Source organism: Miniopterus natalensis, chromosome 10 (genome assembly GCF_054644295.1).
Source record: "Miniopterus natalensis isolate mMinNat1 chromosome 10, mMinNat1.hap1, whole genome shotgun sequence".
Taxonomy (NCBI): domain Eukaryota; kingdom Metazoa; phylum Chordata; class Mammalia; order Chiroptera; family Miniopteridae; genus Miniopterus; species Miniopterus natalensis.
The window spans coordinates 6,801,295-6,862,242 of NC_142090.1; the positions used below are offsets into that span (position 1 = coordinate 6,801,295).

The window sequence follows — 60,948 nt, forward strand, 5'->3', positions numbered from 1 at the left end:
CTACTGCAGCCTGTATCTCACTGCAAATGAGTGATAGTGTCGCATCTCACCTTCAGGACCTAACGTTTCTTGCTTTGAATATATTCTCTTCTGCTCTTAAGAGTTAGACCAAGCTACTTAGCCTCTATGAGCTTCATACTTTTTAATCTGTAAATATAGATAATACTGGCGAACTGAAAAGGTTACTGAAAAAATCAGTATGCTCCTAGTGACTGAACTAGGGCAGATGCCCATCACTTAGTGCGAATTGGCTGGCTTTTCATTTCAAGCTCTTCATCACATTCAGTACATTATTCCTTCAATTGTCCCCCTTCTACCACGTTGTCTCTCTCTTGACCCTGATGGACTCCCTTTCCCTCATTATAAAAAAGCATACAAACCCAAATTGGGGAAAGAAATCTCTGTTATATATATAGAATTAGCATTCTAATTCTCACTTCCTTTTTACAACTAGAATTCCCAAATCATTGGTGTCCACTTGCTGAGTTTATTTCCATGGGAATCTAGTTTCCACTTTAACTCATCTATAGAAATTATACTCTTGAAGGTCACTTATGGCTTTCTAATCATCAAATTCAGAGACTCTCATTTTACTTTAGTTCTTTAATTATTGATTAACCAATTTAACTACTTGTTCCTTCACTCTCAACTCTATGATGCTCTTCTGTCCTGATTTTCTTTGTCTGTACTCTTGGATAAATATTTTAAATTTTAAATTATTTTGCTCCATTACTGTGAGCATTTTCTAAGGTTCTGCTCTCAGAACTTGTACTCTTCTTTCAACAGCTTTTCCTTCAAGGACATAGCTCTATTACCAGGATTATTTTCAACTCTATATAGTTCACTCTCAATTCTACATTTATATCCCTGACTTCTCTCCAAAAGTCCAGATGCTTTCTTCAACAGCTTAATGAATGTTTCCTAAACATCTCACCATCAGCTCAACTCATCTCTCCACAACTGAACTTTCCTGACTCCTTTATTTCTATCAAAAAACTAAAATTCTGCCACTCTCTCAAGGCATCATGTTTAATTTTTCCCTGAGTCAACATTCTGCGAATAAATCATCTTCTTTCAGTTTTTCATTACATATCTCTCACCTCTCCTCCAGTCTTCATTCACACTGCTAATATACTCACACATGCCTCATCTCACCTCCAATGTGATAATGTGCAAAACCTTCCTTTTGAATTTGGCTAATTTCCAACCAGCCTATACTCTTCTGCCAGACTGACCATTCTAAAATAAATTTATCATACCCCTTAAATGCACAAACACTTGTCATGTCTAATTACTTACAGAATTAAGTATATCCTGGACAGGAAAGTGTCCAAATACTTATTGAGGAAATACTGCCCTGTCTTTTATTATATTAATTATAGCATTTATTGTGTGTTGCAGAGCAAAGCATTCTATTATAATGTCCTGCTAATACGTAAATAGTACTCAGCCGTAAAAAAGAAGGAAATCTTCCCTTTGCGACAGCATGGAGAGGCCTGGAGAGCATTACACTAAGTGAAATAAGCCAGCCAGAGAAAGATGAGTACCATGTGACCTCACTCATATGTGGAATCTAATGAACTAAATAAACTAATAAGTAAAATAATGACAGATGCATAGATAGGGAGCAGGCTGATAGCTGGGGGTGGAGTAGTGGGGGGTGAAGGGATTGAGCAAAAAAGAAAAATGAGAGAAAACTCAGGGACCACATACAACAGTGTGGTGACTGCTGGAAGTGGCAGGGAGAGAGCTGGAGGAGGATATGTGGGGGATAAATGGTGATGGACAGAGACGTGACTTGGGGTGGAAACACAATACAGTGTACAGATGCGCTGTAGAACAGTGCAGCTGAAACCTGTAGAACTGTGCTAACCAGTGTCACCCAACAAGTCAATAATAAGGAAAAAATACTTAAATACCTTTCATAGATATGTTAGCTAATAACTTTTAACTCATCAAAGAGTGTACTTATTTCTAAAATCTGCCACCTTAATTTTAAAATAATTTAAATTTTAATGAATTGATATCCAAATATTCCTGATATGCACAATCAGAGTGCCTTCTTGGACACCTGGTAGTTTAAGAAAACAGAAATACCATCTTCATTTATTCTTTTTATGTTCAGATTGTCCCCTTTGTGAATTTTTTAGAGTAATTATTCTAAATGGGATTTTTAAAATTTAAAATACCTGACCTTATTGTGATCTTGGAAATAAATTATGTAAGAGTAGAAAACTAAGACCCTTACAAAATGGGGAGGGATGAGGAATTACCTTGAAATTATAGGGAAAACCAGGTATGAAGTAAGAATAGCAAAGACCAACTCCTCATTGTTAAAATACAACCTTCGGTGACTCTAGTTAAAAGCGCCTCCATGTTCCTTCTCCCATTATCCAGTTATTAATAAGCACAGCAAGTAGAACCAAAATGACCTCTCTCTATGACAGAGAAGTAGAAACAAAAAAAAGTCTTCATCTTCCTAATATAACACATTTTATATAACTCCATACAACTAACTAGAAAGTTCAACTTCAGTCAGTTATGATTTTTTGTTTAAATAAAGAAAATCTTTCCATTTCACCTTAAATGTACTTGACCTTCTGTATTGGGGTCTTAACAGTTTGGGCTGGGACAGGTGAAAGTTCTGAATACAGAAGTGGAACACAACCTGCAGGTATGTTTCTGTTGTGCTGGTCAGAAAAACTCAGAGCCATACATACCTTTATAACACTGGCCTGTCTGTGGAAACGGCACTGTCACGTAGAGAGATTTCTGACTCATGACTGAAGACTGGGTTGATGTAGACACCAAGAGCATCCATCCTGAGCAGGAATATTTGCATCACCCTAATGTATGGAAATAGAGAACCCAGGCCCTTTGGGTGATATTTCAAAGATGGGTTTGACATCCTACAGAATGTTAAACTTTTTCTCTTTGGGATCGTGTGAACTTCTAGCTTGATTTGGTTACTTGACTCTTCATTTCACTGAGTCCAATTTTTTACACTCGGTTTCTCAAACTTGTGCAGCCTGGCAGTCACATTTGGGGCATATTTTATTGTAGTCTCATTCTGTGAGTTCTCACCTTCTTTATATGTCCTATTCCTTGTAAATTGAGACCATAATATTCTTTTGCGGTAAAATTCTCTCGGTCAGGCAAGTGTCCACAGTGCAATTCCTATAACCAACTCTACAGGAACCAACCCCGGGATGAGTTAGGAGACCTAAATCCTAGCACCAGTTCACTCTCTGAGTGCCGAAGGTTTTTGAGTAAGCCAATAATTGCCTTATATCTTAATTTATCTGTTATTAAAAGGAAAATCATAATACTATGAGGACCAAACCCTTCAGAAATAATTGAGATTGAATGTTTAAAGCAATTGCCAATTTATCTTTTCTTCTCTGGAAATGTAGTATACTAATATTCCAACCACCTGCCAGTCAATATAATACCTAACTAAAGATTTTTGTGTCTTTCTCTCTGTGTCATTACTAAACCTTAGAGAAGCCCATTTAAGAAAAATTATATCCAAGCCTAACACTTCTGCAAAGCAGAATTATTTTACTACATTTGCTACAATACTTAGAATGAGAATATTTCACCAGTCATGTTTAGTATCCCCGATCCAAAGTGCCTAACAAGTCAAATCATTTCTATTTCTGTCCCTTCTAAGCCACACTCTCATACAACTAACTGTCGATGCCCCTTAAAGGCTAATCAGTGCCTGAGACAGACATGTCTGCTTCAGTCTCTGGTTACGCTGCTCAAGAGTACTCCCCTCCAGCAAAGTGATGGACCACATAGAATACTTCTCCCCAATTCCCTGGGCTCTAAGGCTCATAAATCACCAGGGACTAATTGTGAGTGTGAGGGACACTGCTGGGGGGAAGTTGACAAGAACACCAAAAACAGCTCACACATAGACCTAATGAACTCTGGCAGCAGCTCCATTGCCAGTATAGGACTGACATTTCCCCCAGGAGCCTCATGCTTTATGATGCTAATTGCTGCCACCACTCCCAATTCACAAGGGCAGAGCCACCAGGCTGCCCTTCTCCCAGTGCTATTCTCTATCCCTCTTCCTCTAGTACAATGTATCTTCATTAAAGCCTCAGGTCATTCTATAAAGTCAGAGAAGCCAGCTTTCTAAAGGTTTAGGATGCTTTCCTTTAGTCCAAACCAAACTTCAGCCTTCAATCAACCAATCTAGGGAGCAGTGACGGGGCTGCATCTAACTCTGGTCTATACACCCTTCTCCCCTTTGGGCTGCACATGCCTTATTCCTTCTAGAGATGGGAGGGACGTGCTTCAGTCCCTCGACCTGTGTGCCAAGATTGTAATAGGCTTCTGTGAGCATTGCAAGTATGATTGGACACCCTAGCACATTTCTCAGAGTACTACTTAAGCTCCAAATATAACAACATCACACAGACAGATTTTAAAATCCAAGTAGACAAAAAGTTTTCAAGGGAGCATTAGCAGCTATTGAAAAAAAATGGTCATCCAAAATCCTTAGCACAGAAAGGTGAAATTTCTACAGCTCTTCAAACTTTATTTGAAGTATATATATTGACAATAAAATTGTAATATAATTTACATGTTATGTATGTAAGATAATTAAATATATTATTATTATAACTGTAATATATGTAAAGTGTAAAATATGATGATTTGATATATGTATACATTGTGAAAGGACTTAAACTTTATTTTTAATAACCTTTGTATTCTGATCATTAAGGATTTACATGTTGTTGCATTAAATAATGCAGACATATTCCTCGCACCCTTTGCCCAATTTTACTCAATGGTAACATCTTGCAAAACTACACTTTGATCTCATAGCAAAGATACTGGCATGGACACAGGCAAGATACAGAACATTCTCATCACCAGAGGAATCCCTCACATTCCCACTGTATAGCCACCCCTACTTTTGTCCTGCTCCTACTTTCTCCCTAACCTCTGGTGATCACCATTTGTTCTCCATATCTATAATTTTAGCATTTTAAGAATAATATATAAAAGGAATCATATAGTACATCCCTTTTAGAGCTGGCTTTTCATTCAGCATAATTCTATGAAGATTCATCCAGACTGTTGCATATCAAGAGTTCATACCTTTATACTGTTAATGAATATTCTAAGGTGTGTTTGTACCACCTTTTGCTTAACTATCCAAACGTGGAAGGACATCTGGTTTCTAGTTTGGAACTATTATAAATAAAGCTGCTCTATAGACTGAAATATTACTCAGCCATAAAAAAGAGTAAAATCTTGCCACGTGTGACAATATGGATGAACCTAGCAGGTATTGTGCTAAGTGAAGTAACTCGGAGAAAGACAAATACCACATGATTTTTACTTATATGTGAAATCTAAAACACAAGACAATGAACAAAACAGAAACAAACTCATAGATACAGAGAACAAACTGATCATTGTCAGAGGGGAGAGGGTGGGGGAATAGGTAAAACGCTGAAGAAGACTAAGAAGTACAAACTGCCAGGTGTAGAATAATTCACAGGGATGTAATTACAGCACAGAGAATATCGTTCCTAATATTGTATAACTATATATGGTGACTAGATTTATCACGGTGATCGCTTTGTAAGGTACATAAATGTCTAATCACTATGTTGTACACCTGAAACTAATATGTCAAGTATAATTTTAAAATAAATTTATTATTGATTAATTTTTAGAGGGGGGGAGAAAAAAAAGGTAGACATCAATTTGTCGTTCTACTTATTTATGCACTCATTGGTTGTTTCTTGTATGTGTCCCGATCGAACCCACAATCTTGGTGTATCGGGATGATGCTCAAAACAACTGAGCTACCTGGCCAGGGTCAAAAATAAATTAAAAAGTTAAAATAAATAAACAAAGCTTCTATAACCATTCATGTACATATTTTTGTGTGAGTGTAAGTATCCTTTTCATTAGGATAGACAACCAAACAGTGCAATGACTGGGTCATATGGTAGCGCATGATTATGTTTTCGGTTGTGTTCTTAAGAAATCGCCAAGCCATTAACCAAGGTGGCTGCATCATTATACATTCTGACCAGCATGTATGGATGGTCCACTAATGTTAATGATGTTGAAAATCTTTCCATGTGTTTATTTGCCATCTCTCTTCTCAATAAAATGTCTCTTCCTGTCTCCCATTTCTAATTGGATTGTTTGCTTTACCACTGTTGAACTCTGAGAGTTCTTTATGTATGCTAGATACTAGTTCCTCCTTGGATATGTGGTTTGCAAATATTTTCTCCCAAACTGTAGCTTAATTTTTCATCTTCTTAACAGAGTTTTTTCCCAGAGTATACCTTTTTTTTTATATTGGTAAAGTTCTATTTATTATTTTTCATTTTATGGACCACGCTTTTTGCATCAAATGTAAAAATTCTTTGCCTATACTAGATCCCAAGGGTTTTTTCCTGTTTTTCTCCAAAAATTTTATAGTTTTGCATTTTAAATTTAAGTCCATAATCCATTTTGGGTTAATTTTTTTGTAAGCTGTAAGACCAATGGATTTGGGTTGCTTTTTTTGCCTATGGAGAACCAACTGCTCCAGCACCTTTTGTCTCTCTTTCCCATATTGTGTTGATTTTACAACTTTGTCAAAAATTAGCGTATGTATATGTGTATTTCTAAGTTCTCTGTTGTGTTCCATTGATCTATATATCTATTCCTTTGTCATTATCACAGTCTTAATTACCATAAATATAAAATAAATCTTAAAATTAACTAGAGTGATTCCCCCCCCCCAACCTCCCATTTTATATTCCCATTTCAAAATTGTTTTAGAGCATTCTGGTCAGGATGACAGACTAGGTGGAAGCTGTACTAACCCCCTCTCATGACCACATCAAAATTGCCCCTAAATTATAGAACAATCAACCTGAATAACCATCTTAAGAGTAGATGAACAGAAATCCTATAACTAAAGATATACACAAAAAGCCACAGTGAGACTGGAAGGAGGGACAGGGACACAAAACAAGCTGACTCCACACCAATGGGTGGTTGTTGAGAATCCAGAGGTCCTTCTAAAAAGCAAGGGGTCTCAGCCCCATGTAAGGCTCCCCAGACAAGAACATCAGTGCTGGGAAAAGAGGCTCACATAACATTTGGCAGTAAAATTCAGTGGGGGTCCAGCTGCTAGGCTATCATTTAAAATTAAAGGAGAAATAAAGAGCTTTCCTGACAAGGAAAAGCTAAAGGAGTTCACCATCACCAAACTAGTATTACAAGAAACGTTAAAGGGACTTTTTTAAGATAAAGAGGGGAAAAAGAAACATAAATAGGAATAATAAAATGCCAATAACTGTGTACCTATCAATAATCACTTTAAATGTAAATGGATTAAATGCTACAATCAAGAGACACAGAGTAGCTGAATGGATAAGAAAATAAAACCCATATATATTCTTTCTATAAGAAACCCACTTCAGATTGAAAGACACACACAGACTGAAAATAAAGGGATGGGAAAAGATATTTCATGCAAATGGAAATAATAAAAAAGTTGGGATAGCCATACTTATATAAGACAAAATAGACTTCAAAACAAAAGTTATAATAAAACACAAAAAAGGATATTACATAATTATAAAGAGGTCAATCAAACAAGAGGATTCAACCCTTGTAAACATTTATGCACCCAACACAGAAGCACCTAAATACATAAAGCAAATATTGATGGACATAAAGGGAGATCAACAGTAATACAGTTATAGTAGGGGACTTTAACACCCCATTGACATCTATGAATAAATCTTGCAGGCATAAAATCAACAAGGAAACAGCACCCTTAAATGACACATTAAACCAAATGGATTTAATAGATATTTACAGAACATTTCATCCCAAAGCAGCAGAATAAATATTCTTCTCAAGAGCACATGGAACATTCTCAAAGACAGACCACATGTTAGGACACAAAATAGGTCTTAATGAGTTCAAGAAGACTGAAATCATATCAAGCACCTTTTCAGATCACAATGGCATAAAACTAGAAATCAACTGCAATAAAAACACTCAAAAACATTCAAACATATGGAGGCTAAATAGCATGTTATTAATGAGTGGGTTACCAATGAAATTGAGGAAGAAATCAAAAATTTCCTGGAAACAAATAAAAATGAGCAAAAAAACAACCCAAAATCTATGGAACACAGCAAAAACAGTCAAAGAGAAAAATTACAGTCCTACCTCAAGAAAAAAAATCTCAAATAAACAATTTAACTTTACAACCAAAGGAATTAGAAAAAAATTTAAAACCACAAAGTCCAAAGTGAATAAAAGGAAGGAAATAATAAAGATCAAAGTAGAAATAAACAAAATAGAGTAAAAACAAACAAACAAAAAAACAATACAAAATATCAGTAAAACTAAGAGCTGGGTCTTTGAAAAGATAAACAAGATTGATAAACCCTTAACCTAACTCATCAAAACAAAAAGAGAAAGAAGAGCCAAATAAATAAAATCAATAATGAACAAGAAGTAACAACTGACACCACAGAAATACAAAGGATTATAAGAAAATATTACAAACAATTATGTCAACAAACTGGACAATCTGAAAGAAATGGATAAGTTCTTAGAAACATACGATCTTCCAAGAATGAATCAAGAAGAAACAAAATCTGAAAAGACTGATTACGACAAACTAAATCAAATCAGTAATCAAAGATCCCCCACTGAACAAATAAGTCAACAGTCTTGGGACTTGCGAAGATAAAATTGCCAGATATTCTCATAAATTCTGGGAAAGCCTTAATGTAGTAAAAGGAGGACTTTGAAATCTAGTTTGTTGCCCAAAATATCTGGCAGAGCAGCTTTGAAACTGCAAACAGAAAAGTATAAAATTCCTAAACCTCCACCAGGCAGGGTGCTCAGACTAGCTGGGTGCCCCTTGTGCTATATACCAAGGGTATTTTTAATAAATTTGCCTGCTTTGCTTCAACACTGCTGTCTGCCACTCTCAAGTCTTTCTTACTTGACTGACAAGAGCTGAGGAGGGGACAGCCCTCTCCATCTGACTCAGGGGGTTGTCTGCTAACAACACTATATTGCATATTTGAATGTTTCTAACAGACTTGATCTTAAAAGTTCTCATCACTAGAAAAAAAACGTTGTGTAACTGTATGGATGTTAAATAGACTTATTGTGGTGATAATTTGGCAATACATACAAATATGGAAACATTATGATGTACACCTGAAAATAATGTTATATGTCAATTATACCTCAATAAAAATGTATATTTGGCCCGGCTGGGCATGGCTCAGCGGTTGAGCATCGACCTAGGATCCAGGCGATCGGGGTTCGATTCCCGGTCGGGGCACATGCCCAGGTTGCAGGCTTGATCCCCAGTCGGGGGCGTGCAGGAGGCAGCCGGTTAATGACTCTCTCATCACTGATGTTTCTATCTCTCTCTCTCCCTCTCCTTCCCTCTCTCTGAAATCAATAAAGATATATTTTTAAAAAATTAAAAAATAAAATAAAATAAATAAAAATAAAAATGTATATTTGAAGTAGAAAAAAACCCAAACTGGTGAAATCTGAATAAGCTCAGTGGATTGTACGTATGTGCTTCCTGGCTGTGATATTACACAATGATTATGCAAGATGCCACCATTAGGGAAAACTAAGTAAAGGGTACACAGGAATTCCCTGTACATTTTTTGGCAACTTCCTGTGAATCTACAATTATTCCAAAATAAAAAGATTTTTTCATTGTTGAATGATTTAATTGATTAAGCATCATATGCAGCTATGATTTTAAAAATAGAGGTTTAAAAGGGAAATGTTGAGTAGTTTTCTTGGATCTTGTAACTATGGGAGATTTATTTATTTATTTATTTATTAAATATATCTTTATTGATTTCAGGGCGAGGTTGAGGGAGCGAGAGATAGAAACATCAATGATGAGAGTCATTGATCAGCTGCCTCCTGCATGCCCCCAACTGGGGACTGAGCCCGCAATCCGGGCATGTGCCCTGACAGGGAATCGAACCCAGATCTCCTGAATCCTAGGTCAATGCTCAACCACTGAGCCACGCCTGACTGGACTGGGAGATTTACTTTTAATCTTTCTACCTATATGTTTAAACTATTAATGGATAAAACTTAAAATTAGGCTTTAACTTTTCCTTTATTTTTCTTTTATACATCCTTTGACTCTTACCAGAGAAGGAGGCCTTTAACTAATCCTTGATAAAGATATCAACCCTCCCTCACCCCAGCCCCCCTAAACCAAGCTCCCAATTTGCACTAAGGTGAGAGCATGCCCATGGAACTTAGTGAACCACATGGATAATTAGAAAAGTTACCTTGAGGTTTTCTGATACCAATGTTCTCTCTAAACAGCCTTTCTAAACTGCCTGCTTTCTGCCCCTGTAACAGTCGATTTGTCTTGCTTGGCATTTGAAACTCATTGAGAGACCAAATTTGGTCTGTGGGAGGATTTTTCATAGCTAATTTGCCTAAAGGCAGTGTTTTCTCTGTGCCTCACCCACCTGAGCAGAAAGAGAAGCTCTGAGGGCCTGTAAAGACATGGTGCTCCTAATGCATTAGAAACCGCTGCCCACGACTAATTCTTTCCAGTCCTAGAAGGCAGCTCCACCTTTTAGATGGCACTTTTTAATTTATTGCCATTAAAAAAAAACACAAAATCCTCCTACCCTGTCCTTTATGCTTCTTTGCTCAACAGCCCTCGGTGATCATTGCCAAGAGCCTGCTGCAACTGGCAGCTTCCAGCGGTGCAGAATGTCTCTGGTAGCACTTCAGTGAGGAAGCTGTGCCAGAAGCAGTACCTAACGAAGAGCTTGACCCTTTAAAAGAAAAAGAAAAAAAAAAGCACATTTTAACAAAACTGAAAAAAAAAGTTAAATGGTTTTACAGTTCATTTTCACCGGGCTCTATGAATTTCCCAAGCCTTTGAGCCTGGAGAGCTATATCCATCAATGTCACTGAGTCAGCCTCCGCAGCAACTCCCGCCCCCCAGGCCCTCCAGTGAAGCCCGGAAGGAAGAAAAGAGATTTCTTTGGACAATAATTTTCCTTTTCACTCTCTTTTCCTACTTTTTAAACCTCCCAACTGTCTATCTCCTCATTCCTTCTCTGAAATCTCCTTGTGAGCACGTTCGGCGCTGAAACCGTAGCACACACGAGGGAGCTTTTACCTCCGAGACCTTCTGGAATGTGGCGTCCGGGGTGAGGGGGCAGATGGACAGACGGTCCCCGGGCCGTCCTGAAGGGTTATGCGGCTGCAACGGCCCATCTCTGTGAAAGTGGGAAACACAGGGAGGTCCCTCTGTGAGGTGACAGACTCACAAATTTTTTTTTTTTTTTTTTTTTTTTGCCCGGAGGTCCGCGTGACACTAGGACTCAATGACGGAGCAGAGGCAGAAGCCCCCGGGAGCCGAGCGCACGCAGCCACCGGTGGCACCGGCAGGAGGGACCGGAGACGGGAACCACCGCCCAGCGGCCCCAGACCCGGGCGCAGGCCCCACTCTCCAGGGCAGGTGTGGGCGCAGCTGGACCTCCCCCGTCTACCTTTGGCACCCCCTCCTTTTCCCCCCCACCCCCGTCCAACTCCTGCTCCTCCTTGGAAAATTAAAATTGCATTTTAAATTTAATTTCCCAGCAGCCTGAGAGTCCCATGAAAATTCCCAACGAATAACCCAGGGGGCTGTATGGGTAGGGGTTCTCCGGAGAAAAAACCCAAGCAGGTGGAGAGAGACAGACAGACAGCCGATTGATAGATAGACTTACCGTAAGGAAATGGCTCACACAGTTATGGAGGCTGGCAAGCCTCAAAGCCTGCAGGGTGTGAGAATGAAGAAACGAAAACTCATTTTCCGCGGGGTTCCGGGAAGCTCCGACCGGGACATGGCGGCTCAGTCTCCTCGCAGGCTCTCTGACAGGAAGCAACTTACTTTACTACTCCAGCGGCCGGAAGGAAGATTTTCCTCCTTGCCCAGCAACAGGCCCAGCCAATGAGAAACTGCCGTGACTCAGTCAATGGGAAGCCACTACGCCTCCACCTCCCGTCTTCCTCCGATGTACGTTTTATTCATTCCCGCTGCGTGTAGCGCCCCCTTTTCTGTATAAAGCAGCTGCCGGGTCCTCTGTCCTCGGTCTTCGGTCCTCTGGACTTGCCTTGAGTTCGCCATAGTTTGCACGTCCTCACAATTGCAGTTCCTCTGCCCTTCCCTAATAAGCCCATTTTTGTCCATTTTCTCACTACAAATCCTTTGGGGGGGAAGGGTAAAGTCAAGGCCTGGGCATGTTTGCACTGCTCAGTGGGGTGTCTGGGGGAACCCTTGGAGGCACAGGGGGAGGGAGGGGCTTAGGGATTGCAGACTGAGTGTTCCTAAAAGACAGGGGCCCCTTGGCGTGGAGCTGCTGCTTCTCATTCTCTCTGCCAAGACGGCTGCACCTCTCCCCCCCACATCCCTCCTCCTCTCAGAACCTGACAGTGAGCAAGGACACAAGCCTGCCCACCCCACTCTCTCCCAGACACCCCCTCCCTCCCCAGAGCCCACCATTTTTAGTTGGTGGCGTTCTCCCCGTGTCTTTGGTCACCGTTTCAGAGCTAAAACATATCATTTAATCTCCTCCTTTGCGGAAAAAAGGAATGCTGAAATGCAGGCAGCAGAAAGGGCTTGCAGAGCAGAGCAGGACCTGGACATTCAGATGCCCACTTAAGGCTCCAGTATTTTCAGGATGAAATCCGTGAGGCCAAGATGCCGCTGCCGAGCCCCTAAGCTTTGCTCAGTGCATGCTTGCATGCGCGTGTACACTTCTGTGTGTGTGCGCGTGTTTGTTTTAGGAGCTGGGAGTGTGTGTGTGTGTGTGTGTGTGTGTGTGTGTGTGTGTGTTGGGGGCTGGGAGGAGACAGGGCCAGTGCAGGCTGTGACCTCCACCCTGCAAGCACACACACACTACCTATAACCAGCCAGCAAGTCACTGCCAGTGGGGCCCAGGCTGTTTTGCTCCGTTCCTCTCCTTTCCCAGCTGCTTTCTCTCACCCTAGGTCCCTCACCCCTCCTCCTCTGACATCACCGACATGCTCTTTGTGGACTGGCTCCGGACTTGGGGAGGAAAGTTTGGCCTGGGAGACGGCCTGGAGAGGAAATGCAGGAGAGGGGAGCCCAGGCTGACTGGGAGCTTAATGCTGACAGCCTCTGAGAGCTTAGAATGTCTTTTCTCACATATTGTCTCATGTATTTCAACAACCCTGAAAAGCATCTGCAGTAAGCGGACAACACACAAGTGTTCTGTTGATAAGGTGTTCTCCCGCTCCACTTTTTCTGCCTGTAAAGAACTAAATTATCTGGGGGGTGAAGAGGAACAATGCAGAAGACAGAGGATGAGCAGAAAGACCTCAGGGAAGTGAGGATAAGGGGAAGTGGGACTGAAAATTGAGGGAGGCCTGTTGGATCCAGGACAGAAAGGTAACCAGTGGGTCAGACTTGCTCCGAAGTAAGTGAAAGAGGAGAAGCGGAGAATGAGACCTGACAACAGAAGCAGAGGGCCACGTGGTGAGATCGCTGGCTTTGATGATTGAGGAGGTTGTTGGCTTGGAGTGAGGCGCCCCAAGCCAAAGAATGTGGTCAGCCTCTAGAAGCTGGAAAAGGCAAGGAAGTCCATTGTCCCTTAGAAACTCCAGAATGAACATAGCCCTGCCTACACTTCAGTGTTAACCAGTGAGATGCTGGACTTCTGACCTACAGGACTGTGTGATAATGAAGATAATAAATGTGTTGTCTCCAGCCACTAAGTTTGTGGGCATTTGTTGACACAGCCTTGGGAAAAAGCAAGCAATCCCCCAGGTGGTAAGTAGAGGATGTCACAGTGGCTTCAAAGTCCAGGCTTTTTAACAGCCACACCTTTTAACTCCCTCATGTCCAATATCGGTCACCTAGCTATTGGTTAGTAGAAATGTTAACCCTTTCCTGTTTTATTTAATTCATAAAACAACACATGTGACATTTTTTAAGGAATTCAGTGGTTATGAAGATTAGTATCAATGGCCAATTCTTCACTCTTAGCCTTCCCCTTATGTCAGCAACACAGGGTCTTCTTTTTATAAGAATGTAATCATTTTAATACTTGGTTCTTTTAACTAAAAATATGTGTAGGCCCAGCCAGGCATGGCTCAGCGGTTGAGCATCAACCTAGGATCCAGGAGATCACGGTTCAGTTCCCAGTTGGGGCACATGCCCGGGTTGCTGGCTTGATCCCCAGTCGGGAGTGTGCAGGAGGCAGCCGATCAATGACTCTCTCATCATTGATGTTTCTATCTCTCTCTCTCCCTCTCCCTTCATCTCTCTGAAATCAATAAAGATATTTTTTTTAATAAAAAATTTAAAAAAATAAAAATATATGTAGGACCCACAGATTTTTAACTTGTCCTTGGCAATCTCTCTCCCTCTCCCTTCATCTCTCTGAAATCAATAAAGATATTTTTTTAAAAAATAATAAATAAATATAAATAATAATATAAATATAAATATAAATATAAATATAAATATAAATATAAATATAAATATAAATATAAATATAAATATATATATATATATATATATATATATATATGTAGGACCCACAGATTTTTAACTCATCCTTGGCAATAATTGTGTGTTATCTTACATAAAAAATATATTACTTATCAAGCTCTCCCTTGTTCATATATATTCTCACGGATCTATTTTTCCACAAATTGTCCCGCTGCCCTCTCGGGGCGGGCGCCAGCATCTCCATCCTGGATTTGGGGGCCGCCCCCCTCGCTGAAATTGACACCAGGCCGGCCCTCTGCGGTCCCAAGGTAGCCGGCCAGGCTCCGCCCCCGCCGCCGCGGCCGCCAATCGGCTCCCGGGACGACCCTCCCCCTCCTCGCCCCCGCCCCCTCTCGCCCACCCTGCGACATTCCGGGTCCCAGGCCTCGCCTGCGTCTCCGTCGCTGCGCCGCCGGGAAGCTCTTTCCCTTGGGAACTGCCCCTGCCCCCTCCTAGCCAGTCCTCTCTGCCCCCCCCCCCCCAATCCGCGCTGCAGGCATCAGCGGGGCAAACGGTGAGTGGGGTCCGCGGTAAATTCCGGACCCGGAGAGGCCTGGAGGTGTCACCGGCCACCGCCCGAGCGCGGGTGGCCCGGGCGGGAGAAGAGACGCGGTGAAAGCCGGGGGAAGGGGAGGCTGGCTGTGCGCTTGTGGGGTCAGGAAGGGCTGGGACTTAGTGTGGGGGCCTCCGCGTGTCCCCGATGGGAGGGTGGCGGACGTGACCCACGCAGGGTTCCTTGCTGTCATCTCTGGGATCCTCCTCTGGTGTCTCCCTGTGGCTCGGTCTCTGTTCTTTCCACATCTCTGTTCACCCGTGCATGTCTGGAGGCCATGACCCACTCTTTCCTTGTGATTTTTTTTCCCCCCCCTTGTGCTCCGCAGGAGCAGTTGTCATTTCACCCCCTGGGGCTCCTTCTTGAATTCCCTGAGTGTAGCCGGCTTCTGCATAACCCCCCCCCCCCCAAGGTTAAAGTCCTCACATACCCAAGTGCTGTACGTGGGGCCCTCAGAGTGCCTGGTGCTGGTGCGGGAGGGCTGGTGGTGAGAGTGGGTGCAGGGAATCCTGCGGAAACCTCTAGTCTGGAAGGCACTGGGCCTTCAGGTAAGTGCTGAATTATCCGATTCCCAGGTAAGCAGCCCCTGAGCTGGCCTCGGAGTTGACTCAACCTGCAATGGAGGGAGAAGTCCTTAAGTTAGCAGAAAATGACTTACCCATGGGACAACCACGGAAACTGTTGGAAGTGCAGATCTAACTAGACATAAAGGACAGAATATCTGTCTAGCCGACCATCCATCCATCCGTCCATCCACCCTTTTATACTCCAAACTATTTCCTCGTCAATTGATTTCACTGCAATACAGTAGTCCCCCCTTAAACGCAGTTCCTCGGTTTCAGTTACCTATGGTCAGACACAGTCTGAAAACATTAAATGGAAAATTCCAGAAATAAGCAGTTCATGAGTTTGAAACTGCGCACTGCTCTGAGTAGCGTGATGAAATCTGGCACTGTCCCTAGCCATCAGGCCTCCACCAAAAGATCCACTCTCAGGTGTCATGGTGCTTGTGTTCCACTAACCCGTATTTTACACTTCAGTTCTTTGCCATATGGGCCTCTGTATAGGAACTTGCTTCCCCCAGAGTAAAGGCTGAGAGAGAGAGAGAACACCAAAGCCAGAATCTTTTGTAACCTAACCTCAAAAGGGGCATCCCATCAGTTTGCCATCTGTTCCTTAGGAGTGAATCACTAGTTTCATTTCACACTCAAGGGGCAGGGTTTATACAGGAGCCTGAAGACCCAGAGGCAGGGTTTATTGGGGGCCCTGCTAAAGGCTGCCTGCCCCAGGGGATATTAACAAATAATGTTGTCCTCTAACATTCTCCTACGTGACTTCCGGTTCACATGGGCAGGTGTTTCCCTGAAGTATAGGCCAAGGTGCTGAATTACTGAGTTATAAGATTTGTGTATATGCCACTTTATTTCGGTTATTTTCAAGCTGTTTTCAAAGTGTTGAGCTAGTCTGCACCCCTTTCAGCGATAGATGGGAGTTCTTGCTGCTCTACATACTTGTCATAACTTGGTATTATGAAATTTCATTTATAGCCAATCTGGCAGGCGTGAAATAACATTCCCTTGTGATTTCCATTAGCATTTCTCTGATAAGGAGTGAAGTTGACCATCTTTGCATATGTTGATAAGCTATGGTGCTTTATCTCTGATAATTCTGTGTGTGGGGGGGTGCGTGTTTATATTAGGTTGTTTGTCTTTTTCTTATTGACCCATTAGAATATTTTCTTTTAGTATATGTGCTGCCCAAGAGAGCACTGGAATGCTTTCTTTATATAAACTGAATGCTAATTAATCCTTTGTTAGCTATATATGCTGCAAATTTCTGCTTTCAGTTTGGCGCTAAGCTTTTCTAAGTCTGTCTTTCTCTCTCAATGAAATAAGCTTTGAATTTTTATTTTAAGTGACCAGTACTTTTTTTTTTAAGAATAGTTTATTGATTTTTAGAGAGAGAGAAAGGGAGAGGGAGAGAGATAGAAACATCCGTATTTCAGCAACATGGATCAGCTGCCTCCTACACGCACCCTATTGGAACCCAACACCCACAGGGCATATGCCCTTGATCTAGAATCCAACTGGCAACCTCCTGATGCACAGAACAATGCCCAACCAACTGAGCCACACCATCCAGGGTGACCAGAACTTTCTTTTATAGTTTCTCTTGTTAGAGAAAATTGTTTATCAAGGAAGTAAATTAATTTTACTATATTTTCCTCTAAAAGCTGTTATAGTTTTGCATTTGGCAATTAGTCTTAGTCCACTTGGAAATTGTTATATTTTTTTTTATTCCATATGGGTAATCAATTCTCCCATCACCAGTGATCTGCATGAATCAAGTTTTTCATATATGCATGAATTTGTTTTAAGCCCCCTACTCTCTTTCATTATCTATTTATCTAACTCTGCACCAATACTAAACTATTTTAGCTGCTACTATAGTTTTATATTAAGCCTTGAAACCTAGTAAGAAAGATCCTCCCACCTCCTTATTCGTCTTCTAGACTGTTTCAGCAATTCTTGGATCTTTGATCCTCGATATAAGTATTTAAACAACAAAACAAGGAACAAACAAGCTAACAAACCTGCTAGAATTTTGACTGATAGTGAATTAATTCTATATATCAATTTGGGGAGAAATGGCCTCTTTAAGATGTTGACTCTTTCCATCTATGAACTTGGTATATAATGCTATTTATTTAGCTCACCTTTAATGTTTTTTAAGGTTTTGTAATATTTTTTGTTGCTTTCCTTTTTCTCATTTTTGTTAAACTTATTTATAAATACATTATTTTCTTTGCTATTGCAAATGTTTTATTTTTTAAAATTCAATTTTGTAGCTTATTGTTGCTGGTGTGTACAAATTCAGTTGCCTTTTATATATTGATTATGAATCAAACTTGATAAACTCCAGTAATAATTCTAATTTGCTACACAGGTAGTCATATTACCTGAAAATAATGATGGTTTGTTTCTTCCTTTCCAATTCTTATAACTTTAATTTTTTTTCTCTTACTGTCTTATTGCATTGGCTAGTATCTTTATTATAATGTTGAACAAAAGTAGGGAAAGGCATCTTGTTTTATCCAATAAAGAGGAAGATTTCACCATATCAACTTTAAAATATTGCATTCATTATGGTTATTTTGTAACTCTGTCACGTGATAAGAAAGTTCAGGGGTTTTTTTTTTGTAAGCACTTTGATTATGAAGACGTGTTTTATGAAATGCTTCTATAGCTATTGATTTTTACATATCATTTTTTCTTTAAATATGTTTAAATGGTGAACTATAATATTCCATTTTTAATATTAAATCAACTTTACATCCCTAGAATAAACCCTCTAGGGCAAATAAGCAGTAACTTTTATGTATAGATATAGAAAAAGATGAGCATTAGATATTTACATCTATATATGTGAATTGAGATTGGCCTGTAATTATCCTTTTTGGTACTAACCTTATCTGCTGCTGGTGTCATCTCATAAATTAAGACGGGTAGTATTCTCACTATTACTATTCTCTGAAAAGAATTGTTCAAGATTGGAATTATCTCAAATAACCAGCAAAACCCTCAGGGTTTTGAATTTACTTTGTCAGAAGATGTTAAACTTATTGGTTCGATTACTTTAAGGATTATAGGACTATTTAGGTTTCCTTATGGGGTCAGTTTTCATAAATTGTATTTTCCAAGATATTTAACCATTTCATATATACACATACATGTATATATTCAAAATTAGTAGAATAAAATTGTTTATAATAATCTTTTTATCTTTTTAAATATTTCCATCATCTTATATTATGAGCTCCTTCTCATTACTAATATGTGTATATATTCTTTCTCTTTTTGTTTTGATTAATTTTGTCAGAACTTGGACTAATTTATTAGCTCTTTCACATACCAAAATCAAAACAAAACCCTTCTGTCATTTTTTCATTAATTATTATTTATTTTATGACTTTCTATATTTAAATCTGTTATTTATTTTCTAAGCTCTTAAAGTATATGCTTAGATTATTAATTTAGAGGTTTTTTCTCTTCCATATGCTCTTCAGGCTATAAATTTGTGTCACCTTTTTTAGCTGTATTTCATAAGTTTTGATATGAATATAAAAAACATGGGTAAATACTGCATATTTACCCTAAAGGGTTTATTCTAAGGATGTAAAGTTGATTTAATATTAAAAATTGAATACTATAGTTAACCATTTTAACATTTTTACTATTATGTAGCTTTAAGTACTTATAATTTCCATTATGTTTTCTTATTTGAGCCATGAATTTTTAAGAAGTGTGTATTTTAATTTCTAGTTACTTACCTAAAGATTCTTTTATTATCTTATAGTAAATGTTGCCTAATTTATAATGTAATCAGAGAATGTATGACACCAATTCCTTTGGATTTACTGTACTTAGCATTATAAGCTAGTATATGGTCAGCTTTGTATACTTGAAGATAATGTGTAGTCTCTTATTATATAACATCCTATATATACCTTTGAAACAAGTACGTTAATTGTGCAATCCAGATCTGCCGTATCTTCACCAACTTTTTATCTGCTTGAATTATCAGTTACAAAAATAGGTATATTAAAATCTCTCACTAGAGGGGTGAATTTTGAAATTTCTCATTGTAGATTTCTGTTTTTACTTTATATATTGTGTAGCTATGTTACTAGTGAATTGGAGTAAGTTGAAAATTTTATCATAATGTAGAGCTAGAATATTATGGCTACCAATTAATGCCTTTTGTTTTAAATTCTTAATTTGTTCAGATACCAAATTAAGGCTTCCTGGATTGGTGTTTGCCTCATTTATCTACCTTTCATCCTTCGACTTTAAATCTTTCTAAGTTTTTTAAATCCTGGGTTTTTAAAATTATTGTTTGATAATTTACAACTTGTTATTGAATAGTTAAGTCGTTATATTTATTGTAATTAATAATACAATTAGATTTACTTCTACCATCTTATTATTTACTTTTTATTGCTCTGCTTTATCTCCCCTCTTTCTTTCTCATTCTTTGCTTCTCCATTTTACTGCTCCTATTATTTGGAAGTTACATGTTCTAATGTTTTAGGTTGAATGTTTTAGGAATACCCTAGTTAAAAAACACACTTAACTCGTATAATTGACAAACAAAAATATATATAGTGTACCATGTGATCTTTAGTTATACGTATACATTGCGAAATGATCACCACAATCAAGCTAATTAACATATCGATCACCTCACCCAGTTTACCCTTTTTTTGGTGAGAACAATTGAGATCTACTCTGTTAGCAAAGTTCAAGTACATAATAATAAAATATTATTAACTATAGTCGCTGCGCTATATATTAGATCTTCAGAACTATTCATCGTATGTATCTGAAACTTTGCAAAGTTTGACCAATATTTCTCCATTTTCACCACCCCTTAGTTCCTAGTAACCACCATGCAATTCTCTGCTTTTATGAGTTTGACTTTTAAATTCCACACATATTCGAGGTCATACAGCATATTCCTTTCTCTGTCTGAATTACTTTGAAACAGCATAACGCCCTCAAGTTGCAAATGGCAGGATTCCCTTCTTTGTTACAGCTAAATAAATTCCCCTGTATATATGTACCACACTTTCTCCATCCATTCATCCATTTGATAGACACTTAGGTTGTTTCCGTATCGTCACTACTCTGAATAATGCTGCTATGAACCTGGGAATGCAAGTCTTACTTCTAGGGACCAATTTTATTTCACTTAAATATATACCCAGAAGTAGCATTGCTAGATAATATGGTAGTTCTATTTTTAATTTTTCGAGGAGCCTCTATAAATACTCTTCTCTACAATGACTGTTAAATTTACATTCACACCAGCAGTGCACTAGGGTTCCCTTTTCTCTGCATTCTCACCAAACACTTGTCATCTCTTGTCTTTTTTATATGAGCCCTTTTAACAGGTGCAAAGTGGTATCTCGTGGTTTAAATTTGCATTCCCCTGATGATTAGTGGACTTGAAGACCTTCTCATATATCCATTGGCTGCTTGTATGTTTCCTTTGGAGAAATGTCTATTCAAATCCTTTACTAATTTTTTAATTGGATTATTTGTTTTCTTGCTATTGAATTGAGTTTCTTATATATTTTGGATATTAACCCCTTATCGGATATAAGGGTTGCAAACATTTTCTCCCATTCCATAGGTTATCCCTTCACTCTGTTGATTGTACAAAAGCATTGTTCAGATGCTTTTTAGTTTGATATAGTCCCACTTGTTTATTTTTGCTTTTGTTTCCTGTGTTTTGGGGTCATGTCCAAAAATTGTATTGCCCAGAGCAATGTCAAGAAACTTTTCCCTATGTTTTCTTCTAGTAGCTTTACAGTTTCAGGTTGGACATTTAAGCCTTTAATAATTTTTGAGTTGATTTGTGTATGGTGAGGTAAGAGGCCGATTTCATTTTTCTGCATGTGGATATCCAGTTATTCCAGTAACATTGATTGAAGAAACTGTCCTTTCCCCATTGTGTGCTCTTTGAACCTTTGTTAACGATGAGCTGAATGTGAATGTGTGGGTTTAGCTCTGGGCTCTCTAGTCTGCTCCATTGGTCTGTAAGTCAGTTTTTATGCAAGTATCATGCTATTTTGATCACTATAGCTTTGTCATATTGTCTGAAATCAGGGACTGTGATGCCTCAAACACTAACAGGACCATGCCTCAAACACTAAATTCTTACTTAAGTTTTCCTAGGCTACTTGAGTTCTTTTGTGGTACCATATGAATTTTAGGATTTTTTAATTTATTTCTGTGGAAAATGCCATTGGAGTCTTGATAGGGTTTGCACTGAATCTATAGATAGCTTTGGGTAGTATAGACATTTAAATGTTATTCATTCAACCAACCTATGAACACATGTCTTTTATTATTTGTGTCTTCAATTTCTTTCATCAGTGTACGGATCTTTTACCTCCTTGATTAAATTGGTTTCTAAGTATTTTATTGTGTTTGATTCCATTATAAATAGGATTGTTTTCTTAATTTTCCTTTTAAATACTTTGTTGTTAGTGTCTGGAAACCCAACTGATTTTTTTACGTTCATTTTGTATCCTGCAACCATACTGAATTTGCTTATTAGTTCTTACGCGTTTTTTGGTGGAGTCTTTAGGATTTTCTATATACGAGATCATGTCTTCTGCAAACAGAGACAATTTAACTTCTTCCTTTCTATTTGGACGCCTTTTATTTCTTTTTCTTGCCTAATTGCTAAGGATAAAACTTCCAGTACAATGTTGAAAAGTAGGACTTCTTGTCTTGTCCTTGATCTTTGAGGAAAAGCTTTCAGCTTTTCACCTTTAAATATGATGTTAACTGTGGGATTATAATATATGACCTTTATTATATTGAGGTACATTTCTTGTATACCCAATTATTTGTTGAGAGCTTTTGTCATAAAAGGGTGTTGTATTTTTTAAAATTCTTTTTCTGCATCTGATGCGATGATTATATCATTTTATTCTTCATTTTGTTGATGTGGTATAGCACATCTGTTGATTCGCAGACATTGAATCTTTCTTGCATTTCTAGAATAAATCCCGCTTGATCATGGTCTACGGTCCTTTTAGTGTACTCTTGAATTCAGTTTGGTAATATTTGTGGAGGATTTTTACACCTGTGTTCATCAGTGATGTTGGCCTATAATGTCCTTTTCTTGTAGTGTCCTTTGTCTGTCTTTGTACCAGGGTAAGGGTAAGGCTCAAACAGTGCAATAACTTTAAAAATAGTTTATCTTTATTAATCCTCATCTTGCAGCTGTGCTGTTATTATTATATATTTTATTTTTTATTTTTGTATGATTTTATATCCCACAAGACATTATATTTGTTTTTTTAAACAGTCAATATTAACATATTTGCCCATGTATTTACTCTTTTTGGGGTTTTTTTATTCTTTCATATAGTTATGGGCTCCTGTCTAGGATAATTTTCCTTAATCCCAACAAACTCCTTTTTGTAGTTCCTATACCGTATTGCCAACAAATTCTCTCAGCTTCTGTTTATCTAAATTGTCTTTATTTTTGCCTTCATTTTTGCTGTGCATAGACTTTTAGGTTGGTGAATTTTATCTTTTTTTTTTTTTTTTTTTTAAGCAATTCCATAGTGCTTTGGTTTCCATCATTTCTTTTGAAAAGCCAGCTGTATTGGTCCTCTGAATGGAAAGCATCCTTTATGAATGAAAAATTATAAAATTCTGGTTGGTGTTATTTTTCAAACAGAATTTTTTCAGGGATGGGGGACAGATAAAGTACCAGCAGATTAATTTCATACGATCAAAGGCTACTTTTATGCTTTCTTAGAACTGGTCCATTTTAGGTCTTTCCTTTATCCAAGAGCATAGCCCTTACTCCTAATGTGTCATTTGTATTCATATTTTATGAAATTTCTTGTATCTCAACTGAAATCAGGGTATGTTCATAAGACTCATTTACTTTGGTGGGAGTTGACCTCCACTGCTATATTCCCAGAACAGTGCAACTACTGAAATAACTGTTCAATTGTTTTAGCATTTTAGCCACTATTTTTTGCAATGTGTGTGTGTGTGTGTGGGGGTGATAGTGGAGGAAGGGTCTCCCTGCCCATGTGTAGCTCACCAGTCTCGTGACTTCAGGGGAATTTATACGTCGATTTTTTAGATTCACTTCTCTGAGATCTCTTCTTCTCTCAAGTTTTGCCCTTCGAATTCCAGTGGTTTGGTAATCTGAGGCCCGTCAGGCTGATACGTTCCACTTGGCCTTGGTTAACCTGCACTGTGAACTGGAAAATGGCCCAAAGAAGAAAGCCACAGTGAATGTGGAGCTCATGTCCTCTTTCCCCCCTTCAGGATCGGAACTTCTCAAGTCCGGCTTGTTTTGTCGGCTCCTCAGAGTCTTCCATTGTTGCCCATATATTTTGTCCGACTTGTATTGCTGTTTTCAGCAGGAGGGTTTTTCCAAATGGGATGTTCTCGCAGTGCCAGGATTAGAAGAAGCCTCTCACTATTGTGTCTCACATCTAAGATTATCGATGATTGTTTTATTTCTTCTTGAGATACATCCTTTAGAATTTCTTCAAAGCAGATCTTTCATAATAACCCCTCAATATTTGTCTGAAAATAAAAATGTTAAGCATCTATAGGTGAGACAGCAGGGAAGGTAGCACTTGTTGGGTAGCTTCCAGTTTTAGACTATATGGGTGGTGCTGCTTTGAACCCTGTAGTTCGTGTCTTTTGTTGGCATGTGTGTGCATTTTTATTGGGTATATACCTAAGAGTGGGATTATTGAATAGCCCTGGTTTGTTTGTGTGTGTTTTTTTAAATTTCAAAATGATTTTTGTAACATTTAAAAAATAGAAAATGTCTAAAGAAAAAAAACTACTGGCCAACCCTCCTCCCCATTTCCTGAAGTAGCCAAATAATGTCCTTATTTTTCCTGTTAGATAAACATAAACATAAAAAATGGAATCATCCCTGGCTGGTGTGGCGCAGTTGGTTGGGCATTGTCTCATGCATGAAAGGTTGCTGGTTTAATTCCAGGTCAGGGCACATGCCCGGGTTTCCGGGCTCGATTCCTGGTGGGGTGAGGGGCTGAAGTGTGGGAGGCAACCTATTGATGTTACGTTCTCACATCGATGTTTCCCTCTCTCTCCCTGTCCTTCTCTCTCTAAAAATCAATAAAAAATCTTAATAAAAAAATAGAATCATAATTTTTCATTGAAAATATAGACTGAAAGCATCCCTCAAGGTATGACAAGCTCATCCTTTATAAGAACTGCATAATATTTTGTAGTGTGGATTTTTAAATTTTTATTTATTTATTTTTAAATATATATTGATTTCAGAGAGGAAGAGAGAGAGAGAGAGAGAGAGAGATAGAAACATCAATGATGAGAGAGTCATTGATTGGCTGCAGCCCACAACCCGGGCATATGCCCTGACCAGGAATTGAACCCCGATCACCTGGATCCTAGGTCCATGCTCAACCGCGGAGCCACGCCCGGCCGGGCAGTATGGATTTTTTAATAAATTGTTCATTCCTGTGTTCCTGAGTATTTACAAAACTCAATATCTCAAAATTATTTCAGTACTGTAAAGATTTCATGGCAGTCTTCAGGGCAAAATCTGGAAAGGAAAACAGCAACTCTCGGGGAATGAGAAACAGGGAAGGATATAAGATTTAAAATTAAGTTAGTGATGTGAAGTCTGAAACAGAGAAAGAGAGGAAAGAACCTGTTGAAATTTGGGGAGATACAGAAAGAAAACAAAAGGTTTAAGGGAGAAAATGAAAAGAGCACAAAGAAGAGGTGGGAACTTACAGTACAGGAAATTTGTAATTTAATCAGTTTTCTACATCAAGCTGCTGTGTGTGTGTGTGTGTGTGTGTGTTGAAGAGTGATCCTATGATTGCCTTCTTTTGTCCACAATCATCTATTTTGTCCATCAACCCATCAAGTGCACATTACGGAGCCCCTGTTCATGGCCACATGACGTGGAGACTCCAAAGAAGAAAACACTGTTCTTGGCTTACGCTCACTCCAGCTGGGAGAATTGTAATGAAACCCTGAAGTAATTACAGGATGTGGTGCTCTGTCCCCTTTACCACTGAATCCACATTGCTGTGCAAGGTCCAGCCTGGACACTGTTTTACTGTCGGGAGAAAGCTTTTTAATGATCTGTTCACAGGGCCAGCTTGGTCTGGGGATACCCCCCTAGGTAGGCCGAGAACAGGGGCCAGAGCAGGGAGGGGTGAGGAAACAGGAGGGTGTCCAGAGACCACAGAAATCTTTCAGGGCTTTGGGGCCAACCACAAAAAGGGACAAGTGGTCCCCCCTCCCCCCTCCAGGGGCTTCTAAAGTTGAGCTCACAAAGAAAGCTAGATGAGGACCTAGTCAGGCATAAAGCCAGGTCCTGGCTCAAAAGTCAAGGGCTGGATTCTGCTCTTACTCCATTAAAATGAGTGGGGCCCAGCAACCAAGTTCAAGAAACCCACAGGGAGGGAGAGATCATATGCATAGAGTGGACACTACCAGCTGTCTGGGCAAGAATATTTTATCTACTTTAGTTGGTTAAATTTACCCATTTTTAATCACAAAATAATACATACTACTATTAAAACTTTAATGAGGGGTATGAAGAAAAATACTTAAAAGCAAGCTACTCTTTCCTGTCTGAAGTATTGATCCTAATAGTTCGATGGAGGTTTTTCATTATAATTTCTATGATTACATAAACATATGAAATATTTTTAAAGTCTTTCGTACAAAAATGCAAACTCTCCGTCTCGCTACCCCTTCCAGTGTTTTATTGAAAATGAGTATAAACACAGCCTAACTCCTGGCAAATACATTAAGACATTTAACTCGTCCTTGTAAGCAGTTGTGCAATATTTTATATAAAGATTTACCATAATTTCCCACCCACTCCCTTGTTGGTAAATAGCCTCACGGATTTATTTTCCAACCAATTGCCCCGCCGCGCTCCCGGTGCAGGCGCGGGTGCCTCCGATGCTGGATTCGGGGCTCCGCCTACGCGCAGAAAACGACACAAAGCGGGGCCCGGGGGGCGGGGGCGATGGGGCGGCCAGGCTCCGCCCCCTCCGTCGCGGCTGCCAATCAGCTCCCAGGACGGCCCCCGCCTCGCCCCGCCCCGCCCCGCGCCGCAGACCACCTCCCGCCGCCCCGCACGCCGCCTCCGCCGCCTCCACCCATTTTCCAATCCCTAGGCCGCCTGTCCCCTCTCCCCGTCGCATCTCCGAGGCGGAGGCGTCCCCTCCCCCTCCGAAGTGGCCGGGTGTGGAAACTGCTGGACAACCGGTGAGTCCCGTTCAGTGATGGTCCCTGGGACCCGGGCGGGCCCGGGCGCCCCGACCGAGGCCAACGGGCCAGCGCGGGAGAGGGAGGGTCGGGGCCCGGGCCCGCGGCAGCACCTGGGAGGGGCTGCGGAGGGGTCGGCTTTGGGGCCTGAGACCGCCTGGGCCTAAGGAGGCGGGATCGTCTTTCCGAGAAGATCGATCGCTTGCGGTTCCCCCGCGTCCGTTTCTGCTGTTTTCCTGCCGCTCGGGCTCTCGGTTATTGCGCGGGGCATTTCTCCTGCGGCGACCTCGGCATCGCGAGTCTAATACACCCCTGTCCTTTAAAAACATTTTCCATGAAGAAGCAGTTCCAAGCTACGGATACGTGCGGGAAAATAGCATAAAGGATGTGTCAGGGGCTGGCATTTTATGACCTTTGCTTCAGCTCGGGGGGGGGGGGGGGTGTCTTCCTTTCTAAGAAACAAAACCTGACAATTAGGACCTTTTCCCCATCAAATCTCATGCCCCCTTCCTCGGAGGTAAGTCAGGCGGTATCCTTCCCATGTCTACATTGATGATTATTGATTTTTCTGTAAGCAATATATGCATTTTTGTTTTGATTTTCAATTTTTTTTTTCCATAAAACTCAATATTTCGGGGCTCTATCATTCAGCGCTATTAATCTTAGCATTTCAGACCTGAAAGGGGCTTAGCAGACAAGTGGCCGGCCCTCCTGTTTTTGGGAGACCCCTCAGCCCTGGAGAGGAGAAAAGGCCTGCGCACTGCCGGCCAGGTGGTCCTTCAAGGAACAGGACCCTGGGTGCAGCTTCTGTGGCCGACTCTCTGGTGTTTCCGCTGTGTAAACCCTGCGGCCGAGCTCACCTACCCACACTCCCCTATTGATTATTGATTATTGAGTCAGTTTGGGGGAAGGGGGTTGAAGGGAGAGGGGGAAGGGAAATAGGGCTTCGATTGGGACCAAAACCCTAGTCAGGATGAAAAGATGGGCATTTTCCTGAAGCATGAAGTACTGATTCTTAGGATGACCTGAAGATTTGTTTTACTTAACAGTCATACAGTCCTACTACCCGCCAGTGATGGAGGAACTTTACAATATTCGCTCACCTAATTTATTTTTATTTTTTTATAAAATATCTTTATTGATTTCAGAGAGAGGAAAGGAGAGGGAGAGAGAGAGAGAAGCATCAAGGATGAGAGAGTCATTGATCGGCTGCCTCCTGCACGCCCCCGACTGGGAATCAAGCCCGCAACCCGGGCATGTGCCCTGACCGGAATCGAACCCCGATCGCCTGGATCCTAGGTCGATGCTCAACCGCTGAGCCACGCCCGGCCGGGCGCACTCACCTCCCTTAAACCTCGCAGCAAATCTGTAACATAGGCACTCATTTCATTCTCCCCACGTTACAGGTAATAAGACTGAGGCGTAGAGGGATTGAGTAACTTGCTCTCAAAAGTCACTCAGCCACAATATGGAGCCCTGAGATCTGAATCCCGGCCGTCGGGTGACAGTCTGGGCTTCTAACCACTGTGCTACCCTGACCTCAGTGGCTAGAAGTAGCACCGAGGCGGGGGCCGGCACCACACCAAGTAGGAACTTGCAATTCGCAGGAGGCTGGAGCCACTGTCAGCCGATCATTAGCGAGGACTCGCGGGAAAGAAAGAAGAGCTTGAAATGTACAGCGAAGAATAGCTTTTAGCTACCCCGTTGTTTGTTTGCAACCTAATATATTCTTATTTTTAATTTACAAAAGTCACATGTATCAGTGAAACAATGTAGAGCTATTTAAAAGTTCCCTGCCCGATCCCGCTGCTTAGACGGCACCTATTCACAGAGATGATACACACGGGGCTGTTCGCAATATTGAAACGAAAGCCTACGGAGCAGGTTCTGCGGTTTGCCCTTTCCCCTTGGCAACACTTGGGTAACACAGGTACATTCTTCCAGCCGAACCGAGAGCTAAGACCTTCCTGAGAGCGGAGTAACACTCCGCAGGATGTGCCCTGTATAGTAGGTTCAGCCTTTTCCTTATCAGTAAATAGACAAGTTTCAGTCTCGAACGAAACGGCCGGTCCCCCTGCCATCCGGACGGGGGCCGCCGCCGCAGTGTCCATCTGACGGGGCGGGCGACACAAAGAGACGCTGTCCCCTGCCAAGCGCCGCCCCTCGGGCTCGGGCTCGGGCTCGGGCTCGGGCCCGCCCGGGAGGAAGTGGGGGGGAGGAGACTGCTGGGGACCCTCCGCTCCTGCGCGCTCCCGGCTCCTGGGCCGCCGCCGCTCGCAGGGAAGCCCCATCCTCGCCGCCCCGCGCGTCCCCCGTGCGCCCAGCCCCGCGCTCCCGCCGCCCCGCGCGTCCCCCGTGCGCCCAGCCCCGCGCTCCCGCCGCCTGCTTGTAAATTGCAAGGCGACCAGGTGAGTGGCCCTCCGAATGCCCCGCTGGCCGGAGCAGGACGGGTGGCGGCGGATCGGCGCGGGTCTGGGGGAGGGCGGTGCGGGAGGCGGGGGGGGGGGGCGCGGGCGGACCATCTGGGGCCCAAGCCCAGGACCCAACCGCTCGCTGTTTGCGTCGCGCTCCGGGTGGCGATTGTTCTCTGCTCGCGCTCCGCGCCGCGCCGCGCCTGCCGCAGTGCTGCGCTCGGGGGCCCTGGCATGTGATGTTTGTCTGCCTGCTTTGTGTCTTCGAGTTTACGCACAGGCCCGACCTCGAGCGACAGCATCTAATCCGCAGCTTTAGGGCCCGAGAACGCCGCGCGCGGCCCAGGGAGGAGGCAGGGCTGGCTCAGAGTCACGCAGGTGGCTGGCGACCGAGCATCCCTTCTGTCCCACTGCCCTTTGATCTCGGCAAACACGGTGCCTGGGGCCAGGCCTCCTCGCCCACTCGCGCTGGTTCCCTGGAGACTGGAGCGTGTGCTAGAGGGGCCCCTGGCCTGCCCCAAGCCTCCGTGCCTGCGGGCCTGCGCAATCCCCTGCGGCCCCCAGCCTTTGCGCTCTGCGCCCCTCCTCCCGCTGCGGTCCCCACCGGCTACCGAAGCCCCCTCCGCTCCTCTGACGTCACGGGCTTGCTGTTTGTGCACAGGCTCTGCGCTGGGCAGGAAAGCGGCCTGGGGGGGGGGCCTGCGGGGGGGGGGGGATGGGGAGAGGGGACCCCTCGCCAGGACCTAGGAGTGCAAGGCTTCCCTGCCCCAGCGCCGCGCCTTTGGTGAACACCCTCTGAGGCAGCCTGACCCACAGCTAGTAAGAGGCAGCACCAGGATGCTTTTAAAACAAAACAGGCCTCCCTCCTGGGCTGGCCGTCTTCCATTTTGCTGTTCTGCTGGGGGCCTGGCAGTGAGAGAAGTGAGCAAATCTAAGCAAGAGAGCGAGCGAGCCCCGGGGGGGGGGGGGGGGATTAAGAGGGGAATGCTGTAAGATCCAAAGGAGGGAGCAGGAAAAGCAGAGTTCTGAATGGTGCTAACTTTCAGGGGAATGGGGGAGGGAAGGATTCTGGAGAGCTGCAAGCAGACCTTCGGAGATAATAGGAAGGGTCTGGTTTCTGAGCCGGGAAGTGGTATATGGGAATTCTTTTTTATTATTTTACCTCCTATTATATCCTTGCACGCGCATTGCGTATTCTTTTAAATGTATGAATTAAACCGCTTTTAGGTGGAAATCATTTAAATAAGATCAAGCCGGGAGTATCTTAGACAGAATGCAGAAGAGGTTGGGCCCGCCCTAATTCTGGCATAAGAGAGGTTGATGGACATTGGAAAAGATATTGGACATTTAAGGAAAAAGGAGAGTTCCTGGAAGACAGCGGCCTGAGGAAGGGAAGATCTGTAGAACTGGATGTCTCCGATAGGCATCGCTCTTCAAGGCCAGGGTCACTGTTCGCTGAAGAAGTCGTCCTAGGCTGGCTTACACCCGCACCTTACACCCATCATTCAGTCGTCCATCTACAGAGTATATCTGTTCATTCTCTAGGAAATCCAAAGAGCCTGACCTCAGACACTTGCCCTACTTTGGGGGTTTGAAGTCAAATTATAACGCAAGATGTGGTACAGTAAACAACACAGGCCCCCTGCCCTCCTTCCTGTGCATATACATTCTTAAGGGGAACCCCAGTTAGGTACCATGGGGTTACTTCGTGGCAGGGATTTGTAAAGTTAGAAGTTGTGCCTGGGGGACCTTCTGCTTTAGAGGTGCCTTGGGTTCTAGAAAGTCGGTGGTCCTGGGGGAGAGAGAGCGAAGTAGAAACGAAGATGGAGAACTCCAGGGGGAGAAATGAAAGGGATTTCTCCAGGTTGTGTCCATCTGAGCTCGCCAAGCTTGGAGGGCGAACAGGGACTCAGGCACAGAGAGGAGAGGCCTTTGGTTCAAGGGTCGGGGTTACCCGTAGCTGGTTAAAGTGGAACAGAACCAGCTGCCAAGCTCAAGGAACCCCCACAGAGGAGAAAAATTAGATGTATTGCTGGGCAGATACATAACCTGTTTTAGGGCGAGTAAGACAGGATCAGTTGCTCAATTCAATCATTTATATACTCAATCCATTGATATATGTTTCCTTGGTTCATTGAGTTTATATTACCTGCGCTATTTTTAATTGTAATAATAATACCGAAAACAATTGAAAGGATGCAGCCTTGCGTAAAGGGAAAGAACGCTGTTCGCCCCTTCCCTTCCTAATGCTAGTATATTGAAATGTGACCTCATAGATTTCCTGTGTATATAAGAAACAGGTACTGAACCGGCTTATCTATTTCTGGCACTTAAGAAGTAGACTCCGGGACTAGATTTCCTGGGTTTGAAATGCTGAATCCACCATGACTACCTATGTGACTTAAGCAAATAACAGGTTCTCTGGCCATCTGGTTTTCGTTTTCTTTCTGGTTTTGCCCATCTGTAAAATGGGGATAGTGATAACACATACGTCAGACGTCAGGATTAAGTAATTTATGTAAAGCACTTAGAAGAGTGCTGGGAACCTGGTAAGCACTGTCTTGTCATTACAACTACAGAGATTACTAGTTCTACTACTATTGTTATCTCCATCCATTTAAAAATGGGTTTGTGGCCTCTAAATTCAAAATTTTCACTTAAAACATATCTAGGACATTCTTCTAGGTAGATGCAAAACAGATATAACTCATCCTTTGTAATAGTTCCCTGATAATCTATCATACGGATGATCATACTTGACTCAAACACTCTCCCCCTCAAACATTGTCTTCCCACATACACAGCATTGGTGTCAGACTAGGGCTGACCCTGCGGCCTCACTCGGGGCAGGCAAGGGGGAAACTTGCAGAGAAAAAGGGAGCCCGGGTGGTCTCGGCCATACCCCACTCACCTCGGGTCAGCAGTCCTGCCCAGAAGAAAGGTAGAAGGGGGACACCCATCAGGAAAACCCTCCTCTTTTCCCTGGTCCCCTGCCTTTCAGATCTCCAAGCCACCTGCCCATCCCTTGTCACTGTCACTTCACAGACATTTCTTCTCCCGGGAACTAGCTCAGAGGACAACCAGGGAGACCGAGACGGGCGTTCCCTGTCCTGTGCGTGTTTGGAGTATCAGCACCAGCAGCGACACAGGCCCAGAGAGAGGGGGTCTTAGGGCAGCTCTTCGTGGGGAGTAGGGGTGGTTGGCGGGGCTCTGCCCCAGGGTGGCATGTTGCAGCTCAGTGGGCTCTGGGGGCAGGATATGGGGATAGCGGGTGTGCCTTTGGGTTAGAGACCTTGTCTGTACCCACACGAGTCAAAGCTGGTTCTGAGAAACATTCCTTGTCACTCGCCCATCTCCGTTTCTAGGTGGGTTTTGGGCGGTGAGCACCCTAGTACATAAACCTTTAATGGAGCTGCTCTGATTTCTAAGCACAGTTACTGGAAGAGGGATCGCTGGTCTGAGGATAGGTACGCCTTTGAAACTGATGGCCACTCTCAGGTGGTTGTCGGGCCCTCAGTCCTTCCAGCAGATGCGATACTGTCCCCAAAGCCTCTGGACGTTGGACATGATTAGCTGCCTTCGTCTTTACCTCTTCTGCCTTCACCGCCTTCTTTTTTGACAATATGGGCGACTTACATTATATTTTCATTTGCCTGACGAGTGAGATTGAGCATATTTTCATAGACCAATTGGCCATATAAATGTGCCCTTCTGTGAATATCTTCTTGGAAGGATTTCAATAGATAGAAAGAGCAGGAAAAGCGCGGCCGGGCGTGGCTCAGCGGCTGAGCGTTGACCCAGGATCCGGGTAACTGGGGTTCGATTCCTGGTCGGGGCACAGGCCTGGGTTGCGGGTTCGATCCCCAGTCGGGGGCATGCAGAGGCAGCCGATCAGTGACTCTCATCATTGATGTTTCCATCTCTCTCTCTCCTTTCCTCTCTCTGAAATCAATAAAGACATATTTTTTTTAAAAAAAGAAGGAAAGAGCAGGAAGGGATGAGAGTGGGAGAGGATTTCAAGTGAAAGCAGGGCATGCCCGGGGGCACCCAGTGTTCTGGAAGCTGCAGAGAGGTTGGGTGGCAGGAGATGTGGCTGCAAAAGTAAGGAGCTGCCAGCTCTGGAGGCCTCACACCCCCACTGAGCACTCAGATCCCCCCCCACTGGGCCAAGGTGAGGTCTGGGGGTTCTCTTCAGGGAAGTTATGCCAACATGGCTTTAGAAGAAAGAGGGGACAGCACATGCTGGTGACTGAGAAACTGGATCAGCTTAGTGAAGGAATGAGTTACTCGGGGCCTGAACTAGGTTAGTGGCAGTGCGACTGGAAACGGTGAAGGAGGGCATTGACAGGATACGGAGCAGGGGGAGAAGGGACACCACTGTGACTCTGTGGCTTGCTGTCCTGGTTATTTGTGGACACCAGGAGGAGCAGGGCAGGGACAAGCTCTTATTAACCCTTTGCCGACTGTATCTTCTCAGTAGCTCTCTGAGGTTGAGGGTGAGCAACGAGGGAGCTTAGGTGATCTACCTAAGAGGAGCTATTTTGGAGGGAAAAAGAATAAATGTTAAGACTTCCTTAGTTTTAGAGACTGCTGCCAGTCGGAGGGTGGGCTCTTTCACAGGGGCCTTGCACTTAGTTACGTCAGGACCAGGGCCTTTCCGTCCATGGCCTGGGGGAGGCACGGTGTCTGTGCCAAGGGCTTTTTCAAGGGCCCATAGAAACACCTGAGAACTCAATATAATACTAATTAGTATTTGTATAGACTCCAAAATTATGAAAACTCTAAGATCAGAATCAATAAATGCTCGATCCATTGTTTGTAAAATCTGACATTAGGTTAGGTTTTTTTTCTTTACTTTATAAGAATTCTCTATTATGCACATATTTAGTTTACACTTAACCAAACATTTTTATAAGCAAATATACACAGACCTGTGTGTATTTCTATATCTGCATATACATATATAATAAATAATTGAATACCCATAAATGTAATAAGTAACTGAAAGACACTTAACCTATGTAATTTCTTTAATCCTCAGGACAACCTTACGTGGTAGATCCTATTATCCCCACTTAATGAGTGAGGAGGAAACTAAGTCTGAGATGAGTTGCCTGATCTCACAGTTAGTAACAGCAAAGCTGAGATTCAGGCCCAGGCAGCCTAACTCCAGAGCCAAACTTGTAATCACTTGAGAATGAGCCTGTTCTCTGACAAAGGAAATAGAAAGCAGTAAGTGCCAAAGATAAAATCGTAAGGAATACCTACATTTCCAGAAAAGGTAAGAGCAGGGTAGAAAGCGAGTGGTTCAAGGGGTGGCAGATGATGTTAGCTTGGGTAGTAAGGCTAGAAGTGGTGGGAGCCCCAAGGACCGGGAGAGCAGTCCTGTCCAGGGCCACCGAATGGGGTGGTCCGTGAGGATGACAAGCCCTGGGAGTATGGAAACACATCTGTGCTTGGGGAATTGTTTCAGTGAAGAGCATACAGTGGAGGTCAGACTATAGAGTGTCCTCAAGTGGGGAGCTCATGTGAAGGAGCAGAGGATTTTTGTGAGTACATATCCACAGACATACACACCTTCCTCCACCTGGACAGGTGCAAGTGAGGATTTGCTATCATTTCATAACTCCTACCTTCTGCTTGTCTGGGACATGGACTCAGAGGACCTTGCTTTCCTCTTTGCCAGCCTGCGACTGTGGCCAAAGCACCTTCTCGAGGACTCAGACTTTTCAGACTGAAATTCTGGGTGCCCCAAGCTGGCGTTAATGAGATTAGTGTGGGAGCCGAGTCGGGTGGAGTGGGGGCGGGGGAGCTGCATGCTGCACGACTGTATTAGTTTCCGGAGGCTGTGGGAACAAATGACCAGAAACTAGGTGGCTTCAACAATGGAATGCTATTCTCTCACAGTTCTGGAGGCTGAGGAGCATTCAATCCAGGTGCTGGCAAGGTTGTTCTTTCTGGAAGTTCTGAAGGAGCATCTGTTCCATGCCTCTTCCTAGCTCCTGATGTTTGCACCTATCTTCGGCATCCCTTGGCTTGCAGATGCATCACTCCAGTCCCTGCATCGTCTTCTCATAGCATCCTCCCCTGTCTATCGGTGTCTGTGTCCAAATTTCCTCTTCTTATGAGGATACCAGTCATTAGATTAGGGCCCCCTCAAATCCAGTCTGACCTCATCTTAACTTGATCACATCTGCAAAGACCCTATTTCCAAATAAGGTCCCATTCCCAGGTTCTGGGGCTTAGGACTTAACCGTATTTCTTTCGGGACACATTCTTTACCTCTGTTTGTTTCCTTTGGTGTTTCCAGCCCTTTTAGTGTGACCCCAAGAGTTTAAGAAGACAGAGTGCGATGGGGTCTCCTAGATTGGAGACACTGCACCCTGGTGAGTGCCTGAGTCGTTTCACGAGATCAGTCTCATATGTGTGATGGGAAGAATTGCCCCAGCTGGCAGAGGAATGACATTCGTGGCCTGTTGGTTGGTTGGTTGGTTGGTTTATCTGTCCTTCACTAAGCTGAGTCTTTGCTTTCCTCTCTGCAGAAGCCACAGCCATGGCGACCCCGTCGGCTGCCTTTGAGGCCCTTATGAATGGAGTGACGAGCTGGGATGTCCCTGAAGATGCCGTCCCGTGTGAACTGCTCCTTATTGGAGAGGCCTCCTTCCCAGTGATGCTGAATGACATGGGCCAGGTCCTCATCGCTGCGTCCTCTTATGGCCGCGGCCGCCTGGTGGTGGTGTCCCACGAGGACTACTTGGTGGAAGCCCAGCTCACTCCGTTTCTCCTCAATGCAGTGGGGTGGCTTTGTTCTTCCCCCGGGGCTCCCGTGGGTGTCCACCCATCCCTGGCACCGCTGGCCAAAATCCTCGAGGGCTCTGGAGTGGAGGCGAAGCTTGAGCCAGAAGTGAAGGACTCCCTGGGGGTTTACTGTATTGACGCCTACAACGAAACCATGACGGAAAAGTTGGTCAAGTTCATGAAACGTGGAGGAGGCTTGCTCATTGGAGGCCAAGCCTGGGATTGGGCCAACCAAGGCGACGATGAAAGGGTTCTGTTCACGTTCCCCGGGAACCTGGTGACCAGCGTGGCCGGCGTGTACTTCACTGACAACAAAGGAGACACGAGCTTCTGTAAAGTGTCTAAGAAGATGCCCAAGATCCCCGTCTTAGTTAGGTGAGTGCACTACCCCAGGGGGGAGCTGGTCCCAGGTTAAAAAGCGGACACTGTTCTTGTGTTCAGGTTACTTCCAGGCTAACAGAAGAGAATTTGGCGGATTTGCCATAAATCAAGCAGATTTTTAATGTACCCCGAGTCACAGGAGGGGCAGGATCTCTTGGAGGGGAGAAATTTCTTTGTGACTACTATGTCCCTCAGCATTGAGCTTAATAAAACGCATTGCTGAATCCCAGGCCTGGCGTGATGATCCCGGAAGGCTCATAGGAGGAGGTTGCTTGCAGCTGAAAAGTGAGGAAAAGGGACCCCCTCAGACAGCCTCGAGAGCTGTGGCAAAGGTTTCGAGATGTCTGGCCAGGTGGGATTAGGACGGCAGTAAGAAGCTGAGATGGCACAAGTTATCTATGCTGAATCTAGGAGTTAGGAGAGGATTTTATTTATTTATTATTATTTTTAAAATATATCTTTACTGATTTCAGAGAGAGGAAGGGAGAGAGAGAAATATCAATGATGAGAGTCATTGATCGGCTGCCTCCTGCGCGCCCCCTACTGGCCGGTGCTCAGTAAACATCTCTTGGGTGGCCGGTTGGATGGAGGGATGAGAGAGATTGGAAGCTGGAAGTCCGGGAATAGAAAAAGTGCCCCAGGCCCCGCCCTGTATTGTACATGAAAACTCTCAGCCGTGGTATTTCTGACGCGTGGGAGCAGAGGAAGGTAGGACTGGGTGCGGAGGGCACACCAGGGTTGGTAGAGAGATGGGATGAATGAGCGGTGGCCTCTCCCTGGCCTGGAACTCCCAGAACATCCCGCAGCTCCATGCTCACATGTGCAATGAAGGACACCGTTATCCAGAGGCATAGTGGCCGATGAAGCCGGCCCAACTTCAGCGTGCCAGTGATCTTGAGCCCGAGCAATGGGAAGGCAACACTGGGCCATGGTTCTGTCTCTTACCAGCCTAATCCCTCCCCCTTGGTTGCCTTAAAAGATGTTTTGGTGTTTTTTTCCTGCCAAAACCACACCTCTCTGTTCTTTGGCTGTGCCTAAATCACCTCTCATCACCAGTGATGCCGATCGGGCGGGTGGTTGGGTTGTCTGTCTGCGTGTGTGTGTTGGATGCACGCACACGTGTGCGCGCCCGCATGAAATCAACCTGAAGGCTAACGCTTGAGAGAAAAAACCTGATTTATTAAGGGAAGTAGGCAGAATCTGTTGTTGGAGACGACGGGCTGTTATATCGGTTACTCGCTAGGTAAGATCGCATCGGACCCTCGTTGCGCATGCAGGTAGGTACAGTGCGTCACAGCATCGCTTACACATTAGGCGGGGGATTTTCTGACTTGTGGGTGAACTGAGGACGGCAACAGTGATTTTCCTGAGCTAACTGGCTGAGATGAAGAAAGCAGGAGAAAGTACAAGGTGCAACAGTGTGTGTAAGAGAGAGAGGGAGGGAGGGATACATGAAATGAACAGTGGGCAGCGGGGAAGGGAGAAAACAAATCCTCTCCCCCCCACCACAGTGTCCTTGCTCTTAGCTCTCAGGTGCCCGATGCGGAAAGGGAAGCACTGAGCTCTCTCTCCCTCCCTGTTGGGGGGGGGAACTATATACATTTATCAAAATTCATGAACTGTACACCTAAATCAAGTTCATTTTACTCTATGTGAATTAAACTGCAATAAGCCTTTTAAAAAAAAAAATCGGTTCTTTGAATAGGACTTTGAAAAATAAAAAAATAATCGGGATATCATCAGATTCATATTTAAGGATGTGCAGCTCAGCATTATTTGTAATAGGGAACAGTCGAATGGTTGAATAAATTACAAAATTAGTAACCAACCATTAAACATTTGTTTAGAGAGTATTACGTAAGAAAAAGGCCAACATATTGCTAATGGGTAGATCTCCGGGGTGTGGGATAACGGTAGATGATTTTTACTTTTAAACTTTTATTTTCCAGAGTTTCTATCAAACTTTATTAATAAGGTATATATTTCATTACCTTGCTTCACATGTAAGAACATTAAAAGACAAGAAAAATAGTGTACCTCTAAGAGATAATAGTGTACCTCTGAAAGATAAAGACTAATTTTTAAATGTAACCACAATACTGTTAAATACCTTTTTTAAATAGCATTTAAATGTCCATAATGATATCATTTTCTGAGAGCATTCTGTAAGTATCTCAGTTTATTTTGTACATATCTTTATATTCATCGATTAGGTCAACTGGATTATTCATATTTTTGTACTAGCTTTGGCAGCACGTATACTAAAATAGGATTGATAGTATTTGACCTAAGAGTTCCCAAACAATTGCTTCATCATCCCCATTGTGACTTTGGGACTGAATTTTACTTTATATATTTCAAAGCTATATTTTGGATTTCTAAAAACTTACAAATTTTTTTGTGGTTTGTACATTTTCCTCTGGTACAAAATATCCTTCTTTCTTGCAACTAATATTTTTCACATTGAACTCGATTTTGTCCAACATTATATTTACTATTCCTATCTTATTTACTTTCTTTGTTGATCCTTTTGAAAAAGTTTGGTTTTTTTTTTTAGCATCAACCTGATTAACGCAATCAGAGAGCCTTTGTCACTTACAAGGGAAAAATTCATTTATATCGGTGAGGAAATTGACGTTTGTTGTAGTTGCTGTCATATTGCTCAGTGTTTTCTGTTATACTTTCTTGTTTCTTGTTTTTAAATTTTTTCTCTGTTGGTTGAATTGTTGTTGTTTTTTCTTTCTCACTATTTGGAAATTACAGCTTTTCTGTTCTTGCAATTTTTAATTTCCCCCCCCGCTCTTTATTTAAAATTTTCCACACTTATGGGAAAATTTGTAAGAATAATATAACGATAGCCATACCCTTCATCTAGATTCACCAGTGGTTAGATTTTGTCACATTTACTATGGAAACACACAGGGACAGGTTACTTCGCTTAACCACTTGAGAGTAACCCTCTGGACACCCCGACGTTTCCCATCTAAACTCTTCAGCATGTATCTCCTAAAGATAAGGGCATCCTCCAGCACAACCGCGGCACAGTTGTCTCACTCAAAAAATGTCACACTGAAACAATACTGTTATCTAGTGTCCATATTTAAATGTCTCCAACTGTCCCAACAGTGTCTTTTTAAAAAATGAAGGATCCAACCAAAAGACTTCCCAGCTTTTCTTATCTTTCAGGACATTAGCATTTTTGAAGCATCCAGCCCCCTGTTGTTTCGTGGAATTACCCCTCAGTCCGGATTTGCCTCCTTGTTTTCTCATGACTTACACCCAGTTCAAACATTTTTGTCAAGAACACTACACGGGTGACATTGTGTTTATCGCAATATATCAAACTGGGAGGACTTGAGGTCAGTTTGTCTGTTATTAGCGATGTTTGAACTGGTCATTTAGTTAAATTGGAGTTTGCCAGATTTTCCTATTGTAATAGTGCCTTTCCCCCATTTAACTAACTTCATCGATGGGATGACTATTCGAGACTATTAATACCCTGTTCAACAACCTTTCACGCAGGGGTTTCATCACCCATTGATGATCTGTGACTGTCAGGATTTACAAAAGTGGTTCCCTCTACCACTCAGGCAGCTCCTGTGCTCCTTCCTTAACATTCATGTCAAGCGTCCCCTCCTCCAGACACTGCCCCTCCCCTCCAAGTCTAATCGAGATGCCCCTCTTCTGGGAGCCCAGAGCAGCCTGACACTCCAGGACTTGCCCCAGCAGAGTGTAGGTTTACTCCTAGGTGCCTCCCAGAACTGGGTGCATGCTTCTCTCCGGAGGAGCTTTCCCTCCCCACCCTCATAACATTTGTTGTGGCCCTGTGGTTGCTTTTAAATTTCGTTTGTTTTAATACTACTCATGGACCCTTTTTTTTAAAGAAAGCAAATGTGTTATAATTTATTTATAGTTGGTATTTTTTCAAGGCCCAATCGTCCCAAATTTGGCAAGTTAAAATCCCCTCTAAACTGAGTCCTGAGCCCTCTGGCATGCTCCATCAGTTCTTTAGTACTTGACTTTTGATAGATCAAGATGTTGCAGGTTTACCTTGTCTTTTTCCTGTCCAACACCTGGATTCAGCCATTTCTTCAAGGAATCCTGGTCCTTTTAGTCGTGCATGGTATTTAGAAACCAAGCTCATCTAGGTGTGCTCATTGCCATTCAACTGTCATCATTCCCAGACCCCTACGAAGACAGAGCCAAGAAACATATACGTTTTCATCCTAAATCCATACCGATGCTTCCCGTTTTAACCCCAAACCACAGAAGTCCCCTCCACCACCCACCCCCCGTCTATACCTTCCTCTCCCATTGGGAGATCCTGCTTTCCAACAACTTCAGTATGTGCTCATGTGCTCAGCCCTGCAGTGCCCACAGGACAACTTCATGGTTACTGTTCCCATCCGATTACCAACAGCAAACTCACTAAGTTAAGCCCAAGATTTTTTTTGTAGTTTTTTTTTGTTGCTGTTGCTGTTCTCAGAATATACTGCACGCAGAGCACAGAAAGTAGTCTGTTCTTTTGGTCCTATTTTTGTTTAAAGTGAGTTTCCCCCATATTTGTTGATTCCGTGTTAATTTTTGGATGTGTAAACTGTGAACAAGGTTACAACAGCAGAATGCACATTCTTTTTAAGTGCACATGGAATATTCATGAAGCAAGACCATATGTTATGCCATAAAATGTCTCAACGAGAGTAGAAGGATTGAAATCATGCATTGTACATCCTGATCACAGCGGCATTAAGTTAGAAATCAATAACATGAGCATATCTGGAATACCTAAATATTTGTAAGTTAACACAAATAGTAAGTCAAAGAAGAAATTACAAAGGGACGTTAGAAAATGTTTTGAACTGAGTAAAAACGAAAACACAGCATGTCAAAATTTGTGGAATGCAGTTAAAGCAGTGCTTAGAGAGAAATTTAAATGCTTTCATTAGAAAAGTGAAAAATTTAAGCTTGATGGCCTAGGTTTCCACATCGACAAGCTAAAAAATAAGGAAATCAAATTAAACCCAAAATTCGTAAAAGGAAAAAGAAGATAATGACAAGAGCTGAGCCCTGGCCAGTTTGGCTCAGTGGTTAGAGTGTCAGCCCTCGGACTGAAAGGTCTCCAGTTTGATTCTGGTCAAGGGCACATACCTCAGTTGCAGGCCTGATCCCTGGCCCCAGTTGGGGTGCATGTGCGGGAGGGAACCAGTCGATGTGTCTCTCTCACATTGATGTTTCTCTCTTTCTCTCCCCCTTCTACTCTCTCTGAAAAAGCAATGGAAAAAAAAGATGAGAGCAGAAATCAATGAAATAGGAAATAGAAAAACAATAGAAAAAAAACCAATAAAACCAAAAGCTGGTTAGCAGAAAAAAATATATATGATAAATCTTTAAGTATACTGGTTACGACAATAAGAGAGAACACAAATTATAAATTCCAGGAATGGAATAGGGACAATAATACAGATCCTACAGACATTAAAAGGATACTAAGGGAATATTATACCAACTTTATGCCAATAAATTTAACAACTTGGGTGAAATGCACAAATTTCCTGACAGATAAAAACTACTAAAATTGACACAAGAAGAAAAAGAAAATATATGTTAAGTGAGTTGAGCTGTAATTAAAAACATTTCAATACTAAATGCAATGTGGTAGCCTGGATTGGATCCTAGAAAACATGAGTGGGAAAACTGGTAACATTTGTATATAGTATAGAGTTTAGATAATAGTATGTTACCAATATTAACTTCTTAGTTTTGACAAATGTGCTGTGATTATATAACATGTTCAAATTAGGGAAACTGGGTGATGGGTATATAGGAACTCTCTGTACTATATTGTCAACTTTTATATTTTTTACTTAAAAATTTTTATTTAAAACCAACTACAATGCAAAAAAAAAATCCCAATTAAAAAAACTCCAGACCCAGATAGCATCACTGATGAATTGTATCAAACATTCAAGGAACAAATAATACTAACCTTACATGAACTCTTCCAGAAAATAGGAGAGGAGGAAAATTGTGGGAACTTTATTGATTAGACCAGTATTTCTCTGGGACCAAAACCAGAGAAAGACATTACAAGAAAACTGCAGAACAATATGCTTCATGAACATAGGTTTTAAAAATTCTTTTAAAAAAATACTGTAAATAGAATACAGCAATGTATGAAAAGGATAATACAGCATGTGAAGTAGGGCTTATCTTAGGACCGTGCGGCTGATTTAACATTCAAACATCAAATTAATTCACCATCTTAACAGAATGAGTGAGAAAACCATATAATTCAACACATGCACACACACAGCACTTAACAAACTTTAATACCCAATCATGATAAAATTTCGGCAAACTAGAAATAAAAAATGAACTTCTTCAATGTGGCAGGAGTCATCTCTGAAAAACTATAGCTAAGAATGTACTTAATGGTGAAAATACCCTAAGACTGAGAACAAGGCAAGTAAATATCTGGTCTCACTGCTTTTAGTCAATATTGTACAAAAGGTCCTAGCCAATGCAATAAGGCAAGTAAGTGAAGGCATAGAGATTTAAAATTAAGAAGTAAACCTATGCTTATCTGCAGAAAGCATGATCATCTATGTAGAAAATTTCAATCTACAAAAAAGTTATAATAATTGAGTTGTGCAAAGTTGCAGGAGACAAGGTCAACGTTAAAAAAGCAATTATATTTTTATACACTAGCAGCCAAAAAATGGTTACTGAAATGAAAAATACCATATCACTTAAAATAGGACCCAGAATCATGAAATGCTAGTGGATTTAACAAAATATGTTACTAGACCTGTATGTTGAAAACTACAAAACATTACTGAGAGACATTTAATAAAACCTAAAGAAATACACCATGTTGATGGATCAGAACACTCAATATTTTTAAGATGTCAGTTTTTTCCCAAATGGCATATAAATTCAATGCCATCCCAAGCAAAGTTATAATTGATTCTAAAACTGTATGCAAATGAAAGGAACTAGCATAACCTAATTTCAAGACTTACTAGAAAGCTAAAGTAATCAAACCACTGTGGTTTTGGCATAAGGATAGATACACAGATGAATGAAACAGACTAGATAGTTCAAAAATAGGCCCACAGTTTTATGCTCAATTATTTTTTGGCAAGGGGGAAAGAGAATCTTTTTAACAGATGGTTCTGAAACCCTTATGGGGGGAAAAAACGTGAATCTTGAGATTTATCCCACTCCATACAAAACGAGTAATTAAAAAGTGATCTAGACTTAAGTGCAGAAGTTAAAATTCACTGTTTTTCAGTGTTTCCTTGCAGCTGCCTTCTGACCATACAGTTGCCACAACCTTACCTAATACAAGTGTCATAACCAGCTCTGGGGTCTCACGCTTATAGAGGCCACTCTGCCCCTTATCACCTAATAACCCCAAAGTCTCCATCTCCATTTCGGACAGGAACAGGTGGTGCTCCGAAAAGCCGTAGAGCATGGATATGCATCACCCCGTGGGCTGACAATGAGTGGGTGGAGAGCTGGGTGTAGACAGTCAGTCCTCTTGGGTTCGGGTAACAGGAGGGTCTCACGAGAGTGAGGCCAGTCAGCTCCCCTGGCCCACATTTTGAGATAACAGTGATTCTAATAGCAGCATGAACACAGCTGTCCATGGAGGGTTTTTTTGCAGAAAATTAATTGCATGAAATTTGTGAACAAGACTCCTTATAAGGATGAAAATATGATTTCCCATTCAGTGCTTTATAGAATGCCTAACGGACACTTTTAACACTTAAATCCAGACTCTTTCACACATAGTGTTGGGTAAACATAGCAAGGCTTTCTTAGAGATTTCCTTTGGAGAAGCAGCCGAGCGGAACCAATGCTGAGTCCCTCCCTCCTCCCTGAAAGGCGTCTCCATGCCCAGGGAGCTCAGATCAGCCCCCTCGGTTCTCCCAGCTCTCCTGGAAAAGCTAACGATGGTGATATTAGTAAGGCTGCCCGGCCGGCGTGGCTCAGCGGTTGAGCGTCGACCTAGGATCCAGGCGATCGGGGTTCGATTCCCGGTCAGGGCACACGCCCGGGTTGTGGGCTCGATCAGTGACTCTGTCATCATTGATGTTTCTATCTCTCTCTCTCCCTCTCCTTTCCTCTCTCTGAAATCAACAAAGATATATTTAAAAAATAAATAAATAAAATAAAATAAAAAAATATTAGTAAGGCTGCTGCTTGCTCTCTATATGCCAGGCGCTGTTCTAGAGCCATAAGCAGGGCTTCTCTTTTAAGAGAACCCGTGTCTCTTTTGCAGCTGTGAGGACGATCTCTCCGAGGACAGAGAGGAGCTTCTGCACGGGATTTCCGAGCTGGACATCAGCAACTCGGATTGCTTCCCATCCCAGCTGCTAGTGCACGGGGCCTTGGCCTTCCCCCTGGGGCTGGATACCTACCACGGCTGTGTGATAGCGGCTGCCCGCTATGGCCGGGGCAGGGTGGTCGTGATGGGCCACAAGGTGTTGTTCACCGTGGGGAAGCTCGGCCCCTTTCTGCTCAATGCCGTGCGCTGGCTGGACGCGGGCCGCCGAGGCAAGATCGTGGTGCAGACGGAACTGAGGACAATGAGCGGCCTGCTCGCAGTGGGGGGCATCGACACCAGCATCGAGCCCCATCTCACCAGCGATGCGAGTGTCTACTGCTTTGAGCCCGTGAGTGACGTGGGAGTCAAGGAGCTGCAGGAGTTTGTGGCCGAGGGCGGGGGACTGTTTGTCGCCGCCCAAGCCTGGTGGTGGGCCTTCAAGAACCCCGGAGTGTCCCCTCTGGCTCGCTTCCCAGGAAACCTCCTCCTCAACCCCTTGGGCATCAGCATCACAAGCCAAAGCCTCAATCCGGGGCCCTTCCGCACCCCGAAAGCCGGGATAAGGACCTATCACTTCCGCTCCACCCTGGCCGAGTTCCAGGTCATCATGGGCAGAAAGAGGGGGAATGTGGAAAAGGGGTGGCTGGCGAAGCTGGGGCCCGACGGCGCGGCGTTCCTGCAGATCCCTGCCGAAGACATCCCCGCCTACATGTCGGTGCATCGGCTCCTGAGGAAGCTGCTCAGTCGGTACCGCCTGCCGGTGGCCACCCGAGAGAACCCGGTCATCAATGACTGCTGCAGGGGTGCTATGCTCTCCCTGGCCACTGGGCTGGCCCACTCTGGAAGTGACCTGTCTCTGTTAGTCCCAGAAATCGAAGACATGTACAGCAGCCCCTACCTGCGCCCCTCAGAATCTCCTATCACCGTTGAGGTCAACTGCAACAATCCAGGTGTGGAACGAGGGGCGGGAGCTCAGTGTTGGGGGACCTGCTGACTTAGCTCGCTGCAGGGACCTGCTCACCTCCAGAAGGCCGCCTCCGCCCTTTGCCATGAGCTTTCAAGGAGAGAGGGGTTGGGGCATTAGGTAATGTTTGCAAGAGTTGAGTCGGGGCAGCATGGAGGGGGAGAGGTGCGCAGAGCTCATGAGGGGGCTGCGGAGATGCTGGGCGGAGGTGGGACCACGGAGGGGGGGTGAAGTCTGTCCTCCTGTGCTTTCGACAGGCACCCGATACTGCTGGATGAGCACCGGGCTGTACATACCTGGAAGGCAGATTATAGAGGTGTCCCTGCCTGAGGCTGCCGCCTCGGCCGACCTGAAGGTAAGGCCACGGCCCCTCCCCGGGAAACGTGGAGCCCGGATGCTCTTGCTTCCACAGTCGGCATCTTGCTTGAGCCTCATAAACACCCTATGGGCAATAGGGGGCGAGTACTTTCACCCCCATTTTAAGGGTGAGGCATCAAAGGTGCAGAACGGCTCATGGATTGATTGAATGTGTAGATCTGATACATTTCAGGGCCCAGGACGCAAACCTAACCGCCTTCTCACCCTGAAGTGCTGTGCGTTTCACTGATGTCGCGGAGTAGGGGGTAGGCGAGGTGCGGCGTGGAAGGCGCCCTAGCTTTGGCGCTGTGGTAGTCAGGAAACCCTAGTTCCCTTTCCATCCCGCACGCATCCCCCGCTGTAGCTTACGGCTCTTCTGACTCCGGCTTCTCCGTGGGACGCCAAAGTCTGTTCCTTGCTGGCCCTGTCCCCTCTCAGCTCTGTCACTTGCACATACACACACCCTAGTCACAAATTAAGTTGCCGTACTGCTCTGTCTCCCTTGGGGGTCGCTGTGACAATTAGGACCTATCCTGTGCCTGCAGCTATCCTGGAACTTGATTAGCATAAACCCAGAAAACAATTCCAGGACTCTAAGGAGTGACTCCAATTCCTGGGTCACTCCATCAGCCCAGGAAGGAGGGCCTCGGAAATTGGGAGGAACTGAATCAACCCTCCACTACATCAGCAGGTCACACCGCCGGACCCCCTCCACCCTGTTACCAACACCGGAGTCCCCGCCGTGGAACACCTGGGGCCCCTCACATCAGCGTCTCAGCATCACCCTAGTGGGCTGTGTGACTCCCCTGGGAAGATATTTGCACACGATTCGGTCCATACCCCCTGAGGGCTGATGCAATTCCATAGGTTTAGCACACACGGTTCATAGGCGGGAGGAAAGCTGGGGTCATATAGCCCTGTGCCCTTCCTGTCCCCACCTCATGGGTGCTATACTCTCCCACCGAGGTGACTCCGTGGGGGGATCTCTCTGCTCCAGGTACAGATTGGCTGCCACACTGATGACCTGACCAGGGCCAGCAAGCTGTTCCGGGGCCCACTGGTGATCAACCGGTGCTGCTTGGACAAGCCCACGAAATCGATCACCTGCCTCTGGGGCGGCCTCCTCTACATCATTGTGCCCCAGAGCAGCAAGCTGGGCTCCGTGCCCGTCACTGTGAAGGGGGCTGTGCATGCCCCGTTCTACAAGCTGGGTGAGTGGGGGCCGTGGGCCGAACCCTGGGGCCGGCAGAGCTGGGGGGACGGGTCATGGGGGCTGTTTGTTGCCCGAAGAGAGAGATTGGGATTGGAGGAGGGAAGGAAGGCAAGCCTCCTTCAATTCAGCTTTGGTGCCAAGGAGATAGACCAAACCACATCCATGGGGACGTCACAGAAGAAGGCTGGAGGGGGGACGCGGTTGTTCATGACCTTGGTGTCCTCCTGGGGTTCAAGTTATGGGTTTCAACCCAAGGGATCTGGAAAAGGGCGCTTCAAGCCCATGGCCTCTCTTCCCAGGGGAGACATCCCAGGAGGAGTGGAAGAGGCGTCTCCAGGAGAATCCAGGTCCCTGGGGAGAGCTGGCTACGGACAACATCATCCTGACAGTGCCGACCGCCAACCTCCGCACGCTGGAGAACCCGGAGCCACTGCTGCGCCTCTGGGACGAGGTGATGCAGGCTGTGGCACGGCTGGGCGCCGAGCCCTTCCCCTTGCGCCTGCCCCAGAGGATCGTTGCTGACGTGCAGATCTCAGTAGGTGGGTGCCCTGGTCCAAGCAGCCCCTGTGCATGCTGCCCCTAAGGGACTTCCTTTCCCCCAACAGCCATGCGGTGGGCAGCCCGCAGGGTGAACATGCTTTTCTAGCAAGACATAGAAGATGCAATCCTTGCTATTTAAATGAAAAGAAAAAGCGTATTTTAGAAAAGCACAGGCTCGGCAATTTCCGTTCACACAAAAATTGGAAATTACTTAAATGTCCTATGATTATGGAATGGTTAAGTAACTCATTGTGTGGGACCTCGATGGACATTGAGGAAGACATGTAAAGCGATATTTTGATGGCATTTTACCAGTGGGCCAAGAGGCCTAAATAATTGGGGGTAGGGGGGTTCTATAGAAATTAAAGAAGCATGGACATCACTCTAGACCCTAGTTTTCTTGCTTACATAGGTGATCACTGTAAAGTAATGTTAATGTGGGCAACTCCACATCTAAATAATGAGAGAGGACACCCTTATTAAGTTCTTAATTTTGAGAAAAGAGTATAATGAGATGGGTTCCCATGGGCAGGGCACTCTCATAAACATGGGAAAATTGGATAGTAACATGAACTGTGCTTTGGGACTTATGTCACCTCCTGTAAGCACAAGCTCTCGGAAAATGAGGAGGAAGGCCCAGGAGGGTCTGGGTTTGCGTTGCCTTCTGAGCAGGACAGGGCTCCGGAAGTCATCGGGGCCACTGGGTATTTTGGGAGATGCAAAACAGAGAAGAACTTTGTGGGATGTGTGGGGAGCACTCTAACCCTCCTCCCTCCCCTGTCCCACAGGCTGGATGCACGCAGGGTACCCCATCATGTGCCACCTGGAGTCGGTGCAGGAGCTCATCAATGAGAAACTCATCAGAACCAAGGGGCTGTGGGGCCCAGTCCATGAGCTGGGCCGCAACCAGCAGCGGCAGGAGTGGGAATTCCCACCGCACACCACCGAGGCCACCTGCAACCTTTGGTGTGTTTATGTGCACGAAACGGTCTTGGGCATTCCTCGAGGCCGTGCCAATATCGCCCTGTGGCCCCCAGTTCGGGAGAAGAGAGTCAGAATCTACCTGAGCAAGGGTCCCAATGTGAAAAACTGGAATGCGTGGACAGCACTGGAAACGTATTTACAGGTATACTAGGCAAAAACGAGGGGTGATGGGAGCCCCCTGCTGTGGGGACGCCAGAGCATCGTTGTTAGGTGATAGTCTTGTAACCCAGGAGACCTCCCACGACACCTGTCTCCCACACTAGGCCTCAGGAGACCCTGACAATGCGCGATGTGACAGTCCTATTAGACGATCTCTCTCAGCGCATCATTTTCATGACCCCAAGCGGACTTAACTGCCTCAGCCCCACCCTCAGCCCATGACCTTGAGATGACTGAGAATAGGCCGGAAGCACTGAGAGGTGAAGACGTGGTAGAGGCACATGTGCTATAAATACAGTTACTGTCACGGGCTTTAGACCAAGACATAACTGAGATGGAAGCCAAACTATGCTATTTAATAGGTATTAAAAACCAGCCAGCCACCCCCACACGCACACAATATATGGGATAGGACCTACTTTTTCCCCTCAGATGAGTATACCATCGTCTCATGGTGACTTGGCTGTGCCTCAGTTCCACCTTATGGGCAAGCCAGGATTCCTCCCTGGCCTGGACATGGAGGGTGCCTTTGCCTCCTAGCATTCAAACGGCCCAGCTCTGCCCCTGAGCCGCTGGATTCGTTCCCAGCTCCGTATGGAGTTTCAGCACCTCAGATTCTGAAACTCAGTCACAGGCCAGGCTTTTCCGCCTGCTCGAGTTCCTCTCTTCATTCCCATGGCCATGAGAAACTGCCGGGGGACTCTACTTAAACTTGTCAATGGGGCCACTTCACCCGAGGAACAGAAGTTCCTCATCTGTGAAGTAAAGTTGAGGCTGTCCTAGGGAACGGCTAATGTTCTTTTTCATGCTAAAGCTCCGTAACCCAGCCTAACATGGGCTGTCTCCAGTGGCCTCAGGATGGCTGCCTGCCCCTAAGGTGATGCTCTGGTCTTGAGTCTAGCCACCTAGACTATATGTAGTTTTCTGCTTCTACCAGACTCACTTTTCCCCCCAAAGGCCATTTTAGTTGCCTTGGAAATTGACAAAGACCTATGATTAATGAAGATTATGTCAGGATAGGAGTAGGAGTTCCCCAAATATTGAGGTTTAACTTTGTAACTATGAAAGATTTAAGGTTGTTTTTTTTTTTTTGCCTCAGCCCATTTTAAATCCTTGTATAATATCTTATCTCCACTTTCATGACCTAGTGAGATATATGAATAATGATATTGATGGTAAATACTGATAATGATCATTGCAGTTATTACCATTGCAGTTATTAGCCATCGTTTACTGAATGTCTACTTTGTGCCAAGCCCTGTGTTATTCAAATACAGGAGAATAGGGCATGTGGCCAGCAGGTAAAACAAGAGAGAGGGTCCGCCAGAGCCATGAAACTAGTGTTGAAGGGTTTCCGTGCAGTCAATTCATTTCTCAGTGTTGGTTGGGTCTTCTGGTTATGGACTACCTGTCTCATCCTGCCCCTTCCTTCTCCTTCCAGCTCCAGGAAGCCTTTGGCTGGGAGCCCTTTATCCGTCTCTTCACCGAGTATCGGAACCAGACCAATCTGCCCACTGACAACGTTGACAAGATGAACCTGTGGGTGAAGATGTTCTCCCATCAAGTGCAGAAGAACCTGGCTCCCTTCTTTGAGGCCTGGGCCTGGCCGATCCAGAAGGAAGTGGCTACCAGCCTGGCCTACCTGCCTGAATGGAAGGAGAATATTATGAAATTGTACCTCCTCACACAGATGTAAGGAGTGCCCAGCGAGGTGGCAGGTAGAGAGGTGTGGGGAGGTAGACAGAGACGGGGATTCACTCCTCGACCTGTCTCTTAGGGCTCTAGCCTTGTCCTCTGGGCTCAATGCCCTAGTTCTGACTCTAGAAAGTAGGTTAAGAACACAGTAAGAAGGTACAGTCAGAATTTCTCAGGGGCAAGGCCCTCTGTTTATGAGTCCTGTTCCTCAGCTCTCAGCTTTCAGATTGCTCCTGACCCTGTTTGGGCCAGTTTTGAGAGCTTCGGCCAGCCCCTGTGTCTGTGCTAACTAACCCTTGGTTCTTCATCATGGCCATAGCCCACAGAGAGTGGTTCTCGCCCTGACACCTTGAGGACTCGCTGGGTTTTATTTTTGATGAATTATTCCAAAAACCCTGCCCTTAGAACCCAACTGAAACACAGATTTACCATCAGGTCCCTGAGGACTCATATATTTTCTGTCCTGGATAGTTTTTAAAGAGCTTGAAAGGCAATCTGGTGAAATAGAGCCCATAGCTAGGGTCAACTCTTGGGAAAGTCGTTGTATTTTGGCATTCCCATTTCCCGTGTATGAGATTAGGATAAAAATTTCTGCCCCACAGGGTTGTCATAGAGACTCAGTACTTCTGAAGAGGTTTGTGAGTACAGCACATGCTGTCCAAGGGATTGCCTTGTTTCATGCTGGCTCTCAGAATAGGGAGCTATTTCCCACAGCCTAGAGGTTAAGATCATCATCTCTCACAGTTGACTCCCTGCCTCCAAATCCTGGCTCTTTCACTGTTATTTGTAATACTCTAGGCAAGTTCCTTAACTTCTTTGTGATTCGATTTCCTCCTCTCTAAAATGGGGTCTGTTTCATAGGATTATTGTGAGGATTAAATTTTAGTGTCTCTAAAATTGACTAAAACAGTAGCTGGCAGTTAGTAGGTACAGAGAAAATGTCAGCTGCCATTGTTATCTACTTAACTCACTGTGGTTGGAGAGCTCGACTTCATTGTCAGAGGGCTTTTACAGATGCAGCGTAGTTAATCCTAGGCCGGTCTACACTTCCTACACCAAAGGAATCTGGTAGGTTGCATTACTATCTAAAGGAAGGGCTCTAAATTCACAGAGTTTTACAAGCTACTTAGGGTTTGGTCTCTGGATTCAGTTCCATTGTTCGGGTAGAATTACTTCTTTGATTAAATAAAGAGCGGAGGTCAGTTGAAAACCCAGAAAAGGTCCACGAGGATGCTTGTCTTTAGCAAACAATGGGCATCCGGCTCAGTGTTGGCATTTATATTTCTGTAGTGACACAGATTTCTATCACTGTCACGAGTTACTGGTTGGCAAATAAAGTTCACATACAGATAGAAATCTTTACTTTGGAACAAAAGAACTAGATATAGCTGACTCGAATTTCATTTAATTGCAACAGTTCAAAGATTTTCTTAAATTTTTTTCTAACACATTCAGAAGCTCCCATTTCTTTGAATTAAAAATGTATTTCTAATGAATTTCATCTAGAGTTGAATTAATGGGAGGATTAACGTTGTGTACATCCAGCCAGTTTTCTTTTAGCTCACTTCTTTTTTTTTAGTTGTTCTAATACGCCATTATTGGAAATTGAGTGGATGCATAGATGATGAGATTTGACCTAGATAATGGGGGTTTTTGGATTATTTTTATCATGACATTTCTTACTCATAGAATTATTTTCCCTTATTTCATGAATATCTTTCATATAGGTGCTTTAAATGTACATATTGAATATCCATTCAACCTTTAAAATAATTTCTGTCCATTAGAGGGGCGTAAAGTACATGCTGGGTATTAGACTGGTTCCTTTTCATAGATCGTTTCATTAAATCCTCACAGTAATCTTATGAGCTGGAAATTTACCACTCCTTTTTTAGGAATGATCGAACAGAATTTTATGGAGGGCAAGTGAAGTGCCAAAGACTACATTGGTAACAAGTGATAGGGTTGGGGTGCAAACCTGGGCATTCTGATTACAGTGAGTGTGAGCAACTACAGTGCTTTGAATAACCAAATTAAGAAATCAACCAGCAAACAGGGAAAACTTTATGTCCCTCCTTGCCAGCACTAATTTTATCAGAACAGAAAGTCTCTTTGTTTATCCCAAATTCCAGTTCAAAGGAAGAATTTGAGGTAGGCTCCTGAGGTGCTTCCCAATAGACAGAGCTGGGATGATCCCTTTAGTGTCACCCAAGTCTTTTGTAGGTTTCAGGTTTTTCAGATGCCAGTCCTTACCTCTAGGGCACCATGAAAGCGTTCTACTAGCTTATTGGATTTTGAAGAATGGGTTATTTCGGTAAAGGGCCTGACTCCCCAAAGTCCCAGACATTACATATTCTTAGAAAGGGAATTAGATCCTCAGTTATTTAGAATAATACTTATATCTATTCTTGCCCTCTTTAATCCATTTTCAGCCTTACAGCCCCGGGGAAGTTTTAGAAATGTAAAGTTAGCTCCCCCCCCTTTTTAAAAACTTTCAATGGTACTTTGAAGTTAAGATGATGAACTGAACATATAAGTTTACCTCCCCTCCCTCTCCAGGCCCCACTGAAATTGAAGTCAAAGAAAACTGAAGGCATTTGGGGTTGAGTGAAGAAGACAGCAACACATTTCTGGAAGAGAGAAGGTGGACGAACTACGAAAAAGAATGAAAGAGTGAAGGTACCTTTCAGACAGAATATAAGCTAATCTGAACAACATAACCCCAGAGAGACTTGGACACCTAAAAAGTTTACCTACTAAAGAGTTATTACCAGTTGTAAAATTGAACCCCATCCCATTCTATCCCATCCTTTGTGCATAGAACACAGGCAGTCAACTATTGGTACCAGTGAAAAAATCTGTTGTTGCTGTTGTTGTTGTTGTTGTTGTTTATATAAAGTAAATGAATAAACTGCCTGGGGAGAGGTAGGAGTTGGTGCTCCAGAATGAAATTTCTCTTTTCGTGGAAATAAGTGACCCCCTAGCCTATCAGTTAATTCTCTACTGTCAGTTGAGACACCCTACCCAAGTAACCAAGTGTTTCCAGTCATAGATGAGGCTTACTGGAAAAACAGACCAAACCATACGATGGCAGAGGAAACCCATACCAACTCCTATAAAAGTCAACCATTATACTGATGCTTAAATGCAGATGGTTTTCAGCTAGGAATTCCCAGACATTGAGCATTGGGGAGGGTGGGAGAGTGGGAGGGAGAACCAGGGAAGAAGCATGTAAGAAAAAATTACCAATTAGAATTAGGAGATTTGAAAACCACAACCAGTTCTGGAGGAAACAAAGTTAAAGTGGAAAAAGTAACTTTAAAATCTACCTATATCTTCAGAAAGTTCTGAGGTATATTTGTAAGATGAAAACAGGATGTTACAAAGAAAGGAAAAACTCTGAGAATAAAGAGAGCCCTTTGAGAGTGAAATAAGATTGTCAAAAATACTCCATAGACAGGCTAGAAATAAAGTTCAGGGAATCTCTCTAGATATAGAGCAAAAAGAAATAGCAGAAAATATGAAGAAAAGAAAGACCTAGACAATCAATATCTAACCATTAGTGGTTTCTGGAAGAGAAAGCCAAAAATATAGGTGAAGAAAAAATAATTGAAGAACAGAAAGAACTAAGTCTCCAGATTCCAGGGTCCCCAATAAAACCAACATCGAGACACAATCTTGTGAAATTTTGGAATATTAAGGATAGAGGGAAGACATTAAAAGTGCCCAGAGAGAAAATAAAATTAGATCAGCATAACTAGCTCAGCTAAAAAAGGACAAGAAATAGACTGGCAGCAGATTTTTCTTCGGCAATACTGAAAGCTAAAAGCCAATGGAGCAATATCTTCACATACCTTACTGAAAACTTTGTGCCCAGAATTCCATAGCAAGCCAAGCTGTCGAGTCAAGCCAAAATAAAGATATTTTCTGACATGCAAGTTTCCAGAAAGTCTACCTTCTCTGCACTCTTACTAAGGTAGTACTTTGAGGAAGTTCTCCAGCAAAATGAAGATGAGAACCGAGAAAGAAGAAACAAAATCTAGGAAATGATGGCCCTCACCCAGGATGTGTCACTCTAGAGTGACACTTATCCAACAGGATGTCTCACTATAGAGTGACAGTTAGTTATCCAGCAGACATACCCAGTTCAGATAAGGATACAGTCTCAGGCTCTCTGGGAAGAATGTGCATTGTGTGCCAAGGATAGTATCACTGAGAAGCTGGAATGTTTGAGAATGTGGAGAACATATATTCTTTAGTCAACAAATAAGAAAACAAAACAAAAATATGTCAAGAAATTTAAGTCCATTTCTGAAACAACAACAAAAAATACTCGTGGAATTTAAGAAGAGTCTCGATTTTACATTGGCGGTAGGTATATTTCCTTCCATGTGGCACAGGCATGACATTGGATATACGTATATGGAAGAAAATGTCCTAGCTTCTACTTGGCTCTCAAGAAATAGTATTTACCTAGCCAAAATAATGTAGATGCTGTTTATTGGTATTTAGTGTTCTGATCAGCCTGTAGACAAAACATGAAAGGCTTAATTTTTTATTCAGAAATAAAATTGAAAGTAATTAATCCTGACAAGTTAAAGAAAAAGAGAGCAGAAAGAGCTGCAAATTACCTGTGGGAAAAGAGGTGGAAGGAAGAGTAGGACTACTTATCTATTGAAAGTGGGGATGAAAAAAAAGTCTACAGTTGATGGAACAAGAACTGGAGGATTGGTATGCTGTTCAAAGCTATAAATTAAACCAATAGAAGTATTAAAATGATATCTATCAAAAATTTGGGGAAAGATAGGCAAAGGAAAAGTGGGGATAGTGTAAGTCAAATTCTTATCTTTTGTAATGGTGTATTATTAAAGATTGTCTAAAGTTAATAAACCAAGAAATTATTCAAACATATTATTTAATGTTAGGAAGCTAGTCAACGGAAGATCTAAAAATAGAAATTGTTAAATACATTGCCTCTAGGGTATGGGACTAGAGTTAAAAAGGGTGGCGGGGGGAACCGTGTTTTTCATTTCAAGTCCTCTGTACTATTTAATTTTTTACCTTGTGCATGTATCACTTTGAAAAATTTTTAATAAACTCAAATAAAAATCCTTCAGTGGCTTCACGTCGAATAAGATACAGTCCAACCAAAACCCTTAACATGGCTTATAATGCACTCAAGTGTTTGGATTCCCCCAGTGTGTCCTGGTTCATGATATCTCCACATTACTCTCTAGTTCCAGCCACACTTAATGTCCTCCAACTATTCAAACACACTTCACCTCATTCCTGCAGATGTTCCACGAAAACAAAGCCTGCCTCTGATCTCATGGGCCTGGTGATTAAGCTCACAGTCCAGCAGATTTTCCATATTTGTTGAGCGAATGAATGCACAATAGGGTGTTGTGTGAAGATTGCCAACTAGTTCTCTTTCCCAACAAGGCACATAATATTTGTCCTAATTCCAGTATTATTTCAAAATGATATGGAGCTGTAGGCTTTCCTGCACTCCAATTCATTGGACAGTTTTATTGAGGTTTAGTCTTACACGAGACCAGATGGTGTCAGAGGATTTCTATCCGTCAGCCTCTTTGGCATGTTCTTTGCCACTTTGCCCGAACATCATAATCTGTTTTCAGCTATTTTCACCCCCTGTATTTAGGAGAAGCAGTCAACTATCTAGTGGAAATCTTTAGGCTCCCAAGTTTCTTGTGTCCTGCTATTCCTTGGTGGCTGTTTCTTCTCCATTAGTCTACTGTCTTCTAGTGTCTAACTCCCAAGGCTGACTAGAGCTCTCTAATGAGTAGTATTAGCCTTACAGCCAATCTTCAACAGCTGCATTTATTGGAATTCCTTCTGATCTCTTCCCCATAAGATTAATCTCTGATCTATTTCATCCTTAAACCAACGTCCCCACCTAATGTAAGTATTTAACAGGCCAATAGCTAACCAGGTACAGCCATAGATGTTGACTATTTTTGCTGACAAAAGTAACTCCCTTCTTTCAAGACTACTTCACACCTCTGTGCTTTACTCCTTTAAAGCTTTCAGGCCCTACTTGGCTTCCACTTGAAACGAATTTCTTTCTTTGACCCACACATTGGAGTCAGTCTCCCAAGTGTGGTAGAGAAGGGTGGGAGTGATAACTCAACTTTTCAGAGATCTAACTACATGTGCACACAAACAATTCCACATACAATTCAAGAGAGCTATAGAAATGCTGCTTATGCATTTGGATTCTTGTGCATTTAGATGCTATAAAGAAGCAGCGTTTCTTTAATAGGCCAGATTAATCTATAATTAATGAATAGGAAAACATGGGCGGTTTAAGTTATTACCTATGTTCAGCAATGAAAGGCCTGGTCTTACATTTTGATGTGTAGAGTAGTGGGAAACTTAGAGTCGGTTATTCTTGGCTTCTCATTTCATATCCTCCCTCCCTTCCCCCACCAAGCTGAATGATGTTCATTTGATCTCAGTTAAAATTAAGACTTTGGATCACAATTCTCGATGATAATGGAAAGCCTTGGGAAGAAAGTCAATGTCACAGGAACTTTGGAATAAACCAATTTGGAAAGAATTGTTTATATTTGCAGGGAAAAAAAAATAATGTTGCTGGTAACACTAGGAACTGTCACACATTCTTTCTCTGTTAGAAATTTTGTCATAGAGATATTTGATCGTCCATGACTCCCAATCCCCACACACTAGCACCTCTGGCATCTTGATATCTGCAACCCTTATAGAATTATATGTGAAGACATACAAGCCACACGGGTGTGGGTGCAATTATAGGAAACTGGATCTATTGTGTGCCTACCCAATGGGTCTGATATTTCAGAGCCAGAGGAAAAACATCCACTCAGCCTTAGGCTAAGTCAGTTCCACTGGCTTCCAGACGACTGACGTCTTCAGTACAAAACCAAACTTAGTGTTTAAAACCTGGGGCTGGGAGGAATTGAGAAATATAAGAAGACCCCTCCCTTGTTTCTTACTGGAGGAAGAGAGGTTCAGCATGGCTATCTCTGGAATGGCAGTGATAGATTCCAAGACATCCTCTGTGACTGGAATATCTGACTCCTAGAATATATGTTCCACATACTTATGATCCAAAAAGAGAATACAGGCCCAGGATAATTTCACAAATACACCACAGGAGAATATGAATGTTTTCATAACTGAATTAGGATTGGCCACCTGTCAAGAGAAGCAGCAAACTTCAGCTTCATTGCTTTAAATAACTAGGCAGACAGGAATTTGCCCTCAGAGATGGGCAATGCTATAATTTAAACAAAGGTTATCACACACATCTTAGAGAATGGAAATTGTAGTGAATGTGTCTTTCATAAATATTCTCAAGTTTATGACTGCTCTTTATTCCTACCATAACAACACAATTTTAATAAATACACTTGAGCGTTTTAGTGTTAGGAGATATAACAGTACTTGTGTTAATCTGGTCCTTCAAGAGGCAGAAGCCAAGATGAGATCAAACGTGCTGGAAGAGCCACCTGACTGATATGTGATGCGGGAGAGAGTGAAGGAAGGAAAGGCTTACAGTGCAGCTCTCAGAAAGTTTGGTCAAGGCCAATGGGGGGAGGGGGAGGCTTGACCCAAAGCCACCCATCAGAAGAGTCCCATGTCTCCCAGAAATAGTCCTACCTTAGTAACCCCACCACACTTAATCACTGGCCAGAAGAAGTCCCTGGGCAGCTTGGCTTTGGCGCCCAGGATTCCAGAGCAACCAGCTGGGGCCGTCTGTCAGTTCCAAACCTTGCATTTGGAGATCTGAGCAGACCATGTTCGTGGCCACCACAGCACTTATTCTTAAAACAGCTGTAGACACCTGTTCTGGACCATCTTAAATAGTGACTTCGTCAATGTCCCCAGTGACTCATGCCAGTAAGTGCACACAGGTGGACTCATCCATCTCTATTCCTAAATTAGAGTGTGGCTAATCCTTCCCAGATTCTTGAGGGCCTTCGGGGAAAGAATATATGGGGCACATAAGTTTAAATCATCACTAAAAATAATTGAAGGAGGCCAGTCGTTCTTCACGTTAGCCCATAATTGGAAAGCATATGTATGAAGTAGCCTCTTTTGCATTTGGCTTAGTGAGAATTAATGAAGGGATTTTCTTCTGCTTGACAAAAATGGACTGATTTACAATAACAATTCTGGTTTGTGTATGCCTCTTGCATTTGCCAGACAATTAAGCGTCATATTGTTATGTACATTTATTGGTTGTAACCCAGAAAGAGCAGTGCAAAGGGTATGCATTAGCATGCCTGGATTAAGCCAATTCCTATCTAGCCTCGGAAATGGAAATGGCTCCATTTTCCCCTGCATCCTGTAAGGGCGAGGTGGGTTATCTGAACAGAGCTGGGGTTTGGTTAGAAATTCAGTAAGGGTGGAGTAGGGAACAGAGCTGAGGCGATGGCGTCAGTGTTTCCTACACGGCGTCTCTTAAGAACCTTTCTCCAGACTGTAGACCATGCTGCAGACCCCTTCATAGACCCTCAAAACCTGGCCCCGGGTCTCTTCAGAGCTAGTACTGTGTGAGTCCTGTCAACAAGTTTCATTCCCTGTGAACGGCTTGTCTTTCTCTTCACCAAGCCTTTCACTTCCCCGCCTCCCTGGTGTGACCGTGACGCGGCCTTCCACTGTAATGCCATCTCTGCCCACCAAGGTCATATAGACTTTTTCAAAGCTAAGTTTCAGTGTCGCCTTCTCTGAAGTTCTTCCCTGAGAGCTTGATTAGAAAGAGTTACTTCTTCCTTTCTGTTCCCTCGTATTTTGCTACCAATTTTGGCATCTACATGAACTGGTCTGATCTAGCTGTTCTCCTGTCAGCTCTCCTCCCTAGACTTATTGACCATAGGATCATCTCCATCTCTCAGAATGCCTCACCGAATATGCGCTCGGTGAGAACAGGCTGACTTTCATGGAGTAGTTTCTGTTTTCTTTTCAGTGCGATGAAAGGTCTGCGGTCTGCACCTCCACATGGGGAATGCCCCTTTGGTCAGAACCCATGCCAGTCACCATCTTTCATTTCCAGGAGTGAACCAGGCCTTTATGCTGTGTCCTCTGTTGATTTGTTTCCATACTTTGGCCAATTCCTGCTCCCAAATGGCAGGTGATGATGGGCTTGCTTCTGCTCTCTGACCCTGGAAAAAATCACCTTTGCTTGAAGCTCTTTCTTATATTAGATCAACACCAAGATACACTCAGGAGTCTTTAGAACAATAGTGGTCCTTTCCCACACTGACATAGGTAGGGACCACTTCAAACCTATGAGCACAAACACACAAAAGAGACCCTGAGCTCAGTGTTTGACATGTGATATTTCTGATCCACTCTCTCTGTGTCCGTCTCCCACTTGGCTTCCCGAAGGTCAACTGTTTCCTGGTACAAAACCTAGGATCTCAACTAACTTCCCCTCACACTGGGCCCCCGCCCTGGGTATTTGAAATCCTGATGACTTCGTCCAAACCGCCTCCCGCGCGTAGGTTTCCCACTGCTCATTCTTTCCGAGCCCTCACGGCACCTGGTCCTGTGCCAAGCAGGTTCCCACCAGTCCTCCAAACACTCAGCTAATTACTCACTAATTCAACAGGATTTTCTTGACCATTCACTATATATTGATTCATTTATTCCACGTACATTTATATGTTTATTAAGACACGAAAGTCTCTGACGAGCCAGAAATGAAACCAGGCAATGAGGACCCAAAGGTGGGCAAGACGGAGGCAGACTCTACACTCATAGGATGAGATCCTACAAGAGAGACCAACATTAACCAGACGGTCATACAAATAAATATAAAATTCCAAGCTGCGTGAGCACTAAGGAGAGGGGTATCTGTTGTGGTCAAGAAGAGGCTTTGATTTAGTCTGTAGGTTAGGAAAGTCTTTTCTAGAGAAGTGGTGACTGAGCTTAGACAGGAAAAAGGAGTGATTTTCTAGGAGAAGGTAATTTCACCATCAGGAGGAGTGAGAGTTGCATATTGAGTAAACTTAAAGGGAACCCATGGGGCTAGAGTCCTGGGAGAAAAGAGGAACCACGGTTGTAAATCGGGCTGAAGAGCTCTGAGCAAGGGCCATCCCACGTGGAGGCTGGATATCTAGGTCAATAGCCTAAGGCAGGCCGGAGGCC

At 43.4% G+C, this 60,948-nt stretch overlaps 1 protein-coding gene and 1 long non-coding RNA gene across 3 annotated transcripts; both read left to right on the forward strand.

The window, feature by feature from the left end:
• The first annotated feature begins 15,025 nt into the window (after positions 1-15,025).
• On the forward strand, positions 15,026-19,760 carry LOC148092169 (uncharacterized). The gene is made up of 2 exons (XR_015715161.1): positions 15,026-15,086; positions 15,701-19,760. It is a non-coding gene; the product is annotated as an uncharacterized LOC148092169 (long non-coding RNA).
• A 7,095-nt stretch (positions 19,761-26,855) lies between these two features.
• LOC107523765 (TRPM8 channel-associated factor 1) lies at positions 26,856-55,904 on the forward strand. 2 transcript variants are annotated; one of them, XM_016195453.2, is made up of 9 exons: positions 26,856-26,959; positions 35,913-36,543; positions 44,837-45,831; positions 46,103-46,200; positions 47,200-47,413; positions 47,715-47,954; positions 48,744-49,081; positions 50,540-50,790; positions 53,353-55,904. In XM_016195453.2, the coding sequence occupies exons 2-9, from the start codon at positions 35,924-35,926 to the stop codon at positions 53,360-53,362; spliced, it is 2,766 nt and encodes a 921-aa protein (XP_016050939.2). In that variant the 5' UTR covers positions 26,856-26,959; positions 35,913-35,923; the 3' UTR covers positions 53,363-55,904. The 2 variants fall into 2 exon arrangements, with proteins under 2 accessions (XP_016050939.2, XP_087677096.1); XM_087820970.1 differs by lacking the exon at positions 53,353-55,904 and having other exon boundaries at positions 50,540-50,794.
• Positions 55,905-60,948: the final 5,044 nt, after the last annotated feature.

Bases quoted from the DNA above. Each gene is read 5' to 3' on its own strand.
- LOC107523765 (XM_016195453.2), top strand. From the start codon at position 35,924: ATGGCGACCCCGTCGGCTGCCTTTGAGGCCCTTATGAATGGAGTGACG. The intron at 45,832-46,102 runs GTGTGGAACGAG...TGCTTTCGACAG, and splicing joins GGTCAACTGCAACAATCCAG to GCACCCGATACTGCTGGATG. The intron at 49,082-50,539 runs GTATACTAGGCA...TTCTCCTTCCAG, and splicing joins CACTGGAAACGTATTTACAG to CTCCAGGAAGCCTTTGGCTG.